We start from the raw sequence: 72,089 nt of genomic DNA, 5'->3' as shown, positions 1-72,089 counted from the left end.
TTTATAAATCCAGCTCCACCTCTAACATCGGCTGTGTTCGAAAACCTAGTGAGCTGCCTTGCTGTCTTACTGCCTACACAAGCAGCTGGTTATTCGATTGCACTACTTAGACAGCGATTCCATCGGGTTTTGCTTACTAAGCTAGTTTTTTTTCTGTGAGAGAAGAGCTGCTGCACTGAATGCTGGGATTGCCTTGATCACTAAGGACGCCTCCAACGCTCCCTCGTTCTTGAGTCAAAATAACATTGACATTTTAAGATACCTAACTAGACTTATTAAGCTTATTAAGGCATCTAGGATTTCGAATAGCCTCCTTCTCGGGAGCACACGTGGGATGGCGTAAAACCTCGTCTATGTAGAGAGAGAGAGCTAGCTTTTCAAACACACCCAATGTCTTCACTGTCATGTGACATCTGTGAATAACTTCTTCTGTCTTATAAAAACCTGTTCAGCTTCTTTTCATTTCAGAGCAGCACAGAGAGGCTCTAGTGTTCAGGTAAGATTTTATCTATAATAAACTATATACAGGGTGTGTATTGCATTATACTGATGCCTTTACAGTGACAGCTCTGTATTTGTTAGCCAAAGACAAATTAAGTTAAATCAATTACAAATGAAAAATATGTAAAAATAAGTTTTTAATCAGGATTTAATAAAAGAAAAAAATGACTATAAATCCTATGTGATCTATGTGGGTGCTTCTATGAATCTTTTGTTTTATGTTTTTATGTTTTAAAGCAGCTAAATATACTAAGTAGAGTTTGTGATTAGTAAGGAGCACATTATACACTGTGCTATGCGGTGGTTATAAATATGTTTAATCGATAATTATGTGCTTTGTTTTGTTTATGTACAAAATGTTATTTACATTTACACTGCTGCAGTTTAAATAAGTGCAGCAGATTTTAGATAAATCAGTCAATGACCAACAATGGTGCAGTAAGTAGAATTTCTATACATGATTCCATAGAAGACATTACATACATTAACCTTTTTAATATATAGAAACATTAGTTTAACAGAAAGCTGCTGAAGGTTTCTATGCAAAAAGTTGAAATATAAAGTTTACACATCATTTTTATTAATTAAATACATTTGAATTGAAGAATTGAGTTGAAAAGGAGTTCATTAATGGTGGACTTTGACAGAAATGTTATCGACAAGTTGGCCCGGATGAAAGATCGTTGTGTTTTTTCAGTGAATGAATGTCACTGGTGAGAGCGTTTTGTATTATTTAAGGGTGTGGTTGTTATAGGTAGGTTAAGTCACTGCTCTGAAATGTTGCTTTAAACGGGCTGAACCAGAAACAAACCCACAAAGTCACAATACACCTGTCACGACCCAGAACCCATGAATCACAGTGCTGCCACTGACAAACTAATAACATCTACATTTAGGTGATAATCATTCTTACAGCTCATTTGCATAACAGGGTCCTAACAAAGTGTTTATTGTGCATTTCTAACAACTAACCCCCAATCCCAATCCGCTCCCTACCCACTCCGCCTCTCCACTCCGCCTCTGTTTGCGCGTTCACGTGGAGTGCTCGCCACATTAAGGGCTGTCCCGAAGTAATTAGGACGGAGGGGGAGTGCACTATACACCCCTCCAACAGCGAGTGTACACCAGAGCACACTCAACCACCACACTCCACGGAAGTGCAGCTAGGAAAGGTGAACAGAGGAAACACCTTACAAATATACTGTAGGTTCCAACATCATTTTCAGTAAAATATGATATTAGGTTTCCTCATAAGTGTTATGGCAAATTTAGGCACAGTCTTCTTCAGTCTTTTTAAAGAAAGTAATAAAATCTGTGATAGGTGAACTTAAACTTCATAAATGGCAAAATTATTTTCCCCAACAATACTATCACTAACATTATTATCACATTTAACACCATTTTTTGGAGAATTAAAACATAACTATACATTTATACTAGTTATAAAGTAGCAGGTGCTTGCGTCTCCTGAGCTCGTATTCCCGCTTGGAGATGCTGAAATGATAACGTAGCACAACACATGACAACAAGGCGAGCAAAGCGTCTATCTGTAGCCATGGTGACGGCAGCTTCCTTCTTCCGCTCAAAAGCAAAGAGGGCGTCTCAAAGTTGACTCCTGAATTTAGACCCTCCCCTTAATTGGAAGCTCCCTTCACAGCACAGAGTGTGACTTCATATGGAGTGTCACTCTGTAGTGGAGTGTTAGTGAGGAGGGAACGGTTTGGGAAAGGCCGAGATAGTGCAAATATTAGTGATTTCCACATTCCACATGTACAAGACACTAATGAGTCTCTAACTTGTGTTCTGATGGCAGTAAAACCATTAAAAATGGTTAAATACTACTACTACTATTTACAATGACAATAATAATGTTAAGAGGTTTGGATTTGGAACCACGATGCGAACACAACCACAGACACTGAAGCAGGGTTTAAACAGTTTATTAAGAACCACAATCCAGACAGATAACCAGGGAATGGGGAAAGGCGAGGGAGACGCCCGGAAGGAGCGGCGGCGGGACAGGGGGGTGACGACGACTGAACCAGTGGCAGCGCTTGGGGCTTGGAGGCTGACAGGAACAGCAGGAGGCAGGTGGATGAGAGAGCCAGGAACCAGGCAGAGAAAGCAGGAACACAGGAACAGAGAGCAGGCGTGAAGGGAACCAGGCAGCGTGCAGAGCAAACAGCAACTGACAATCTGGTGGTGACTGGGAAGAAACCAAGGGCTTAAACAGTAGGCTGACGAGGAGTAGATTGGTAACAGGTGTGCTTCATTAGGCAGGGGAGAGATCTATTAACTGGAAAATTGAGATGAAGTACCTCCAGCCACCACCAGATGTCGCCAAACTGCCCACAAAGGGAGTCTAAGGAACAACAGCCCATGAGGAACTCCTAACAAATACACATAAAAGACACAGAGACAATAATAAACAAAAGATATAAAATAATACAATGCTGAATGTTTATCCTTAATGTACTTAAATAAAATAAAAAATGAAAATAGTCTGCATGTACTGCAATTTTTGTTTCAAAGTTATTATTTTCTCATTTTTGTAATTAAATTGTTTTAGTTAAAATACCCGTGGATTATTTCTATTTTTACTTATTAATGTAGCTATTTATTTAATACACAGCGTGGTGTTTTAAAAATGAGGAATAAGTAAAGAAATTCAATAACAACAATTAAACACGATCATTAGGATCAAGAAGAATCAAAATAATAATAAAAAAATAATAAAAGAGATAGGGTGTGTTCGAAAAGCTAGTGATCTGTCTACATAGGCAGCATTTTACGTCGTCCTGTGCTGCGCTCCCGAGAAGTAGGCTGTTCCAAATCCTACATACCTTAATATCCTCACTACTGAGGTATCTTAATATTTCAATGTTATTTTGGCTCAAGAACGAGTGAGCGTCCGACGCTGCCTTAGTGACCAAGGCAATCCCAGAATGCATTGCGAGTCGGCTGCTCTACTCTCACAGAAAAATAAACATGGCTGAAGGGGCGGAGAAACGAATAGAGTTATTATCAAACATAAATAAAATATTACTGATTTTTAACTTGTATAAACTTGTACCGAGTGTTTTTATTTGCAAGTTCGGGCTTGTCAGGAAATTTAACCGTAATCGGTACATGAAGGGAAATGTTATATTGATGTTAGCGTTAGCGCTGTGCTACCTCAGTTCATTGTTTTTAATGGCAAGATGCTAAATGCTAAATGCGAAACCCGAAACCCATCGGGATCGCTGTCTGAGTAGCGCGTTCGAATAACCTGACTTATCAGTCAATGTCTTATCAGAATCCTCTCTACTGAGGCAGCTGCCTGTGTAGTCAGTAAGACAGCAAGGCAGCTCACTAGGTTTTCGAACACACCCATAGTGTCTACTCAAGCTAATATCCTTTAAATGGTACTAATAGGCCAGACAGAAATTATATTTATGACATGCTTGGTTAATTTAATATTAAAAACCTTTTTAAATTAAGAGAACTCAGAAGTGAAGCTATAGAGGCTGAAGTCATGGCAGATCAAGATCCGGTCTATACAACTCAGCCAGAGACAGATAACTCTGCTGCTACAGACCAACTCAGCAGTAAAGAGGAACAAGATCATGAAACCCTCTGCAGCAACATCCATGTGGACAGAGAAGGAGATTCTAACCAGGACATGACTGCAGGAAGCACAGACTGTAAGAACAAAGGTAATAATACATTTAATACAGATTCAAATTCATGTTTATTTATGATGCTGTGAAGGTTATACCACATCAAATGATACACCCCCATACCATGATACACCCTGGTACTGACACACCCCCATACCATGATACACCCTGGTACTGACACACCCCCATACCATGATACACCCTGGTACTGATACACCCCCATACCATGATACACCCTGGTACTGACACACCCCCATACCATGATACACCCTGGTACTGACACACCCCCATACCATTACACACCCTGGTACTGACACACCCCCATACCATGACACACCCTGGTACTGACACACCCCCATACCATGATACACCCTGGTACTGACACACCCCCATACCATGATACACCCTGGTACTGACACACCCCCATACCATGATACACCCTGGTACTGACACACCCCCATACCATGATACACCCTGGTACTGACACACCCCCATACCATGATACACCCTGGTACTGACACACCCCCATACCATGACACACCCTGGTACTGACACACCCCCATACCATGATACACCCTGGTACTGACACACCCCCATACCATGATACACCCTGGTACTGACACACCCCCATACCATGATACACCCTGGTACTGACACACCCCCATACCATGACACACCCTGGTACTGACACACCCCCATACCATGACACACCCTGGTACTGACACACCCTCATACCATGATACACCCTGGTACTGACACACCCCCATACCATGACACACCCTGGTACTGACACACCCCCATACCATGATACACCCTGGTACTGACACACCCCCATACCATGATACACCCTGGTACTGACACATCCTCATACCATGACACACCCTGGTACTGATACACCCCCCATACCATGATACACCCTGGTACTGACACACCCCCATACCATGATACACCCTGGTACTGACACACCCCCATACCATGATACACCCTGGTACTGACACATCCTCATACCATGACACACCCTGGTACTGACACACCCCCATACCATGATACACCCTGGTACTGACACACCCCCATACCATGATACACCCTGGTACTGACACACCCCCATACCATGATACACCCTGGTACTGACACACCCCCATACCATGACACACCCTGGTACTGACACACCCCCATACCATGATACACCCTGGTACTGACACATCCTCATACCATGACACACCCTGGTACTGATACACCCCCCATACCATGATACACCCTGGTACTGACACACCCCCATACCATGATACACCCTGGTACTGACACACCCCCATACCATGATACACCCTGGTACTGACACATCCTCATACCATGACACACCCTGGTACTGACACACCCCCATACCATGATACACCCTGGTACTGACACATCCTCATACCATGACAGACCCTGGTACTGACACATCCCCATACCATGACACACCCTGGTACTGATACACCCCCCATACCATGATACACCCTGGTACTGACACACCCCCATACCATGATACACCCTGGTACTGACACACCCCCATACCATGACACACCCTGGTACTGACACACCCCCACACCATGACACACCCTGGTACTGACACACCCCCATACCATGACAGACCCTGGTACTGACACACCCCCACACCATGACAGACCCTGGTACTGACACACCCCCATACCATGACACACCCTGTTACTGACACACCCCATACCATGACAGACCCTGGTACTGACACACCCCCATACCATGACAGACCCTGGTACTGACACACCCCCACACCATGACACACCCTGGTACTGACACACCCCCATACCATGACAGACCCTGGTACTGACACACCCCCACACCATGACAGACCCTGGTACTGACACACCCTGGTTTTGTCTGTTAGCTCCTTTTAGCCTCTGTCTTTTTGTCCTGACTGCTACTTACATGCCTGTTGTGTTCCCGTTTGTCTCAATTTAGTTCTTGTTTAGCTTAGTATTGTTCATGCGTTTTTAGATTACTAAATTAACATTAGCCATTAGCTTTAGCATTTAGCATATGTTGTGTGTTTGTTTTTGGTTTTGTGTATCTTTGTCTCGTCTTGTGTGTTTTATTATCTTTTAATATCGTTGTTAAACACATCTCTGCTTGTGTGTCCACTCGTCTTGTCTATCATTGCATCTAAACTGCACCATCTGTAGTTTGTTTGCACGGTGACTGTGTTTATTTATTTATTTATTTTTTTTTTTTTTTTTTAAATAGTTTTGGATTTTTTCAATCACTACACTTCTAATGTAAAGATGCTTTCTTCATATTTTGAATGAAGGGTCAAAAGAATAAGCAATGAGGATTTTTTTTTTACTAGCTGGTTTTGTTCATGTTTTTTAATGCTTATAGTGGGGACTGAAGATATTTTATAATTCCATGTTTTTTAAAGTTAATATCATGAAATATTTTCTTAATAGTAAAATAGTTTCTTTTCTTTAATCCAGCTCCCAGTAGACATGAAAGCTTTCTTACAACCAGCAGTATGAAAAGCCAGATAACACCAGAAAAAGCTAAAAGTACCACACCCCAAAATAAAAGTACCACAACCCAAGAAAAAAGTACCACACTTCAAGCTAAAAGTACGACACCCCAGGCTGAAAGTACCACACCCCAAACTGAAGGTACCAAAGTCAGAGTTAAAAGTACCACATCCCAAGAAAAAAGTATCACACTTCAAGCTGAAAGTACCACACACCAAGATACAGGTACCACACCCCAGGTTGAAAGTACCACACCCCAGGTTGAAAGTACCACGCACCAAGCTGAAGGTAACACACTCCAAGCTGAAAGTACCACACTCCGAGCTAAAAGCAGCACACCACTAACTGAAAGTACCAGACCTCAATTTGAAAGTACCACACTCCCAAAAAAAAGTACCACATTTGAAGATGAAAGTACCACACTCCAAGCTGAAAGTACCACACCTCAAGCTGAAGGTACCAAAGTCCGAGGTAAAAGTACCACATCCCAAGAAAAAGCTACCACACTTCAAGCTGAAAGTACCACACCCCAAATTAAAAGTACCAAAGCCCAAACTGAAAGTATCACACCTCAAGCTAAAAGTACCACACACAAAGCTGAAAGTACCACACCACAAGCTGAAAGTACCACACCCCAAAGTAAAAGTACCACAACCAAAGAAAAAAGTACCACACTCTTAGCTGAAAGTACCACACCACAAGCTGGAGGTACCACACCACAAGCTAAATGTACCACACCCCAAACAAAAAGTACCACACCCCAAGCTGAAGGTACCACACCCAAAGCTGAAAGTACCACACCCACAGCTAAAAATACCCCACCCCAAGCTAAAATTACCACACTCCACACTGAAAGTACCACACCTAAAGCTAAAAGTACCACTTCTCAAACTGAAATTACCACACCTCAGTTTCAAAGTACCACACTCCAAGCTGAAAGTACCACAACCCAAGAAAAAAGTACCACATTTGAAGCTGAAAGTACCACACCCCTAGCTGAAAGTACCACACCCCAAGATGAAAGTACCACACCACAAGCTAAAAGTAACACACTCCAAGCTAAAAGTACCACACCCAAAATCAAAAATACCCCACTTGTAGATAAAAGTACCACATTTGAAGATGAAAGTACGACACTTCAAGCTGAAAGTACCACACCCCAAGGTAAAAGTACCACACTTCAAGCTGAAAGTACCACACCCCAAGGTAAAAGTACCACACGCCAACCTAAAATTACCACACTCTTAGCTGAAAGTACCACACCTCAAGCTGAAGGTACCAAAGTCGGAGCTAAAAGTACCACAAACCAAGAAAGAAGTACCACACCCCAAATTAAAAGTACCACACCCCAAACTGAAAGTACCACACCTCAAGCTAAAGGTACCACACCCAAAATCAAAAATACCCCACCTCAAGCTGAAAGTACCACACCCAAAGCTGAAAGTACCACATCCAAAGCTAAAAGTACCACACCCCAAGCTAAAAGTACCACACCCCAAGCTAAAAGTACCACACCCCAAGCTGGAGGTACTACACCACAAACTAAATGTAGCACACCCCAAGCTAAAAGTACCACACCCCAAGCTAAAAGTACCACACCCCAAGCTAAAAGTACCACACCCCAAGCTGAAGGTACCACACCCAAAGCTGAAAGTACCACACCTGAAGCTGAAAGTACCACACTTCAAGCTGAAAGTACCACATCCAAAGCTAAAAGTACCACACCCCAAGCTAAAAGTACCACACCCCAAGCTAAAAGTACCACACCCCAAGCTGAAGGTACCACACCCAAAGCTGAAAGTACCACACCCCAAGCTGAAAGTACCACACTTCAAGCTGAAAGTACCACATCCAAAGCTAAAAGTACCACACCCCAAGCTAAAAGTACCACACCCCAAGCTAAAAGTACCACACCCCAAGCTGAAGGTACCACACCCAAAGCTGAAAGTACCACACCCACAGCTAAAAATACCCCACCCCAAGCTAAAATTACCACACTCCACACTGAAAGTACCACACCTAAAGCTAAAAGTACCACTTCTCAAACTGAAATTACCACACCTCAGTTTCAAAGTACCACACTCCAAGCTGAAAGTACCACAACCCAAGAAAAAAGTACCACATTTGAAGCTGAAAGTACCACACCCCTAGCTGAAAGTACCACACCCCAAGATGAAAGTACCACACCACAAGCTAAAAGTAACACACTCCAAGCTAAAAGTACCACACCCAAAATCAAAAATACCCCACTTGTAGATAAAAGTACCACATTTGAAGATGAAAGTACGACACTTCAAGCTGAAAGTACCACACCCCAAGGTAAAAGTACCACACTTCAAGCTGAAAGTACCACACCCCAAGGTAAAAGTACCACACGCCAACCTAAAATTACCACACTCTTAGCTGAAAGTACCACACCTCAAGCTGAAGGTACCAAAGTCGGAGCTAAAAGTACCACAAACCAAGAAAGAAGTACCACACCCCAAATTAAAAGTACCACACCCCAAACTGAAAGTACCACACCTCAAGCTAAAGGTACCACACCCAAAATCAAAAATACCCCACCTCAAGCTGAAAGTACCACACCCAAAGCTGAAAGTACCACATCCAAAGCTAAAAGTACCACACCCCAAGCTAAAAGTACCACACCCCAAGCTAAAAGTACCACACCCCAAGCTGGAGGTACTACACCACAAACTAAATGTAGCACACCCCAAGCTAAAAGTACCACACCCCAAGCTAAAAGTACCACACCCCAAGCTGAAGGTACCACACCCAAAGCTGAAAGTACCACACCCCAAGCTGAAAGTACCACACTTCAAGCTGAAAGTACCACATCCAAAGCTAAAAGTACCACACCCCAAGCTAAAAGTACCACACCCCAAAATAAAAGTACCACAACCCAAGAAAAAAGTACCACACTTCAAGCTAAAAGTACGACACCCCAGGCTGAAAGTACCACACCCCAAACTGAAGGTACCAAAGTCAGAGTTAAAAGTACCACATCCCAAGAAAAAAGTATCACACTTCAAGCTGAAAGTACCACACACCAAGATACAGGTACCACACCCCAGGTTGAAAGTACCACACCCCAGGTTGAAAGTACCACGCACCAAGCTGAAGGTAACACACTCCAAGCTGAAAGTACCACACTCCGAGCTAAAAGCAGCACACCACTAACTGAAAGTACCAGACCTCAATTTGAAAGTACCACACTCCCAAAAAAAAGTACCACATTTGAAGATGAAAGTACCACACTCCAAGCTGAAAGTACCACACCTCAAGCTGAAGGTACCAAAGTCCGAGGTAAAAGTACCACATCCCAAGAAAAAGCTACCACACTTCAAGCTGAAAGTACCACACCCCAAATTAAAAGTACCAAAGCCCAAACTGAAAGTATCACACCTCAAGCTAAAAGTACCACACACAAAGCTGAAAGTACCACACCACAAGCTGAAAGTACCACACCCCAAAGTAAAAGTACCACAACCAAAGAAAAAAGTACCACACTCTTAGCTGAAAGTACCACACCACAAGCTGGAGGTACCACACCACAAGCTAAATGTACCACACCCCAAACAAAAAGTACCACACCCCAAGCTGAAGGTACCACACCCAAAGCTGAAAGTACCACACCCACAGCTAAAAATACCCCACCCCAAGCTAAAATTACCACACTCCACACTGAAAGTACCACACCTAAAGCTAAAAGTACCACTTCTCAAACTGAAATTACCACACCTCAGTTTCAAAGTACCACACTCCAAGCTGAAAGTACCACAACCCAAGAAAAAAGTACCACATTTGAAGCTGAAAGTACCACACCCCTAGCTGAAAGTACCACACCCCAAGATGAAAGTACCACACCACAAGCTAAAAGTAACACACTCCAAGCTAAAAGTACCACACCCAAAATCAAAAATACCCCACTTGTAGATAAAAGTACCACATTTGAAGATGAAAGTACGACACTTCAAGCTGAAAGTACCACACCCCAAGGTAAAAGTACCACACTTCAAGCTGAAAGTACCACACCCCAAGGTAAAAGTACCACACGCCAACCTAAAATTACCACACTCTTAGCTGAAAGTACCACACCTCAAGCTGAAGGTACCAAAGTCGGAGCTAAAAGTACCACAAACCAAGAAAGAAGTACCACACCCCAAATTAAAAGTACCACACCCCAAACTGAAAGTACCACACCTCAAGCTAAAGGTACCACACCCAAAATCAAAAATACCCCACCTCAAGCTGAAAGTACCACACCCAAAGCTGAAAGTACCACATCCAAAGCTAAAAGTACCACACCCCAAGCTAAAAGTACCACACCCCAAGCTAAAAGTACCACACCCCAAGCTGGAGGTACTACACCACAAACTAAATGTAGCACACCCCAAGCTAAAAGTACCACACCCCAAGCTAAAAGTACCACACCCCAAGCTAAAAGTACCACACCCCAAGCTGAAGGTACCACACCCAAAGCTGAAAGTACCACACCTGAAGCTGAAAGTACCACACTTCAAGCTGAAAGTACCACATCCAAAGCTAAAAGTACCACACCCCAAGCTAAAAGTACCACACCCCAAGCTAAAAGTACCACACCCCAAGCTGAAGGTACCACACCCAAAGCTGAAAGTACCACACCCCAAGCTGAAAGTACCACACTTCAAGCTGAAAGTACCACATCCAAAGCTAAAAGTACCACACCCCAAGCTAAAAGTACCACACCCCAAGCTAAAAGTACCACACCCCAAGCTGAAGGTACCACACCCAAAGCTGAAAGTACCACACCCACAGCTAAAAATACCCCACCCCAAGCTAAAATTACCACACTCCACACTGAAAGTACCACACCTAAAGCTAAAAGTACCACTTCTCAAACTGAAATTACCACACCTCAGTTTCAAAGTACCACACTCCAAGCTGAAAGTACCACAACCCAAGAAAAAAGTACCACATTTGAAGCTGAAAGTACCACACCCCTAGCTGAAAGTACCACACCCCAAGATGAAAGTACCACACCACAAGCTAAAAGTAACACACTCCAAGCTAAAAGTACCACACCCAAAATCAAAAATACCCCACTTGTAGATAAAAGTACCACATTTGAAGATGAAAGTACGACACTTCAAGCTGAAAGTACCACACCCCAAGGTAAAAGTACCACACTTCAAGCTGAAAGTACCACACCCCAAGGTAAAAGTACCACACGCCAACCTAAAATTACCACACTCTTAGCTGAAAGTACCACACCTCAAGCTGAAGGTACCAAAGTCGGAGCTAAAAGTACCACAAACCAAGAAAGAAGTACCACACCCCAAATTAAAAGTACCACACCCCAAACTGAAAGTACCACACCTCAAGCTAAAGGTACCACACCCAAAATCAAAAATACCCCACCTCAAGCTGAAAGTACCACACCCAAAGCTGAAAGTACCACATCCAAAGCTAAAAGTACCACACCCCAAGCTAAAAGTACCACACCCCAAGCTAAAAGTACCACACCCCAAGCTGGAGGTACTACACCACAAACTAAATGTAGCACACCCCAAGCTAAAAGTACCACACCCCAAGCTAAAAGTACCACACCCCAAGCTGAAGGTACCACACCCAAAGCTGAAAGTACCACACCCCAAGCTGAAAGTACCACACTTCAAGCTGAAAGTACCACATCCAAAGCTAAAAGTACCACACCCCAAGCTAAAAGTACCACACCCCAAGCTAAAAGTACCACACCCCAAGCTGGAGGTACTACACCACAAACTAAATGTAGCACACCCCAAGCTGAAGGTACCACACCCAAAGCTGAAAGTACCACACTTCAAGCTGAAGGTACCACACCCACAGCTAAAAGTACCACACTTCAAGCTGAAAGTACCACACCCCAAGCTAAAAGTACCACACCTCAAACTGAAAGTACCACACCCAAAGCTAAAAGTACCACACCTCAAACTGAAAGTACCACACCTCAAGCTAAAAGTACCACATCCGAAGCTAAAAGTACCACACCTCAAGCAAAAACTACCATACCAAAAGCTGAAAGTACCACACCCCAAGCTGAAAGTACCACACCTCAAGCTGAAAGTACCACACCCCAAATTAAAAGTACCACTCCTCAAGCTAAAAGTACCACACACCAAGATGAAAATACCACACTTCAAGCTAAAAGTACCACACCCCAAGCTGAAAGTACCACGCCCCAGGCTAAAAGTACCACACCACAAGCTAAAAGTACCACACCCCAAGCTAAAAGTACCACGCCCCAAGCTAAAAGTACTACACCCCAAGCTGAAAGTACCACGCCCCAAGCTAAAAGTACCACACCCCAAGCTAAAAGTACCACACCCCAAGCTGAAAGTATCACGCCCCAGGCTAAAAGTACCACACCACAAGCTAAAAGTACCAGACCCCAAGCTGAAAGTACCACGCCCCAAGCTAAAAGTACTACACCCCAAGCTGAATGTACCATACCCCTAGCTAAAAGTACCACACCTCAAGCAAAAAGTACCACACCACAAGCTGAAAGTATCACACCTCAAGCTGAAAGTACCACACCCCTAGCTGAAAGTACCACACCTCAAGCAAAAAGTACCACACTCCAAGCTGAAAGCACCACACCTCAAGCTGAAAGTACCACACCCCAAGCTAAAAGTACCACACTCCAAGCTAAAAGTACCACACCCCAAGCTAAAAGTAACACACCCCAAGCTAAAACTACCACACCCCAAGCTGAAAGTACCACACCTCAAGCTGAAAGTACCACACCCAAAGCTGAAAGTACCACACCGCAAGCTGAAAGTACCAAACCCAAAGCTGAAACTACCACACTTCAAGCTGAAAGTATCACAGAACAAGTTGAAAGCACAACAGTTCAAACTAAAAGTACCACAGTCCAAGGTGAAAGTACCACACCACAAGCTAAAAGTACCACACCGCAAGCTGAAAGTACCAAACCCAAAGCTGAAACTACCACACTTCAAGCTGAAAGTACCACACTCCAAGCTGAAAGTACCACACCCCAAGCTGAAAGTACCACACCCAAAGCTGAAAGTACCACATCCAAAGCTAAAAGTACCACACCCCAAGCTAAAAGTACCACACCCCAAGCTAAAAGTACCACACCCCAAGCTGGAGGTACTACACCACAAACTAAATGTAGCACACCCCAAGCTAAAAGTACCTCACTTCTAGCTGAAAGTACCAAACCCCAAGCTGAAACTACCACACTTAATGCTAAAAGTACCACACTCCAAGTTGAAAGTACCACACTTCAAGCTAAAAGTACCAAACTTCAAGCTGAAAGTACCAAACCCCAGGCTGAAAGTACCACACACAAACCTAAAATTACCACACACAAAGATGAAAATACCACACTCCAAGCTGAAAGTACCACACTTCAAGCTAAAAGTACCACACTTCAAACTAAGAGTACCAAACCCAAAGCTGAAAATACCACACTTCAAGCTGAAAGTACCACACCTCAAGCTAATAGTACCACACCCCAAGCTAAAAGTACCACACCCCAAGCTAAAAGTACCACACTTCAAGCTAAAAGTACCACACCCCAAGCTAAAACTACCACACTTCAAGCTAAAAGTACCACACTCCAAGTTGAAAGTACCACACTTCAAGCTGAAAGTACCACAACCCAAGCTAAAAGTACCACACTCCAAGTTGAAAGTACCACACTTCAAGCTGAAAGTATCACAGCACAAGTTGAAAGTACAACACTTCAAACTAAAAGTACCACAGTCCAAGGTGAAAGTACCACACCACAAGCTAAAAGTACCACACCGCAAGCTGAAAGTACCAAACCCAAAGCTGAAACTACCACACTTCAAGCTAAAAGTACCACACCCCAAGCTGAAACTACCACACTTCAAGCTAAAAGTACCACACCCCAAGCTGAAAGTACCACACTTCAAGCTGAAAGTACCACACCCCAAGCTGAAACTACCACACTTCAAGCTAAAAGTACCACACCCCAAGCTGAAACTACCACACTTCAAGCTGAAGGTACCAAAGTCCGAGGTAAAAGTACCACATCCCAAGAAAAAGCTACCACACTTCAAGCTGAAAGTACCACACCCCAAATTAAAAGTACCAAAGCCCAAACTGAAAGTATCACACCTCAAGCTAAAAGTACCACACACAAAGCTGAAAGTACCACACCACAAGCTGAAAGTACCACACCCCAAAGTAAAAGTACCACAACCAAAGAAAAAAGTACCACACTCTTAGCTGAAAGTACCACACCACAAGCTGGAGGTACCACACCACAAGCTAAATGTACCACACCCCAAACAAAAAGTACCACACCCCAAGCTGAAGGTACCACACCTCAAGCTGAAGGTACCAAAGTCCGAGGTAAAAGTACCACATCCCAAGAAAAAGCTACCACACTTCAAGCTGAAAGTACCACACTCCCAAAAAAAAGTACCACATTTGAAGATGAAAGTACCACACTCCAAGCTGAAAGTACCACACCTCAAGCTGAAGGTACCAAAGTCCGAGGTAAAAGTACCACATCCCAAGAAAAAGCTACCACACTTCAAGCTGAAAGTACCACACCCCAAATTAAAAGTACCAAAGCCCAAACTGAAAGTATCACACCTCAAGCTAAAAGTACCACACACAAAGCTGAAAGTACCACACCACAAGCTGAAAGTACCACACCCCAAAGTAAAAGTACCACAACCAAAGAAAAAAGTACCACACTCTTAGCTGAAAGTACCACACCACAAGCTGGAGGTACCACACCACAAGCTAAATGTACCACACCCCAAACAAAAAGTACCACACCCCAAGCTGAAGGTACCACACCCAAAGCTGAAAGTACCACACCCACAGCTAAAAATACCCCACCCCAAGCTAAAATTACCACACTCCACACTGAAAGTACCACACCTAAAGCTAAAAGTACCACTTCTCAAACTGAAATTACCACACCTCAGTTTCAAAGTACCACACTCCAAGCTGAAAGTACCACAACCCAAGAAAAAAGTACCACATTTGAAGCTGAAAGTACCACACCCCTAGCTGAAAGTACCACACCCCAAGATGAAAGTACCACACCACAAGCTAAAAGTAACACACTCCAAGCTAAAAGTACCACATCCAAAATAAAAAATACCCCACTTGTAGATAAAAGTACCACATTTGAAGATGAAAGTACGACACTTCAAGCTGAAAGTACCACACCCCAAGGTAAAAGTACCACACTTCAAGCTGAAAGTACCACACCCCAAGGTAAAAGTACCACACGCCAACCTAAAATTACCACACTCTTAGCTGAAAGTACCACACCTCAAGCTGAAGGTACCAAAGTCGGAGCTAAAAGTACCACAAACCAAGAAAGAAGTACCACACCCCAAATTAAAAGTACCACACCCCAAACTGAAAGTACCACACCTCAAGCTAAAGGTACCACACCCAAAATCAAAAATACCCCACCTCAAGCTGAAAGTACCACACCCAAAGCTGAAAGTACCACATCCAAAGCTAAAAGTACCACACCCCAAGCTAAAAGTACCACACCCCAAGCTAAAAGTACCACACCCCAAGCTGGAGGTACTACACCACAAACTAAATGTAGCACACCCCAAGCTAAAAGTACCACACCCCAAGCTAAAAGTACCACACCCCAAGCTAAAAGTACCACACCCCAAGCTGAAGGTACCACACCCAAAGCTGAAAGTACCACACCTCAAGCTGAAAGTACCACACCCCAAATTAAAAGTACCACTCCTCAAGCTAAAAGTACCACACACCAAGATGAAAATACCACACTTCAAGCTAAAAGTACCACACCCCAAGCTGAAAGTACCACGCCCCAGGCTAAAAGTACCACACCACAAGCGAAAAGTACCACACCCCAAGCTAAAAGTACCACGCCCCAAGCTAAAAGTACTACACCCCAAGCTGAAAGTACCACGCCCCAAGCTAAAAGTACCACACCCCAAGCTAAAAGTACCACACCCCAAGCTGAAAGTATCACGCCCCAGGCTAAAAGTACCACACCACAAGCTAAAAGTACCAGACCCCAAGCTGAAAGTACCACGCCCCAAGCTAAAAGTACTACACCCCAAGCTGAAAGTACCATACCCCTAGCTAAAAGTACCACACCTCAAGCAAAAAGTACCACACCACAAGCTGAAAGTATCACACCTCAAGCTGAAAGTACCACACCGCTAGCTGAAAGTACCACACCTCAAGCAAAAAGTACCACACTCCAAGCTGAAAGCACCACACCTCAAGCTGAAAGTACCACACCCCAAGCTAAAAGTACCACACTCCAAGCTAAAAGTACCACACCCCAAGCTAAAAGTACCACACCCCAAGCTAAAACTACCACACCCCAAGCTGAAAGTACCACACCTCAAGCTGAAAGTACCACACCCAAAGCTGAAAGTACCACACCGCAAGCTGAAAGTACCAAACCCAAAGCTGAAACTACCACACTTCAAGCTGAAAGTATCACAGAACAAGTTGAAAGCACAACAGTTCAAACTAAAAGTACCACAGTCCAAGGTGAAAGTACCACACCACAAGCTAAAAGTACCACACCGCAAGCTGAAAGTACCAAACCCAAAGCTGAAAGTACCACACTCCAAGCTGAAAGTACCACACCCCAAGCTGAAAGTACCACACCCAAAGCTGAAAGTACCACATCCAAAGCTAAAAGTACCACACCCCAAGCTAAAAGTACCACACCCCAAGCTAAAAGTACCACACCCCAAGCTGGAGGTACTACACCACAAACTAAATGTAGCACACCCCAAGCTAAAAGTACCTCACTTCTAGCTGAAAGTACCAAACCCCAAGCTGAAACTACCACACTTAATGCTAAAAGTACCACACTCCAAGTTGAAAGTACCACACTTCAAGCTAAAAGTACCAAACTTCAAGCTGAAAGTACCAAACCCCAGGCTGAAAGTACCACACACAAACCTAAAATTACCACACACAAAGATGAAAATACCACACTCCAAGCTGAAAGTACCACACTTCAAACTAAGAGTACCACACCCAAAGCTGAAAATACCACACTTCAAGCTGAAAGTACCACACTTCAAACTAAGAGTACCAAACCCAAAGCTGAAAATACCACACTTCAAGCTGAAAGTACCACACCTCAAGCTAATAGTACCACACCCCAAGCTAAAAGTACCACACCCCAAGCTAAAAGTACCACACTTCAAGCTAAAAGTACCACACCCCAAGCTAAAACTACCACACTTCAAGCTAAAAGTACCACACTCCAAGTTGAAAGTACCACACTTCAAGCTGAAAGTACCACAACCCAAGCTAAAAGTACCACACTCCAAGTTGAAAGTACCACACTTCAAGCTGAAAGTATCACAGCACAAGTTGAAAGTACAACACTTCAAACTAAAAGTACCACAGTCCAAGGTGAAAGTACCACACCACAAGCTAAAAGTACCACACCGCAAGCTGAAAGTACCAAACCCAAAGCTGAAACTACCACACTTCAAGCTAAAAGTACAACACTTCAAGCTGAAAGTACCACACCCCAGGCTGAAAGTACCACACTTCAAGCTGAAAGTACCACACCCCAAGCTGAAACTACCACACTTCAAGCTAAAAGTACCACACCCCAAGCTGAAACTACCACACTTCAAGCTGAAGGTACCAAAGTCCGAGGTAAAAGTACCACATCCCAAGAAAAAGCTACCACACTTCAAGCTGAAAGTACCACACCCCAAATTAAAAGTACCAAAGCCCAAACTGAAAGTATCACACCTCAAGCTAAAAGTACCACACACAAAGCTGAAAGTACCACACCACAAGCTGAAAGTACCACACCCCAAAGTAAAAGTACCACAACCAAAGAAAAAAGTACCACACTCTTAGCTGAAAGTACCACACCACAAGCTGGAGGTACCACACCACAAGCTAAATGTACCACACCCCAAACAAAAAGTACCACACCCCAAGCTGAAGGTACCACACCTCAAGCTGAAGGTACCAAAGTCCGAGGTAAAAGTACCACATCCCAAGAAAAAGCTACCACACTTCAAGCTGAAAGTACCACACTCCCAAAAAAAAGTACCACATTTGAAGATGAAAGTACCACACTCCAAGCTGAAAGTACCACACCTCAAGCTGAAGGTACCAAAGTCCGAGGTAAAAGTACCACATCCCAAGAAAAAGCTACCACACTTCAAGCTGAAAGTACCACACCCCAAATTAAAAGTACCAAAGCCCAAACTGAAAGTATCACACCTCAAGCTAAAAGTACCACACACAAAGCTGAAAGTACCACACCACAAGCTGAAAGTACCACACCCCAAAGTAAAAGTACCACAACCAAAGAAAAAAGTACCACACTCTTAGCTGAAAGTACCACACCACAAGCTGGAGGTACCACACCACAAGCTAAATGTACCACACCCCAAACAAAAAGTACCACACCCCAAGCTGAAGGTACCACACCCAAAGCTGAAAGTACCACACCCACAGCTAAAAATACCCCACCCCAAGCTAAAATTACCACACTCCACACTGAAAGTACCACACCTAAAGCTAAAAGTACCACTTCTCAAACTGAAATTACCACACCTCAGTTTCAAAGTACCACACTCCAAGCTGAAAGTACCACAACCCAAGAAAAAAGTACCACATTTGAAGCTGAAAGTACCACACCCCTAGCTGAAAGTACCACACCCCAAGATGAAAGTACCACACCACAAGCTAAAAGTAACACACTCCAAGCTAAAAGTACCACATCCAAAATAAAAAATACCCCACTTGTAGATAAAAGTACCACATTTGAAGATGAAAGTACGACACTTCAAGCTGAAAGTACCACACCCCAAGGTAAAAGTACCACACTTCAAGCTGAAAGTACCACACCCCAAGGTAAAAGTACCACACGCCAACCTAAAATTACCACACTCTTAGCTGAAAGTACCACACCTCAAGCTGAAGGTACCAAAGTCGGAGCTAAAAGTACCACAAACCAAGAAAGAAGTACCACACCCCAAATTAAAAGTACCACACCCCAAACTGAAAGTACCACACCGCAAGCTAAAGGTACCACACCCAAAATCAAAAATACCCCACCTCAAGCTGAAAGTACCACACCCAAAGCTGAAAGTACCACATCCAAAGCTAAAAGTACCACACCCCAAGCTAAAAGTACCACACCCCAAGCTAAAAGTACCACACCCCAAGCTGGAGGTACTACACCACAAACTAAATGTAGCACACCCCAAGCTAAAAGTACCACACCCCAAGCTAAAAGTACCACACCCCAAGCTGAAGGTACCACACCCAAAGCTGAAAGTACCACACCCCAAGCTGAAAGTACCACACTTCAAGCTGAAAGTACCACATCCAAAGCTAAAAGTACCACACCCCAAGCTAAAAGTACCACACCCCAAGCTAAAAGTACCACACCCCAAGCTGGAGGTACTACACCACAAACTAAATGTAGCACACCCCAAGCTGAAGGTACCACACCCAAAGCTGAAAGTACCACACTTCAAGCTGAAGGTACCACACCCACAGCTAAAAGTACCACACTTCAAGCTGAAAGTACCACACCCCAAGCTGAAAGTACCACACCCAAAGCTAAAAGTACCACACCTCAAACTGAAAGTACCACACCCAAAGCTAAAAGTACCACACCTCAAACTGAAAGTACCACACCTCAAGCTAAAAGTACCACATCCGAAGTTAAAAGTACCACACCTCAAGCAAAAAGTACCATACCAAAAGCTGAAAGTACCACACCCCAAGCTGAAAGTACCACACCTCAAGCTGAAAGTACCACACCCCAAATTAAAAGTACCACTCCTCAAGCTAAAAGTACCACACACCAAGATGAAAATACCACACTTCAAGCTAAAAGTACCACACCCCAAGCTGAAAGTACCACGCCCCAGGCTAAAAGTACCACACCACAAGCTAAAAGTACCAGACCCCAAGCTGAAAGTACCACGCCCCAAGCTAAAAGTACTACACCCCAAGCTGAAAGTACCATACCCCTAGCTAAAAGTACCACACCTCAAGCAAAAAGTACCACACCACAAGCTGAAAGTATCACACCTCAAGCTGAAAGTACCACACCCCAAGCTAAAAGTACCACACTCCAAGCTAAAAGTACCACACCCCAAGCTAAAAGTACCACACCCCAAGCTAAAACTACCACACCCCAAGCTGAAAGTACCACACCTCAAGCTGAAAGTACCACACCCAAAGCTGAAAGTACCACACCGCAAGCTGAAAGTACCAAACCCAAAGCTGAAACTACCACACTTCAAGCTGAAAGTATCACAGAACAAGTTGAAAGCACAACAGTTCAAACTAAAAGTACCACAGTCCAAGGTGAAAGTACCACACCACAAGCTAAAAGTACCACACCGCAAGCTGAAAGTACCAAACCCAAAGCTGAAACTACCACACTTCAAGCTGAAAGTACCACACTCCAAGCTGAAAGTACCACACCCCAAGCTGAAAGTACCACACCCAAAGCTGAAAGTACCACACCCAAAGCTGAAAGTACCACACCGCAAGCTGAAAGTACCAAACCCAAAGCTGAAACTACCACACTTCAAGCTGAAAGTATCACAGAACAAGTTGAAAGCACAACAGTTCAAACTAAAAGTACCACAGTCCAAGGTGAAAGTACCACACCACAAGCTAAAAGTACCACACCGCAAGCTGAAAGTACCAAACCCAAAGCTGAAACTACCACACTTCAAGCTGAAAGTACCACACTCCAAGCTGAAAGTACCACACCCCAAGCTGAAAGTACCACACCCAAAGCTGAAAGTACCACATCCAAAGCTAAAAGTACCACACCCCAAGCTAAAAGTACCACACCCCAAGCTAAAAGTACCACACCCCAAGCTGGAGGTACTACACCACAAACTAAATGTAGCACACCCCAAGCTAAAAGTACCTCACTTCTAGCTGAAAGTACCAAACCCCAAGCTGAAACTACCACACTTAATGCTAAAAGTACCACACTCCAAGTTGAAAGTACCACACTTCAAGCTAAAAGTACCAAACTTCAAGCTGAAAGTACCAAACCCCAGGCTGAAAGTACCACACACAAACCTAAAATTACCACACACAAAGATGAAAATACCACACTCCAAGCTGAAAGTACCACACTTCAAGCTAAAAGTACCACACTTCAAACTAAGAGTACCACACCCAAAGCTGAAAATACCACACTTCAAGCTGAAAGTACCACACCCCAAGCTAAAAGTACCACACCCCAAGCTAAAAGTACCACACTTCAAGCTAAAAGTACCACACCCCAAGCTAAAACTACCCCACTTCAAGCTAAAAGTACCACACTCCAAGTTGAAAGTACCAGACTTCAAGCTGAAAGTACCACAACCCAAGCTAAAAGTACCACACTCCAAGTTGAAAGTACCACACTTCAAGCTGAAAGTATCACAGCACAAGTTGAAAGTACAACACTTCAAACTAAAAGTACCACAGTCCAAGGTGAAAGTACCACACCACAAGCTAAAAGTACCACACCGCAAGCTGAAAGTACCAAACCCAAAGCTGAAACTACCACACTTCAAGCTAAAAGTACAACACTTCAAGCTGAAAGTACCACACCCCAGGCTGAAAGTACCACACTTCAAGCTGAAAGTACAACACCCCAAGCTGAAACTACCACACTTCAAGCTAAAAGTACCACACCCCAAGCTGAAAGTACCACACCCCAAGCTGAAACTACCACACTTCAAGCTAAAAGTACCACACTCCAAGCTGAAAGTACCACACTTCAAGCTGAAACTACCACACTTCAAGCTAAAAGTACCACACTCCAAGCTGAAAGTACCACACCCCAAGCTGAAACTACCACACTTCAAGCTAAAAGTACCACACTCCAAGTTGAAAGTACCACACCCCAAGCTGAAACTACCACACTTCAAGCTAAAAGTACCACACCCCAAGCTGAAACTACCACACTTCAAGCTAAAAGTACCACACCCCAAGCTGAAACTACCACACTTCAAGCTGAAAGTACCACACCCCAAGCTAAAAGTACCACACCCCAAGCTGAAAGTACCACACGCAAACCTAAAATTACCACACTCCTAGCTAAAGCTACCACACTTCAAGCTGAAAGTACCACACTCCAAATTAAAAGAACCACACCCCAAGCCAACAGTACTACATCCCAAGCCGAAAGTACCACACTCCAAATTAAAAGAACCACACCCCAAAATACAGGTACCACACCCCAAGCTGAAAATACCACACACCAAGCTAAAAGTACCACACCCCAAGCTGAAACTACCACACCCCAAGCTGAAAGTACCACACTCCAAGCTAAAAGTACTCCACCCCAAGCTGAAAGTACCACACCCCAAGTTAAAAGTACCACACCTCAAGTTAAAAGTACCACACTTCATGCTGAAAGTTACACACCCCAAATTAAAAGTACCACTTGTCAAGCTAAAAGTACAACACCCCAAGCTGAAAGTACCACACTCCAAGCTAAAAGTACCACACCCAAAATCAAAAATACCCCACTCGAAGATGAAAGTACCACATTTGAAGATGAAGGTACCACACTTCAAGCTGAATGTACCACACCTCAAGCTGAAAGTACCACACTCCAAGCTAAAAGTACCACACACCAAGCTGAAAGTACCACACTCCAAGCTGAAAGTACCACACCTCAAGCTGAAAGTACCACACTCCAAGCTAAAAGTACCACACACCAAGCTGAAAGTACCACACTCCAAGCTGAAAGTACCACACCTCAAGCTGAAAGTACCACACTTCAAGCTAAAAGTACCACACCCCAAGCTAAAAGTACCAAACCCCAAGCTAAAAGTACCACACTCCAAGCTAAAACTACCACACACCAAGCTAAAATTACCACACTCCAAGCTGAAAGTACCACACCTCAAGCTGAAAGTACCACACTCCAAGCTAAAAGTACCACACCCCAAAATGAAAGTACCACACTCCAAGCTAAAAGTACCACACACCAAGCTGAAAGTACCACACTCCAAGCTGAAAGTACCACAACTCAAGCTAAAACTACCACACTTCAATCTAAAAGTACCACACCCCAAGCTGAAAGTACCACAAATCAAACTAAAAGTACCACACCACAAGCTAAAAGTACCACACCTCAAGCTGAAAGTACCAAACCCCAAGCTGAAAGTACCACACTTCAAGCTAAAAGTACCACACTCCAAGCTGAAAGTACCACAATTCAAGCTAAAAGTACCACACTTCAAGCTAAAAGTACCACGCCCCAAGCTAAAAGTACCACACCTCAAGCTAAAAGTACCACACCCCAAGCTGAATGTACCAAACCCCTAGCTAAAAGTACCACACCTCAAGCAAAAAGTACCACACCACAAGCTGAAAGTAACACACCTCAAGCTGAAAGTACCACACCTCAAGCTGAAAGTACCACACCCCAAGCTAAAAGTACCATACCCCTAGCTAAAAGTACCACACCTCAAGCAAAAAATACCACACCACAAGCTGAAAGTACCACACTTCAAGCTGAAAGTACCACACCTCAAGCAAAAAGTACCACACTCCAAGCTGAAAGTACCACACCCCTAGCTGAAAGTACCACACTTCAAGCAAAAAGTACCACACTTCAAGCTAAAACTACCACACCCCAAGCTGAAAGTACCACACCCCAAGCTAAAAGTACCACACCCCAAGCTAAAACTACCACACCCCAAGCTGAAAGTACCATACCCCAAGCTAAAAGTACCACACCCCAAGCTAAAAGTACCACACCCCAAGCTGAAAGTACCACACCCCAAGCTAAAAGTACCACACCCCAAGCTAAAACTACCACACCCCAAGCTGAAAGTACCATACCCCAAGCAAAAAGTACCACACCACAAGCTGAAAGTAACACACTTCAAGCTGAAAGTACCACACCTCAAGCAAAAAGTACCACACTCCAAGCTGAAAGTACCACACCCCTAGCTGAAAGTACCACACTTCAAGCAAAAAGTACCACACTTCAAGCTAAAACTACCACACCCCAAGCTGAAAGTACCACACCCCAAGCTAAAAGTACCACACCCCAAGCTAAAACTACCACACCCCAAGCTGAAAGTACCATACCCCAAGCTAAAAGTACCACACCCCAAGCTAAAAGTACCACACCCCAAGCTAAAAGTACCACACCCCAAGCTAAAAGTACCACACTCCAAGCTGAAAGTACCACAACCCTAGCTAAAAGTACCACACTTCAAGCTGAAAGTATCACAGCACAAGTTGAAAGTACAACACTTCAAACTAAAAGTACCACAGTCCAAGGTGAAAGTACCACACCACAAGCTAAAAGTACCACACCGCAAGCTGAAAGTACCAAACCCAAAGCTGAAACTACCACACTTCAAGCTGAAAGTACCACACTTCAAGCTAAAAGTACCAAACCCCAAGCTGAAACTACCACACTTCTAGCTGAAAGTACCAAACCCCAAGCTGAAAGTACCACACTTCAAGCTAAAAGTACCAAACCCCAAGCTGAAACTACCACACCCCAAGCTGAAAGTACCAAACCCCAAGCTGAAAGTACCACACTTCTAGCTGAAAGTTCCAAACCCCAAGCTGAAACTACCACACACAAAGATGAAAATACCACACTCCAAGCTGAAAGTACCACACTTCAAGCTAAAAGTACCACACTTCAAACTAAGAGTACCACACCTCAAGCTGAAAGTACCACACCCCAAGCTAAAAGTACCACACCCCAAGCTAAAAGTACCACACCCCAAGCTAAATGTACCACACCCCAAACTAAAACTACCACACTCCAAGCTAAAAGTACCACACTCCAAGTTGAAAGTACCACACTTCAAGCTAAAAGTACCACACCCCAAGTTGAAAGTACCACACTTCAAGCTGAAAGTACCACACCCCAAGCTAAAAGTACCACACCCCAAGCTGAAAGTACCACACGCAAACCTAAAATTACCACACTCCTAGCTAAAGCTACCACACTTCAAGCTGAAAGTACCACACCTCAAGAAGAAAATACCACACCCCAAGCCAACAGTACTACATCCCAAGCTGAAAGTACCACACCCCAAGCTGAAAGTACCACACCCCAAGCTAAAAGTACCACACCCCAAGCTGAAAGTACCACACCTCAAGCTAAAAGTACTCCACCCCAAGCTGAAAGTACCACACCCCAAGCTGAAAGTACCACGCCCCAAGTTAAAAGTACCACACCTCAAGCTGAAAGTACCACACCCCAAATTAAAAGTACCACTCGTCAAGCTAAAAGTACAACACCCCAAGCTGAAAGTACCACACTCCAAGCTAAAAGTACCACACCCCAAACTGAAAGTACCACACTCCAAGCTAAAAGTACCACACACCAAGCTGAAAGTACCACACTCCAAGCTGAAAGTACCACACCTCAAGCTGAAAGTACCACACTTCAAGCTAAAAGTACCACACCCCAAGCTGAAAGTACCAAAACCCAAGCTAAAAGTACCACACTCCAAGCTAAAAGTACCACACACCAAGCTAAAAGTACCACACTCCAAGCTGAAAGTACCACACCTCAAGCTGAAAGTACCACACTCCAAGCTAAAAGTACCACACCCCAAACTGAAAGTACCACACTCCAAGCTAAAAGTACCACACACCAAGCTGAAAGTACCACACTCCAAGCTGAAAGTACCACACCTCAAGCTGAAACTACCACACTTCAATCTAAAAGTACCACACCCCAAGCTGAAAGTACCACTCTTCAAACTAAAAGTACCACACCACAAGCTAAAAGTACCACACTTCAAGCTGAAAGTACCAAACCCCAAGCTGAAAGTACCACACTTCAAGCTAAAAGTACCACACTCCAAGCTGAAAGTACCACAATTCAAGCTAAAAGTACCACACCCCAAGCTAAAAGTACCACACTTCAAGCTGAAAGTACCAAACCCCAAGCTGAAAGTACCACACTCCAAGCTGAAAGTACCACACTTCAAGCTAAAAGTACCACACTCCAAGCTGAAAGTACCACACTTCAAGCTGAAAGTACCAAACCCCAAGCTAAAAGTACCACGCCCCAAGCTAAAAGTACCACACCTCAAGCTAAAAGTACCACACCCCAAGCTGAATGTACCAATCTCCAAGCTAAAAGTAAAAGTACAACACCCCAAGCTGAAACTACCACACTTCAAGCTAAAAATATCTTACCCCAAACTGAAAGTACCACACTGCAAGCTGAAAGTACCACACTTCAAGCTAAAAGTACCACACCCCAAGCTAAAAGTACCACACTCCAAGCTGAAAGTACCACACCTCAAGCTAAAAGTATCACACCCCAAGCTAAAACTACCACACCCCAAGCTGAAAGTACCACACTCCAAGCTAAAGGTACCACACCCCAAACTGAAAGTACCACACCCCAAACTGAAAGTACCACACTCCAAGCTAAAAGTACCACACTTAAAGCTAAGAGTACTACACCTCAAGCTAAAAGTACTCCACCCCAAGCTGAAAGTACCACACCCCAAGCTGAATGTACTACGCCCCAAGCTAAAAGTACCCCACCTCAAGTTAAAAGTACCACACCTCAAGCTGAAAGTACCACACCCCAAATTAAAAGTACCACTCGTCAAGTTAAAAGTACCACACCGCAAGCTAAAAGTACCACACCCCAAGATGAAACTACCACACTTCAATCTAAAAGTACAACACACCAAGCTGAAAGTACCAATCTCCAAGCTAAAAGTAAAAGTACCACACTCCAAGCTAAAAGTACCACACACCAAGCTGAAAGTACCACACTCCAAGCTGAAAGTACCACACCTCAAGCTGAAAGTAACACACTCCAAGCTAAAAGTACCACACCCCAAGCTGAAAGTACCACACTCCAAGCTAAAAGTACCACACCCCAAGCTGAAAGTACCACACCTCAAGCTGAAAGTACCACACTCCAAGCTAAAAGTACCACACCCCAAGCTGAAAGTACCAAACCCCAAGCTAAAAGTACCACACTCCAAGCTGAAAGTACCACACACCAAGCTAAAAGTACAACACCCCAAGCTGAAAGTACCACACTCCAAGCTAAAAGTACCACACCTCAAGCTGAAAGTACCACACTTCAAGCTAAAGGTACCACACCCCAAGCTGAAAGTACCAAACCCCAAGCTAAAAGTACCACACTTCAAGCTAAAAGTACCACACCCCAAACTGAAAGTACCACACTCCAAGCTAAAAGTACCACACACCAAGCTAAAAGTACCACACTCCAAGCTGAAAGTACCACACCTCAAGCTGAAAGTACCACACTCCAAGCTAAAAGTACCACACCCCAAACTGAAAGTACCACACTCCAAGCTAAAAGTACCACACACCAAGCTGAAAGTACCACACTCCAAGCTGAAAGTACCACACCCCAAGCTGAAAGTACCACACTTCAAGCTAATAGTACCACACTCCAAGCTGAAAGTACCACATTTCAAGCTAAAAGTACCACACCCCAAGCTAAAAGTACCACGCCCCAAGCTAAAAGTACCACACCCAGCGCTGAAAGTACCACACCTCAAGCTAAAAGTACCACACCTCAAGCTAAAAGTACCACACCCCAAGCTGAATGTACCAAAGCCCAAGCTAAAAGTACCACACCCAATGCTGAAAGTACCAATCTCCAAGCTAAAAGTAAAAGTACCACACTTCAAGCTAATAGTACCACACCCCAAACTGAACGTACCACACTCCAAGCTGAAAGTACCACACCTCAAGCTGAAAGTACCACACTCCAAGCTAAAAGTACCACACTCCAAGCTGAAAGTACCACACTCCAAGCTGAAAGTACCACACTCCAAGCTAAAAGTACCACACTCCAAGCTGAAAGTACCACACTCCAAGCTAAAAGTACCACACTCCAAGCTGAAAGTACCACACTCCAAGCTAAAAGTACCACACCCCAAGCTGAAACTACCACACTTCAATCTAAAAGTACCTTACCTCAAGCTGAAAGTACCACACCCCTAGCTGAAAGTACCACACATCAAGCTGAAAGTACCACACCCCAAGCTGAAAGTACCACATCACAAGCTAAAAGTACCACACCACAAGCTGAAAGTACCAAACCCCAAGCTGAAAGTACCACACTTCAAGCCAAAAGTACCACACTCCAAGCTGGAAGTACCAATCTCCAAGCTAAAAGTACCACACCACAATCTAAAAGTACCACACTCCAAGCTGAGAGTACCACACTCCAAGCTAAAAGTACCACACGCCAAGCTGAAAGTACCACACTCCAAGCTGAAAGTACCACACCCTTAGCTGAAAGTACCACACCTCAAGCAAAAAGTACCACACCACAAGCTAAAAGTACCACAATTCAAGTTGAAAGTACCACATCCCTAGCTAAAAGTACCACATCCCTAGCTAAAAGTACCACACCTCAAGCTGAAAGTACCACACCGCAAGCTAAAAGTACCACACCCCAAGCTGGAAGTACCACACCCCTAGCTGAAAGTACCACACCCCTAGCTGAAAGTACCACACCCCAAGCTGAAAGTACAACACCCCAAGCTGAAAGTACCACACCCCAAGCTCAAAGTACAACACCCCAAGCTGAAAGTACCAAACCTCAAGCTGAAAGTACCACACTTCAAACTAAAAGTACCACACCCCAAATTAAAAATACCACACTTCAAGCTAAAAGTACCAAACCCCAAGCTGAAAGTACTACACCCCAAATTAAAAGTACCACACTTCAAGCTGACATTACCAAAGTCCGAGCTAAAAGTACCACACTCCAAGCTAAAAGTACCACACCCCGAGCCGAAAGTACTGCACTTCAAGCTGAAAGTATCACACGCAAACCTAAAATTACCACACTCCTAGCTGAAGGTACCACAATTCAAGCTGAAAGTACCAGACCCAAGGCTAAAAGTACCACACTTCAGGATAAAAATACCACACCTCAAGCTAAAAGTACAACACTCCAAGCTCAAAGTACTACATCCAAAGTTAAAAGTACCACACTTCAGGATAAAAATACCACAGTCCAAAATACAGGTACCACACCCCTAGCTGAAAGTACCACACTTCAAGCTAAAAGTACCACTCCCCGAGATGAAAGTACCAAACCTCAAGCTGAAAGTACCACACTTCAAACTAAAAGTACCACACTCCTAGCTAAAAGTACCACAGTCCAAGCTAAAAGTACCACACGCCAGGCTGAATGTACCACACCCCAAGCTGAAAGTACCACACTCCAAGCTGAAATGTCCGCACTCCAAGATAAAAGTACCACACTCCAAGCTTTCAGTACTACATCCCAAACTAAAAGTACCACACCCCAAGCTAAAAGTACCACACCCCAAGCTAAAAGTACCACGCTCCAAGCTAAAAGTACCACGCTCCAAGCTGAAATGTCCACACTTCAAGATAAATGTCTCATACTTTAAGCTGAAAGTACCACACCTCAAGAAAAATTCATCACATCCCAAGCTATATGTACCACACCTTATGCTAAAAATACCTTACTTTAGGCTAAAAGTACCACACCCTAAAATACAGGTACCACACCCAAAGCTAAAAGTACCATACCACAAGCTAAAGTATTACAGTCCAAGCTAAATGTACCACACTTCAAGCTAAAAGTACCACACCTCAGGCTAAAAGTACCACACTCCAAGCTAAAAGTATCACACCCCAAGCTGAATGTACCACACTCCACCCTGAGAATGAAGAAGGTATGTTTGTCCATCAAAATGTTGGTGACATCACAGCTGGAGAGAAGAACATGGAGGGTAGGAGACATCTACAGGAAAAACTGGATGAAATGACAAAATTAGCTGCTATAGAAGAAGACAGTGAAGCTGAGTGCTTCAGTGATGTTATTGCTTTCAATGTACAACATGATGTACAGTATTTTGCACAGCTCTGGGAGGGCAGCCCACCAATGGCTCCACCAAACCCCTCATACAGTGAAAATGTTCAGAAGCTAAAGAGAGACATTTTCACAAAAGCTACAAGTCTCATAGTATGAAACTCTCAGAGTTTAAATCACACATCAGTGATCTGTGGACGGCTCTACTGTACGAGAGCTTTGTTTTTAGCTTTAAAAGGAGATTTTAGCTTTTAAGGGCAAAGGAGCAACAACCACAACACAGATGAGATCAGACATGCCAGAATTTAAGTTTCAACTTTCAGAAGTTTCAACACAACAACAGAAAAGCTTCAACAGTGTAACAGACATCAAAAAGTTCAGGAAGAAACCAGATGAGATTCTGATTAAACATCTCTGTCAGTGCTGCTGGGCTCAGTGTCCATTCTGTAAAGCCATCTGCACCAACACAATGGAGAATCATGATGGAGATCACAGTGTCCCCTTCCACAGAGTAAATGGAATCACAGGATGTTCCTACAAAATGACAACAATTCTAAATCCTGATATTTGTACAACTTTAGTACCAAGTGATAAACAGTTCCATCCCCATTACGGTACAGATGATTTGGTACATTACAAAATCTACAAAAGAGCAGGAGGAAAATTCGCTAAGTGGAGCATCACTCCTGATAATTCAGAGCTCAGATTCCAAACAGACCTGGAAAAGTACTATGGTAAAACATTTTGGGACTATGGAGAGATTCCCACTGGATGGAGACAATACACTAAAAAACAAGCTATAGAGAGTTTGCTGTTAAAGCAGCTTTTTCTACTATATTTAAATTATTTTCTAAAAGCCAGGATAACTAAAGGGGGAATGATGGCACAGACCAAAAAAATGTGTAAGTCATCAAATGTTCAGAAGTTGATGTCAGCAATTCTGATAACGTTATTAGGTCAGAGTTGTCACTCTGCCCGGGGGCTTCAAATCATGGGGTAAGGGTTAAAAGTTGCTAGAAAGATGAATATTTAATTAAAAACACATGTTGCATTTGTTAAATCCATCAAATCAGCCATCACACATATGGGGTGTGAAAAGGTAATGATGGCAGACACACATCACACACACACACACACACACACACACACACACACACACACCATATATGATTTAAAAACAAATCCTGTATTGTTATGAACACATTCAGTTCCCGACTGAAAGCTACCTGACCCCCGTGCCGGATAAAGCTGACGAGTGTATAAGCACTACTGTATTGGCTATCATCCGTGCAGTAATTGAAGACCTGTTATACAGAATTATTGAAGAAAATATGACGAACAGTTGCAGCGGATGAGCGACGAATCACCCAAGTCAACTTTAACAAACGTGTCTGTTTGATCCTGACACATACTGTTTGCATCTGAATGCCAGCAGATTAAGGAAGAAACTTGGTTGAAAGAAACCCTGGTTGAAATACACACTGGCTAAAGCTCTGAAACTGTGCGGAATCGAACGAAAACCATCCCTGGAAACAAAAATTCATGGCACTGCTAAACTTAGAATGACCATAAATCAGATCCGTTCTAAATGAAGTCAAGGGGGGAAAAAAAACACTATGCAGTAAACAAATGTATGAGGACTTTACCGATTTGTAGAACTTTTATTAATCTCTGGAACCTGCCGACTCAACGCACACGTGGAAAACCTTAAATGTAGCGTCTTCAATTCAAAGTCTGAGGACTGAGTGGGTCACTCTGCTACACAACGTGATTGAAGTCAACAAAAGAAACATTTTACTAGACATGATGATTATTTTAAATATGTTTGTAAACTACAAAAGTTAATGTACTTTATGTTATTAAAACCATAACAATAAATGGTTCTTTCCCACCTATTGTTAATCATTCCTGTTGTGTTATTTCAGAATGACTGAGCTGTTGCTGAAAAATATTTATTACACAACCACTGACCCCGGTTGTAATGGCAGGGTTAGAAATTTACAAAGAGCGGATGTAGCAAAACGAGTCAATGATAGAAAGATAAAAAACTGGCTGGCTACTTAAGATGCATGTGCACTGCATAAACCTATATGGGTAAAATTTAAATGAAACAGTTTTTGTGAAAAATATTGATGAACAATGGCAAGCTGATTCAGTTAATATGACTAGTTTATCAAAGAACAACAAAAATGTAAAATTGATGTTGACGTGTATAGACGTACTGTCAAATATGCATATGTAAGAGTATTAAAAAGTAAAAATTAACGGGACGTTTTACGAGGTTCAGCTACTACAGATTATTGTAGAAAAAGACAAAGCCTTTAAAGTAGATACAAACTTGACAGAAAAAAAGTGCTTAGTAAAATGGGTTAGATGGCCTGACGAGTTTAATTCATGGGTTCCGGATGAAGACATTGTTAACATTGCCGAAGCTTAAAACCAGCGGTGCAATCCAAGATGAATTTTATTAACCATAAACCATGGTAGAGTACAGTTTTTTTGTGACTCAAAAGACATTTACTCAAAGTATACAATATCAAACTATAACACTAAATTTGCCTCTTGAATTAAAAGGAGAGTGGGAATCACATTGACAGAAGTGCAATACCTGCACATGTGGTTTTTATTTACCTAAAAAAGAAAAGGATTCAAGATGGTCACTAGAAGTCCCAGAGAGGGGTCATTTAACATTTCTACCTTTGGAACCCAGAGACAGGTCGAATGACCTGAAGGATTTTAGCTAACATCCTATAATCACCGTCTTTTGTTCTGCAAATAAGGCCATTACTGTCGCACCACAGGAGGTTGTTGTTTTCCATTGAGTTTAGCCATTTAGTTTCTAAATTTAGTTTGTTCTATTCAGTTTATTGTATTTGATAATATAAAGACTATACATATTGTATTTAGTTTAGTTTTATTTGAGCACTGAAACAATGAATCATTTTTTATATATTTTAAATAGAGAATTAGAAATTTTAGAGCAAGGTACAGCTGTGAGTAATGACCAGAAGCATTTGTGTCTAAGTCAAGAGGACTGAAATTTCAGTGTGAAAAATATACAAAAGAACAACTGTTATTTGTTTCCATGCTTTTTATTTTTGTTATAAAAATAATAATAAAAATACAAGGAATAAAACAATTCCACACATATTTACAATAGGCTGCAGTGGGGGGCTGTGTGTGTGTGTGTGTGAGTGGCATGTCCTTCTTGTGTGACTAGCATTTCAGCACTCACTCAGCAGTCTGTCTGCACTGTCGGAACATACCTGGCACTGCCTGGGTATGTCCCTGGTACATTTGCCACACGTGTATTTGTAGCAGTCAACACATCTCTCAGTTGCACAATTGTTCGTGCATCGATGGTTGACCTGACACTTCACCCTTTTGCCAGGGCTGGGTGTGGAAGGTTGTTGCCGAAGGAGTTTCTCCTTGCGTGCCTTCTTTTCACTCACATGAGAGTCACCTAACTCTTTTGAAGCAGTCACCTATTTATCCCCCACAGCACAAAAGGCTGCATGCAAATTTGCTAAGGTGTTAGCAACCTTATGCATATCCCCTGCACAACAATGCAGCTGGGGGGTGGGCAGACACACTCAGGAGCAGCTTACATTATTTTGCTTACACTCTTTTACAAGACCTTTGTTGAGGTGGATCAACACAATTAATTTGTTTAGTTTTTTGTCTGTCATTTTGAACCCACTTCTTTCACATCTTTTTTTAAAAGAAAAACATAAATAAATTATTTTAGAAAAACTTGAAAACTTGAAACAGATTGTATGTTTTGCAAACTATATGTACATTTGGCAAAATGACCTAGATAATGCAGCACAACATCACGGATCAGCAGCAAAAGGTCACATCTCTCCCAAAACACTTCATGTGTGCTTCAAAACAAAATGTGTGTAGAACATTTAGGAACAGGGAACTGAAACTGATCTTTGTGAAGACCCAGGACTCTGTGTCTTGACAAAATGTACAGGGGTACAGAAAAAGATTTTGTATGCTTCAGCATTTTGTGCAAAAGACAGCGCACACACATAAGCATTTTTGACGTGATCAGGAATTAATGAAGGTATAAAACTAAAGAGTGACCAGAGGTGGGGGCTCTTTTTGCTTTTTTCGTCTGGATCCGAAGGAAGACTTAGACGTAAACTTACTTATATTCATATTAATAAATCATCATTATTATTTGACTTAATCTTGAATTTTGGTATTTTTTGTCATTGACACCCAAAAAAGTAAAAGATCTGTCTTTAAGGCCATTGGCTCAGAAAGGCCAGGTTTTTAGTCCTTTTCAAGTATTAGACAGACGTTAGTGTGAATTCAGCTCTACTCCCCCCTGCAGATTCCTCAGGCAATGGCCACATTTACAAATGAAAGGATGCTAATTGGAGCCATCAGAGTCGTCAGTTCGGACTAAGGGTCATTTGACCCTCTTTCGGGACTTCAGGGGGGAGCTCGAAATTTCTGGGACTTCTAGTTTAATTAGCCAATCCAAATGTTAAAATGATTGAAAGGGTTGTTATAAAACCTTTCAGTCTGGCAGCCAGAAGTCGTGTTTGCACTCAAGAAAATTATTTTCTCAGACCTCTTGCTAAAACTTTTGTTTTTGCCCTTGTTGAGAATGATTCGTTTAGTGGCTCATTTTCTCAAAACGCATTTAATTTTAAACATATCAGAGTTTGTAGCTCACTACATGGATAGAATTTAAAACCCAGCAAAACCTTTTTAACCCAATTTTGATCAGCAAATATCACTCTTTATTTCTTGCTTCTGGAAAACAACTAAAGGATCAGCCATTGTCAATAAACAGATTGGAGTGTGAAAATGGATATACTCTAGATAGTTACTTTATACTTTGGATAGACTTTAACATGTCCCCTGATGAGGACTGCGGGCAACACCTCTCATTATCAGGTCTGGAAATATGAAACTGGAGCTAAGTTTTTTTTACAACCACGTCCTAGAACTGTAAACTTCATTTTATACACTGCAAAAAATGTGGAGTAAGATTTACTTAAAAAAACTTAGGAAAGTTTTTCCACGTACAAACTGCTTGTAAATTTAACAGACCATATATTCAAGTAAAAGTTACTCACAATTTTATGTGGATTTTACTAGAAATTCTTCAGTAAAAGCTACTTTGCTACACACTGCTTCACGTATATTTTAATAGCTGTATCTTAGTAGATTTTACACAACATTTCAGCACTAAAGCATTAAACATGACTTATAAAATGCTGTATTATATATATATTAATAAAATGCTATATTATAAAATGCTAAATAATTTTACATTATTCAAATCAACATTAATTATTACCATATACAAGAGCCACTATAACAGACAGACAACATTTTTGTCAAACTTTTTTATTTGTTTTGCTCAATTAATGGAAATGCATTTTTAACTTAGTTCAGTGGACAAAATGTCCTTCAAACAGCGTGTTTTCTAAAGTGTCACTCGCTACACAAAAGTAAAAACTGTAAATGGAAAACAAACTATACAAGTGTCACAGTGTAAGGACAAAATAAATGATATTAATCTTTCAAACATTTTTCTGAAAACTTGCAGTAAAAAATAAAAATAGATGCAGGTAAAAGTGCAAGAGAAACCCTCACTCCAGGTGGACTGTAGTTATCCTCCTGAACTCATCTTTCACCTAAGACAAAGATTAAAAAAATAACATAAGTTAGTAATTATAACGTTTATGTAGACCTCAGAAAGTTATGTTACATATTATAATTCAATTTTACTTTCTTAAAGTTTGCTCACAGGTCGCCTAATAATGCACATTTGTATTTAAAAGACCCAGGACTACATCCTCAGACAGATTTATTTTTAGTAGCAAAATAGGCTTTCATAACTGTCGAGTGCTATGAATCAAGAAAGGACTCTGTTTTAACTACAACAAAACTGATTTATTATGCACAACATCAGCTTGCAGAGACGCAGAACATGCGAGTAAGCCGGGTGCGTTCCAACCACATACGCAGAGGAGGGAATAAGGATGCACACTTCAAAGTGCACTTGTCTAGCAAAAATGTATAAAAAGACCATGAGACAAAAGAACTATTTTAGAACCAACGTTTTAAGCCCACGTTCATTAAACGGAACAAGTTATCCCGATTATTATAACTACATAACATTCATTGGAGTCAATAGTGTAGAAAGTTAAACAACTTTTTAAATATTCATAATATTAACTGGCACAGTAATATAATATCTTAAAAAGATATAACTTACCAAAAAACAGTCCTCTCTGGCCAAAGAATGTCCTCAACAACCGAAAAACTTCAAGAAGACTCGAGAAGATTAAAAAATCAGCAGCTCGTTTTGCACTCCGTGTGTGAAACATGTCCGAACTTGCCAGGCAATTCGAATGCGTGGAACATATATTAATATTTACTAGAAGTTTTCAGTTTTTTCTTTGCTTCAATCCAAGAAATAAAAAACATAGTTAATTTTACTAGGTATTTAGAATAAAATTTATGAATGTATTTGATCACAAATAGTTACAAAGAAACACCTAGTAACACACTAAATTATATGTGAAATTCTTAAGTAGCAAGACTGTACTAGAATATTCTTGTATAAAGTACTTCATTATATATGAAAAGTAAATAAATTTTGTAAAGTAAATCATTTTTTGCAGTGTATGCTTAGTTTGATCAAATTTTAGAAATAAAAAATAGACAAAACATTTTTTCATTTGATTATTTTATCAATTACCAGTGGATACCAAAGAAATCACAAAGGTTACCACAAACTAGATAAAATATTTTACAGAGTTGTAGCATGTAATGAGCTTCCCAAAATCAAGAAATGTTTTTTGAGACACATTCCTGGGGAGCAGAAAATTCTGTCAGTTGGTGAATTTTCTTTATTTATTGATGGAAATCGCTTACATTTAAGGTATAATCAGTTTTAATTCCTAAACACATGATCAGTTTCAATTCCTGTGAAAACAGGGTCAGTTTTGATTTCTGTAAATACATGTAAAATCAGTTATTAGTAAGGGTGTGGTGCAATGCTTGTCAGGCACAGAGCGAGGGCAGAGGGGCTCCTGGTGGCATTGACCTCCAACTATGATAATTTAATAACCATGAAAATGTAATAACTGTGAGAATTTAACAGTTGTAACTTGCTGTTTGTAACTTACTGAGATAAAGGGTGTGTTCGAAAACCTAGGGAGCTGCCTTGCTGTCTTACTGTCTACATAGGCAGCTGCCTCAGTAGAGAGGATTCTAATAAGTCAATGACTTATAAGGCAGATTATTCGAACGCACTACTTAGACAGCGATTCCGATGGGTTTCGCGTTTAGCATTTATGGCATCTTGCCATTAAAACCAATGGATTGAGGTAGCACAGCACAGCACGCTAACGTTAAAATAACACCTCACTTCATGTACCGATAACAGTAAAATTTCCTGACAAGCCCGAACTTGCAAATAAAAACACTCGGTACAAATTTATAGAGGTTAAAAATCAGTAATATTTTATTTACATTTGATAATAACTCCATTCCTTTCTCCGCCCCGTCAGCCATGTTCATTTGTCTGTGAGAGAGAACAGCCGACACACAATTAATTCTGGGATTGCCTTGATCACTAAGGCAGCGTCAGATGCTCACTCGTTCTTGAGCCAAAATAACATTGAAATATGAAGATACCTCAGTAGTGAGGATTTTAAGTCATCTAGATTTCGAACAGCCTCCTTCTCGGGAGCGCGCACAGGATGACGTAAAATGCTGCCTATGTAGAGAGAGAGCTAGCTTTTCGAACACACCCAAAATGTATGAGAACCGTTACCAAAGGTAAAAACCTCTCTGACTCTGACTCTGACTCTGACCACAGTGCATCCTGTGTTCTACTTTCATTTATAAATCCAGCTCCACCTCTAACATTGGTTCTCTGCTGTCATGTGACTTCTGGGAATACCTGTTCTTTTGTCTTATAAACAGAAGCCTGTTTGGCTTCTTTTCATTTCAAAGCAGCACAGAGAGGCTCTAGTGTTCAGGTAAGATTTTATCTATAATAAACTATATACAGGGTGTGTATTGTATTATACTGATACTTTTTGTTAACACCACTGTATCTGATATTTAGGGACATTAAATTAAATCACTTAGCTATGGAAAATATGAAGTTTTTAATCAGGATTTAATACAAAAAACTGGCTATAAGACCTTTGTGATCTATGTAGATATTTTTTATAAATACTTTTGTTTTATGTTTGTTTTATGTTTTAAAGCAACTAATAGTTTTTTATTTTTAAAGTAGAGTTTGTGATTAGTAAGGAACACATTATACACTGTGCTATGTGGTGGCTAAAAGTATATGTTTAATCTATAAGTAAAAAATCCTTGTTGCTTTTGCAGTTTAGTTAGTGAAGCCTCAGGTGTAGGGATGTCCCGATCACGTTTTTTTGTTCCCGATACCGATCCCGATTATTAATTTTGACCCCGATCCGATACCGAGTCACAAACCGATACTTGTATTTTCTAGATATTGTCTAGATAAGAACTAGATAATACTGTTCACACAGTGCACACTTCAAGTACATTACAGTTATTCACATTAATCCAGTGTACATGTTTAACAACTGAATAGCTCTACAGTGCTGAAGGGAAAAATGCTGCATCCAAGCTATTGGCTTAATGTTTTTGTATTTTTACAAAATCAATCAAAATGAGTGAGATAATTACAGTTTTACTTTAAACTTTACATTTGAAGAAATAAAATCGGTTTAATGCAGTGATACACTAGCAGCTTAACTTGAATATAAGAAAAAAAGTTACCTAAAAGCATTACAGCAAAACCTGAATACCAAAATAAAATGGAAAGGCTCTTTTGTTATGAAGGAAAGCCAGTTTTTAAAGTGCTTGTATTGTGACAATGGTTTGATGGACGTTTCTATGCGAAGTGAGTGTGTTTTGACCCTTTGGGGCTTCCATAGTGCATGGACTAGCGTGCTTGACTCTAGCTTCCGGTATCCGGTACCGTAACAGAAGAAGTTAATAAAGTGTTCTGCTCCCGACAATTTGTGAATATACTGTGTATTTATTTCTTTATTAAACGAGTGCATCACTACGTTGTTTTGTAAACCGGAGTGATCCTCGACTCTCACACCATATAAATAATAAAATTCTACAGCAATGAACGCAGCTCTGCTCCCACCGCCTCATGAAACGCTCGCATTACAGACATTACACTTCACTGTCGGACTTGTTTCACTTTCCAATTTAAAGTACTTCCACACAGCAGACATGCTGATGTAAAACAAAAGATCGGGATTACAATCGGCATTAGTAAAGCCGATTCCGATCAGTTAAAAAATGCCTTGATCGGCCCTGATCCCGATCTTTGAGATCAGATCGGGACATCCCTACTCAGGTGTGATGCTCCGCATCCTTCATTTACATTTTTAGTAATTAGCAGACGTTTTTATCCAAAGCGACTTACAGTACAGTTACAGTATACAGTTTAAGCAATTAAGGGTTAAGGGCCTTGCTCAAGGGCCCAACAGCAGCAACCTCGTAGTGGTGGGGCTTGAACCAGCAACTTACTGATTACTTGTCCAGTACCTTAACCACTAGGCTACTGCTTACAGACTAATTCAAATCCTGTATGTAAATATGGGACTCAAATCGACCTGTTCAGTTCTAAGTTTGGGCTTTTAGTTTTTAATTAGTGACGTGTAGAAGCTCATTTTAGAATATGAAACACTTCTTGGTTCATTAGTAACTTATTAACTCAATAAACTCTTGTACAACAATAAACTCGTCATTATCTAGAACCCACACGAATCAAAGTTCTGCCAGCTACACACTAAAACATGTACATTTAGACGATCATTTATTCTCAATCATTTGCATAACAGGGTCTTAAAAAAGTGTTTATTGTGCATTATTACAACTAATAATACAACTATAAGTGATTTCTACATGACAAAACCACAATTATGTACTAATAAAGATCACAGTGAATAAAGCTTTTTTGCTTAGCGAATGAATAATTTATAAATGTCTAATTTATGCCTTATTGAGCAAAGAACAAGTCACTAATAAGCCTCCCAACTCCTTAAAATGGTGTTATTGATATTACTGTTGTTGTTATTAATATTATTATTAATGTATTATATATTATTAATATATTATTATTAAATGGTATTATTATGGCAAAAAATTATACATTGTTAAATTATTATTATTATTACTACTATTATTATTATTGCTGTTATTATTATAATTATTATTATTAGTAGTAGTATTAATATTATTGTATTATTTTATTTTTATTTTTATTATAACTGTATTATTATGTCAATACAACCTTTAATAAATCGGTAAATTATTTTACTAATAGTAGTATTGTGGGCTACATAAACCTGGCTTAATCAGATTCTCATCTCCAGCACAAAGCGCTTAACTTTCTCAAATGAATCATGCTATAAAACATTGATTGTCCAAATAGTAATGAAAAATAGTAATGAAAGAGTATCTACCCAAGCTAATATCTTATTATACTAATAGGCCAGAAAGAAAGTATATTTATGGCATGCTTAATTAATTAATTATTTAATATTTAACTCTTTTTGTAAGTAGGAAAACTCAGAAGTGATGCTATAGAGGCTGAAGTCATGACGGATCAAGATCCGGTCTATACAACTCAGCCAGCCACAGATAACTGTGATGCTACAGACCAACTCAGCAGTAAAGAGGAACAAGATCATGAAACCCTCTGCAGCAACGTCCATGTGGACAGTGAAGGAGATTCTAACCAGGACATGACTGCAGGAAGCACTGAATGTAAGAACAAAGGTAATAATACATTTAATATACAACCACAAATCAAAAAAAGTTGAGACAGTATGGAAAATGCAAATAAAATAAAAATGCAGTGTTCCTTACATTTACTTTGACTTTTATTTGATTGCAGACAGTTTGAACCCATAAATTTCATTCATTAATAAACATCCATTTCTGCATTTCAAGCCTGTAACACATTCCAAAAACAGTTGTGATGGGGCAAGTTAGGGCTAGTAACTAAATAATGATGTGATGTCAACAGGTGATTGTAATCATGGTTTGGTACAAAAGCAGCATCCAGGAAAGGCTGAGAGTCTCTGATGAGCAAAGATGATCAGAGGATCTCCAGTTTGTCCACAAATGTGTGAGAAAATGACTGAAATTACTGAAATGCAGGAATGGATGTTTATTAATTTGAAATTAAGTTGACCAGACAAAACATGAAATATCTCAGGTTCATCCTGCAGGCTCCTTGTCTGCAATCAAATAAAAGTCAAATTAAATGTTTTTTTGTTTACATATTCCATGCTGTCCCAACTTTTTCTGATTTGGGTTTGTAATTTAATCTACACCACTGTTATTGTTGTACTGCATGTACTCACTGATAAGTAGAGTGAATGGTGCAGCAATAATGTGCAACAAAATGTAGTTGAGCTACACAAATCAGGAAACAACTACAAGTAAAAAAGGCTAAACCGTTAAACATTAACCACTATCAGGGCAATAATGATGAAAGTTAAAACAGTTTTGTATTATATTGATAGCACGCACACTGAGGAGGATGACTCAAGGGGCCAAAGTATCTCCAAGAATCAAAGCTGGGCATTTGCTGACACTAGCTCGATCATTTAGGGGCAGAACATTCCCTAACTGAATTTTGTTTTGGAGTTTTGGAGGGTTGTCAAAAGAAAGCCTTCGCTGTCAAGAAACATCAAACTTAAGTGCCTAAAATTTTCCAGACATTACTAGACATTACTGTCAGTGGAAGCACGTTCTGTGGTCAGATGAGACCAAAATACAGCTTTTTGGCAATAAACACCAATTGGGTGACGCAGCGGTAAAACATACAAGCCCACCAGAGCTGACATCCTGAACTCACGAGTTTGAAACTCAGCTCTGGCACCAGCAGGTCAAGCGCCTAATGAGTGGCTCGTCAGGGTGGGAATGCCAACAACATGGGTGATTTGTATATGTGGGAGGCACAACTGATGAACAGACATATAATCCAATTGTAGAGACACTCGCTGCCAGGCGATGCATGGATATTTCTGCAAGGCAGTTCATGGCTTCATAGACATAGAGAGCATGTCCTTGACTGGCCTGCCTGCAGTCCAGATCTGTCTCCTAGAGAAAATGTATGGTGCATCATGGACAACATGATGGATGGAGAAAAATTCCACCTGCAAAACTGCAGCAATTAGTGTCCTCAGGTCCCAAAGCATAAAAAAGTCTCATAAACAGGAAGGCTGATTGAACATGGTAAACACACTTCTGTCCCAACTGTTTTAGTGTTTTAAGCATTTCATTTTAAGCATTAAATTTCAAAGAATAAGTTCTGTTTTGTTCATGTTTTTCAGGGGTGTCAATACATGTAGAGAGGGCTGTAGATCTCAATCCTTTATTACCATATATTTTTAAAGCAACTATCATTAAAATAAATATTTTGGAGTTAAATTGTGGCAGAAAATAACAACTGTTTCTTTGCTTCAATCAAGCTCCCAGTAGACATGAAAGCTTTCTTACAACCAGCAGTATGGAAATCCAAATAACACCAGAAAAACATAGGGTACGTACAAAATGCTGTCACAGTGCATTATGGGTATAGTTGTTATTAATTATATCTTAAGATAAGATCAGTAAATAAAATAAATATACAGCAGTGACACAATCAGACACAACAATAATGATCACATGGTCTGTGTTTAAGGAGAATGATGTTACATCTGAAAGTACCACATCCCAAGTTCAAAGTACCACACTTCAAGCTGAAAGTACCACATTTCAAGCTGAAAGTACCACACTCCAAGCTGAAAGTACCACACTCCAAGCTGAAAGTACCACACCCCAAGCTGAAAGTACCACAGTCCAAGCTGAAAGTACCACATTTCAAGCTGAAAGTACCACACCCCAAGCTGAAAGTACCACACCCCAAGCTGAAAGTACCACAGTCCAAGCTGAAAGTACCACATTTCAAGCTGAAAGTACCACATTTAAAACTGAAAGTACCACACCCCAAGCTGAAAGTACCACACTCCAAGCTGAAAGTACCACAGCCCAAGTTAAAAGTAATGTTAAATTCTCCAGTGAATCCCCTGGTCTCACTATTGTACTGTTTGGAAACACCTCTGCTGTTCACTTTGGAGACACAAATATACTTCTAGGATCAAAGCATGTTCTACCACTACAGGCCTGCTTCCCTAGAGAAACTAAAATATCTGGACATGTTGTGTCAGTGTTCAATATGCTTAACTTACATGAAGATGATGATGATTCCCGAGTTCCTGTGGAGAACATCACTGATTGTTTAGTTAATGAAAACAGCATCAATTCATTTATCTTCGTGCTGCAACTGGGGCTTTTTACAGATGATGATAAACTGGGACTCGAGTGGCTGCAAAAGATGTTTGGAGAAAATGTTCTTCCCTTTGTGATGATTCTCTTTACGTATGACAGTGAGGAGGATTGTGACTGCATCATAGATGATCTAAAGAGAAGCAGTGTACTAGAGCAACTGATAAATAAATGTGGAGGCAGGTACCACACATGCAGCAGGGGTATGAATAACCAATCAGAGATGAGAACACTGGTGGAGAAGATTAACTGCCTGGTCTCAGAGAGAAACCAACACTGCTACACCGCTGAGATGTTCAACACAGCACTGAAGCTCAGAGAAGATAAAGAGGAAGACAAGAAGAACCAAGGTAGCTGTTTATTTTACCTTTTTATCTTTAAACACAAACTTGGGGCAGGCGGTAAAATGCAAATGAAAATTAGTTACATTTGGTTTAAAAGAAGCATTAAGTAAACTTAATTTAATATTAGTAAAATTACAGCTACATAATAAGCCTTAAGATCCAGCATGACCAGTAAAGCTTAACTGAATGTTAGTTTATTGTGTAAAGCATGGATTATCTTTTTCTTATGTTTTCATATGTTTTATTTACAGACTGTAGCTCTGACCTTTATCAAGAAGCAGCAGAAACAGAATTGGTAAGAAGTTTGTTCTTTGTGTACACTCATTTAAAAATAATCTTATTCATTAGAATGTAGTAAAGTACACTAGATATCCATCAATAATATTATTTCTAACAAAAGTTAAGTGAAAAAATAACTTATACATAGGTTATTTGTCTTTATTTTGTCTTTATATTGTATTTAATGTCAGGGACATGTTTGTGCTTTTTCATCCCTGGCTGGGACAGGTTATTTTGTGGAGAAAAAGGACACATATCTTTACCATAGTATCAAATTCCAAGGTCTCAATGCCATCACTGTTAAGATCACCCCTGTCTCTTATGAGTCCTGCCTTTGGATCACTGCAGCAGGCTTCTGTCCTCATTTAAGTGGACCAGTGCAATCCACATAACCTGATCAGAGTTCAGCAGAAGAATGAGTGGAAGACACCATTCATTATACTCTCCAGCCTCCCCAAGTACAGGGCATCTTTCAACAGTTCATTACTGAGGTACTTCAAAAGTCACTGCCCAAAGTGGTAACAAGGTATTGCCTCAGCACTCAAACTGCCTGACCCTGAGGTTTCTTTCATCATAGAGGTGAATGCCTCCAATGTTGATGATGGGATGAGGGGAAAAGGGTAAATCTTGAGGCTACAAGAGAATATGCTCAGTGGCAGTAGCCTGGTCTTGGCAATGGTTTCCTGGGCAATTTTTTGGTCCCCACCACACTAGAGGACAAATTCTGCAATAGGGACATTTTTTAAGGACAAATTGCTGGGAAAACCTAATTTATAACATATCAGTCACATTCCGTTGGAGTAAGTACGTAAAGTCGAGTACCCTCTTGCCCAGATAATCACACTCACACGCACAAAATTTTGAATAATTATAATGTTTATTAAACTAATAAAACGTAACACATACAGTGACAGTTAATGAGTAAATAGCACAACTGAGTGGTAATAATAGAGGTATAAATCTGTAGGTGAACTATTACTTGAAAATCACATATGATAATCTATAGCGGATTGAATGATTGATGGAATTTCAGAGAAGGGTGTGTGTGTGTGTTTGGAAGGGAAACACATTTGACAACACATTGTCTTGGCACATTACCATTCTTATATTTGACAAGTCTAACCTGTTGCACATTTCTCTGTCTGGCCAATCTATACAAGTCCTTCTCGCCTTCTTTAGTGTCCAACCTCCCATACAACTCCTCATACGCCTTCTGCTTTGCCTTTGCTACCTCTCTTTTTGCTTTACGTTTCATCTCCTTATATTCCTGTCTACTTTCGTCAGTCCTGTCAATGTCCCATTTCTTCTTGGCTAACCTCTTCCTCTGAATCGCTTCCTGTACTTCACTATTCCACCACCAGGTTTCTTTATCATCTTTTCTCTGTCCTTTTCTCTGACCTTCCTACCTGTCTTTCTAATCAGCGTTGCTGTAATAGCCCAGTCATGGAAGCTCTTTCTTACCACCCAGAGCCTTTACCAGCTCCTCTCTGAACTCTTCACCACATTCCTCCTTCCTCAGCTTCCACCATTTGGTCTTCTTCTCTGATTTGACTCTTTTTCTCTTCATCACACAACCATCCGATGCTGTCTAGCCACGCTCTCCCCTACCACGACCTTACAGCCCCCAATCTCCGTCAGGTTTCCTCTTCTACACAGAATGTAGTCTACTTGTGAACTCCTTCCTCCACTCTTATATGTCACCATATGTTCCTCCCGTTTTTGGAAATAAGTGTTGACTACAGCCATTTCCATCCTCTTGGCAAAATCCACCACCATCTGTCCTTCCTGGTTCCTTTCCTTGACACCAAACCTACCCATCACTTCCTCATTTCCTGTTTCCTTCACCAACATGTCCATTTAGGTCTGCTCCGACCACCACTCTCTCTTCCTTGGGAATACTCTCTATCACTTCATCTAGATCCTTCCAGAACTTCTCTTTTTCCTCTTTCTCACAACCAACCTGTGGAGCATAACCACTGACAACATTCAACATCAGATCTTCTACCTCTACCTTCAGACACATCAGCCTATCTGACACTTTTTTCACCTCTACTACGTTCTTTGCTAACTCCTCTTTCAAGACCAATGCTGTGAGCCTTGCTGCCCTTCCACTTGGTCTCTTGAACACATAGAACCTTCCTTCTCTGCATCATGTCAACCAGCTCTCTACCTTTGCCTGTCATTGTTCCCAGATTCAGAGTTGCCACCCTCAGTCCTACACTCTTGACTTTACTCCTCTCTTTCTGGCTCCTGACACGTTTCCCTCCTCGCGGTCTTCAACTAACAGTAGCACAATTTCCACCGGCACCCTGTTTGTCAGCAGCACCAGTGGCGGTCGTTGTTAACCCGGGCCTCGACCGATCCGGTATGGTATCTCTTAGATAAACTCGCATGTTAGTTTTGGCAATGTGTTTTACATCGGATGCCCTTCCTGACACAACCCTCACCATTTACACGGGCTTGGGACCGGCACAAAAGATACACTGGCTTGTGTTCCCTAGTGGCTGGTTTAGCCTTAAATATGAATCATGGCCCTAAAAATATTATGAAATCTAATTGACAAAAAAAATTTTTACAGGAAGAAAAGACAGAACTTGGGGTAGAAGAACCTGGATCAAAATGTGAAGAAAAGAACAAAACAGAGCAACTTCTAACTACACTTAATCTTCTGGACAAACAGGAAGTAAAAATGAAAACTTCAGATGTTCTTCAACTAACAGCTCATTCATTTCATTGCCAAGAACCTTGTGAAGAAAAAGATCTGGTTCAAACTTTCCTACAAAAATTGTTAATGATGGATTACAGAGCAAGATACATCACCACCAAAGAAGAAGCCACTGCCTTAGACCCTCCTTCCTCGGATACAGATGAAGAAGAACTTGATGAATTTGATGAGCTTATTTGGCAAAAAGCTAAATCTTTTGATAGTGAGACAAATCCTATTCATCCCATGGATCTTCAGATGGCGGTGTTCCACTGCTCAGACAGATTCCTGAAGCAACTAATAGTGACTAAACTCTCTCAGTGTCGGTACGCTCTGCCTCTACTGGTGCCAAATCCATTTACTGGAAAGATCGAGTTTCCTCTGTGGACATTTCGCCAAATTATTAAAAGTTGGAAAACCACTGACGCTTCAGGTACCAAGATCAGTAAAACCCAGCATGTTTATGAAGCAGAAACTCCAATGGTGGTGTTCTTCAGGTTAGGAGACGTGTCCTTTTCCAAGTCTCAGCTGATGAACAGCTTGATCAGTAAGAAGCATGATACATTCTTCCACAGACACTGTCCAGGCAGCATTAAAAACCGTCTACTGATGGATGGAGTTGTGGAGATTGCTTGGTACTGTCCATCTGGAAAGGAAACTGATCATTTTACTGACTGTGTTGCTTTCTGTAATCTACACGGTGATACAGAAACCAGTAAAGAACAACTGGATATTCTGACTGAAATGTCGTCTGTTAATGTTGTTCTTTTATCTGATCCTAAAAATGAAAGAAATAAGGATATGATACAAAAGTTTCTAAAAGGCCCCAAACCACTCATCTGTCTCCTTTCTGAGGATCAATCAGGTGTCAGTAAGATTAAGAATAGAAAATACAGAATTGGTCTAAAAGACAGAAATCAGTCAGACATATCTGAAAACCTCAGAACAACCATCACAGAGTGTCTGTCCAAGTCATCTTCAGTTTTTATACTTGATAATTTACACAAAAACAATGAGATCACCGCAGATGAAGATGATCCTGAATGCAGGAAAGGAAAAGAAGCAGCACTAGAGATAATAAAACTACTGGAGGGGAAGGAAATATCCACATTAAAGGAAACACACCTGCCCTGTCAAGGGAAGCTCTGGTATGAGTGGTGTCAGATAAACAAAGACTCACATCGACTTCAAGGAAACAATTTAGAAATGCAAAAGAGTGAAAAACAAACACAAATGAAACAAATCCGTGAACAGCAACAAGAAATTGGACAATCAGCCTTTATGAAAAAAATTGTTTCCTCACTGAATTCTCTATCAAAAAAAGAAAAATCGTTTTTTATTAAATGGCTCGAGATTCTACTGGACAAACAAACCTCAGATGATCTTTCAGATCTTCATCAAAAGTACAATAAAACATGGACAAGGGTTTTAGACCTCAAAAAGAAGCGTGATAAATCCGAAAAGATGAAGACTCAGCAAACAGAACTTGAAGAAATATCTGTAAGACTGAATGCAGCAACATTTGGTCTGGAACACATCTTCAGAGAGATGGGTCAAATATATGAGTCAAGTCAAAAAACATCTGGAGAACGAATCATCTCCAATCTTCCCAAAATTGCTGCAGAACTCATAAAATCTGGTCTTCCATTGGAGTTGATGGATGGTGATGCTGCTCATGTTCCTCTGATTTGGGTTTCAGCAGTTCTAGATGAACTCATAAAGAAACTGGGAGACCAGAGAGTCTTTGTGCTGTCAGTTCTAGGGATTCAGAGCACAGGAAAATCCACCATGCTGAACGCCATGTTTGGACTCCAGTTTGCTGTCAGTGCTGGAAGGTGCACCCGAGGAGCCTTCATGCAGCTGGTCAGAGTATCAGAGGAGATGAAGGAGAAGCTGAAGTGTGACTACGTTCTTATTGTAGATACTGAAGGTCTTCGAGCACTTGAGCTTGCAGGAAAATCCACTCACCATCATGATAATGAACTTGCAACATTTGTTGTAGGTCTTGGAAATCTGACTCTGATCAACATATTTGGTGAGAACCCTGCTGAGATGCAGGAGATTCTTCAGATTGTTGTTCAGGCCTTCCTGAGAATGAAGAAGGTCAAACTAAATCCAAGCTGTATGTTTGTCCATCAGAATGTTGGTGACATCACAGCTGGAGAGAAGAACATGGAGGGCAGGAGACGTCTACAGGAGAAACTGGATGAAATGACAAAATTAGCTGCTAAAGAGGAAGACAGTGAAGCCGAGTGCTTCAGTGATGTTATTGCTTTCAATGTACAAGATGATGTTCAGTATTTTGCACAGCTCTGGGAGGGCAGCCCACCAATGGCTCCACCAAACCCCTCATACAGTGAAAATGTTCAGAAGCTAAAGAGTGCTATTTTCACAAATGCTACCAAGTCTAAAAGTATGAAACTCTCAGAGTTTAAATCACGCATCAGTGATCTGTGGAAGGCTCTACTGAACGAGAACTTTGTTTTTAGCTTCAAAAACACACTGGAGATTGCAGCCTACAGGAAACTAGAAACTGAGTTTGGAAAATGGACCTGGTCCCTCAGAAGTGCCATGTTAGAACATGAAGAAAAACTGCACAACACAATTAAAAACAGAAAACTGCAAAAGATTGAGGACAAAGACCTTTATGCTCCCATGAAGAAGACCAGAGAAGAAGTGGAGAAATCAATGAAACATTACTTTGAAGAGGACAGAGACAAAGAAATCTTAATTCAATGGCAAGTAAAATTTGAACACAAAATTACACAACTTTTTGAAGATCTTGTTAAAAATGCAAAAACAAACCTGAATGATTTTCTTCAACAGCAAAAAGCTCGAGAAGCTTTTAATCACAAAAAGAAAGCATATGATGAAAAGCTCTTCAATATGAGTAAAGCACTTGCTCTACAACTAAAAAGCACAGAAACTGATAACCGAGTACTGAGACAGGAATTCAATAAAGTGTGGAACAAATGGGTCTCTGATCTAACACAGGACACACCTTTAGGAAAACCTTTTGATTTTTGGGAGGATGTCATACAGATTCTGTCTGAAGGTAATGAACAAGCTGCTGTGTATGAGCGAAGATCTCAGGAAATTTACACAAAGATAGATGGACTAGGAGATTATTCACACTGCATTCTTTTATCCAAGCACGAAGAAGAGAAAAGGCATTTGGAGGAAGTACAAGTCACTAAAAAAACTAAGGTCAAAAATGAAAACAATTCACTTCTTGAAAAATTTAAATTCTGGAAAAATGGTTTTTCTTTATTTCAATCCAACAGTCAGTTAGAGATAAATTCTTTGTATTTTGAAGAACATGAGTCAGTGAGAAGTCTGACCAGAAATGTCATCCAAGAATCTGAGGACTTAATCAAGAAGATCTGCAGCAAAATTACAGGACTGGGGTACAAGAACAGCTACATTCAGGAAATAACTGACCAGGTCAAAAACAGAGTTGAGCAATATCACAGCGAGAACAAGAATATAAAGCTGAAGAAGGAATTCACTCTGGATCTCTGTCTTCATGTGTGTCACCTTGCAAATCCCAAATTCACCAAAATCCACCAACAGTTCAGAGATGAAAGTGATGTAAAATTTTACCTTGAAAAACAGAAACCACAATATTACAGCGTCTTCCAAAACTACTGCAGAGGAGCAACAACCACAACAGTACTTGGTGAACTTGTCTGCAACAATCTTGTACCAGCCATCCTGCAAGCAGCCTACAATAAAACTGCTATTGATCTGTCAACACAGATGAGATCAGACATGCCAGAATTTAATGGTAACAGGTCACAGCTTGAGAAACACATCCTGAAATCTCTGGCAGAGCAGGAGAACTTTGAGAAGTACATGGAGTACATCAACCATCCCAAGAAACACTTTAAACGGTTTATTAGAAAAAAGGTTGGCAAATACATCACTGATAATAAAAGCAAGGTTCTGAATCTTCTCAAAGGAAATCTGAAAGACAAAGAGCAGAAAGTGATGAACGCTGTGAACATCACAACTGAAGAAGTGAAGAAGAGCAGTGGTGATGCAAACATGTGGCTGAGAAGTTTGAAGAATTCACTAACATATGAGCTGAGCTTAAAAGAAATAACCTGCACTGGTCTGGAGGAAATTACAGATTTAGATTTTCTTCGGCAGGTTGTGTGTGAAGGTCTCACAAAGATGATGTCAGAACAACATAAAAGCATCAACAGTGTGACAGACATCAACATGGAGAAGTTCAGAAAGAAACCAGATGAGATTCTGATTGAACATCTCTGTCAGTGCTGCTGGGTTCAGTGTCCATTCTGTAAAGCCATCTGCACCAACACAATGGAAAATCATGATGGAGATCACAGTGTCCCCTTCCACAGAGTAGATGGAATTATAGGATGGTACTACAGAAATACAACAAATCTCTGTGCTGATATTTGTACAACTTTAGTACAAAGTGATAGACGCTTCTACCCCCATCATGATACAGATGATTTGGTATATTACAAAATATACAAAACAGCAGGAGGAAAATTTGCTGAGTGGAGCATCACCCCTGATAATTCAGAGCTCCCATACTGGAAGTGGTTTGTGTGCAGATTCCAAACAGACCTGGAAAAGCACTATGGTAAAACATTCCAGGGACACGGAGAGATTCCCATTGGATGGAGACAATACACACACAAGAAAACAGAAGCTATTAAGAGTTTGGATGAACACATCATCTGTGAAACTGAACAGCTTGGTTTTACACCAAAATAAAAAATATGTGACCTATAATCTGTGCATTGTGCAAAGTCCATTGAAAAACAGTTAAGGAAAAAATTTTATGAAAACTTAAAATAATGTGGTTATAATATTATGAACACTCTTAATGTAATATTTTGTTAAAGCACGTTTGATTTTTACAGCATTTCGTCTTTTGGTAGAAGTCTGTCAGCATGACACACCTTTGCCCACTCTTTTTTAAAAGGGTGCTCCAAATCTGTCAAATTTGAGGGAGTCTCCTTTGCACAGCCTTTTTCAGGTCACCACACAGATTTTTAATAAGATTTAGATCTAGGCTCTCAGCTTTTTAATCGAGGCTGAATATTGTTGCCAAAATTTACTGATATTTGGAACTGGTCATAATTCCTTCCATCTTGACTAAAGCCCCACATCTAACCAAAGAAAACCAGCCCATAACACTGCCACCACCATGCTTCACTGCGAGTATGGTTTTCTTTTGGTAAAACCAGTGTTGTTTTTCTGCCAATAATGCCAATTATCTGCCAATTGGAATTGTGGCCCAAATGTTTATCGTTGGTCTCATCAGACCATACTATATTTTCCAACATACTTTTTTTTTTCTTTTTTTGCAAAATGTACCCAATTTTTTTTTTTTTGCCACACTATCCCATTAGTGTTTTTTCATTATTGTCACATTGGGTACACAACCACAACAACAAAATTGCCAGGTCTTGCCAGAATTTCTTGCAGCTCCTTTAATGTTGGGCTCCTGTCAGCGAAGAGTTTTCTATGGAGCTAATTTAGTGCCAAAACTTCGCAAATAAACAGAACGTATTCTGTAAATATGATACGATTTGCAAACAAACACAACACGATCTACAAATAAAAAACACTATTTGCAAACAAACACAACACGATCTACAAATAAAAAACACGACTATCTAACGCACACAATGTGATTTACAAATACAAACGCTGTTCCGCAAATGCCGTTCGTGAATCACGTGACTTTTGGCTGCACTGTTCTGGCGCTTGTGTCACAGTGTCAGATTTTCTCACAAATACATCCAGACTCGTACAAATGCATCACACCTGAGCAGTAGGGGCCGCGGTGGTACACGTTACAACATGTGAATGACCGAGAAGAAGCCACTGTTAATTTATCCGAGCATTTGTCTATAATTCTGTGCTACTTTTGCCTGCTTTATTTCTGCTAGCGGTTAGTTAGTTTTATGGTTATAGTTAAAGCGTTTTTAAATAGCTATCTTTGACCTTAACATTACGGAACATTGCAGTTAAGTAGAAGGTTGGGTCTAATAAAGTTCATTACTGACTAAATGTGTTGAGCATTTTTTACGTTATCTTGTACTTAACTATTTTTATAAGTAAAACAATTTTTGTTGCTGCTCCCTTGCCAGTTCTGTTCTAATTATTTTCTATCTATCTATCTATCTATCTATCTATCTATCTATCTATCTATCTATCTATCTATCTATCTATCTATTTCTCTCTCTCTCTCTCTCTCTCTCTCTCTCTCTCTCTCTCTCTCTCTCTCTATATATATATATATATATATAGTTTAAGTTATTATGTCCACATTGAAACTGTGACAGTGTGGCCAAATATTTTAGCTGTGTTTATGGTCTTATTTAAGTCTAATTTACTGTAAAATATGTTTAAGATTATCATGATGTTGAAAAAACAGTAACACTTGTTGACCCAGTCAGGAATGAAGAACATAACAAGCGAAAAATAGCTAGAATTTTGCGCTAAATTATAGTTGCTAAACTATGCCTATGTGTTCATGAATTAATAAGAATTTTTGTAAAGACAAGGGACCCTTATGACAGCAGGGCTGAGTGGTAATTTAGGACAATGCAGAGAATTTAATCTCATTGTAACTTTATTATTATTATAACGTTATTGTGGACATTATTTACTGATTTTTTTTTACCCGTGTGACCTCTGCAGTAGATGGGTACATTTTAATGTACAGAATGTACACCCAAACTACATATGTTAAAATGTAGACACGTCCTCCAGACTCAGGATGTGTTGTTAATAAATCAGTAAATGGACGGGCGGAATGTATTGACATGCGTGGGTTTCCTCCTGGAGCTTCCGTTTCCTCCTACAGTCCAAAGACGTGTAAGTGAGGTAACCTGGAGACACTAAATTGTCCATGACTGTGTTTGATATTAAACTTGTAAACTGTTAAACCTCGTGTAATGAGTAACTACCGTTCCTGTCATTAATGTAACCAAAGTTTAAAACATGACGGTTAAATCCTAATAAATAAATAAACTTGAGATATATGACAGACACAGATCAGTGGCTGTATCGAGATGTGCGACCTATAGTATGAAATAATAATTCATTCAAAAAGGCAAAGCGCTTCATCCACCTAGACTCACAAGCCGGCTGGAGTGGCTTCTTCTCGCTCATTCACATGTTGTAACGTGGACCCACAGCGGCCCCTACTGCTCAGGTGTGATGCATTTGTACGAGTCGGGATGTATTTGTGAGAAAATCTGACACTGTGACACAAGCGCCAGAACAGTGCAGCCAAAAGTCACGTGATTCACGAACGGCATTTGCGGAACAGCGTTTGTATTTGTAAATCACATTGTGTGCGTTAGATAGTCGTGTTTTTTATTTGTAGATCGTGTTGTGTTTGTTTGCAAATAGTGTTTTTTATTTGTAGATCGTGTTGTGTTTGTTTGCAAATCGTATCATATTTACAGAATACGTTCTGTTTATTTGCGAAGTTTTGGCACTAAATTAGCTCCATAGTTTTCTTCTTGTCTTTTCATAATTTTGAAGGGATGTCCAGTTCTTGGTAATGTCACTGTTGTTCTATATTTTACTCACTTGTTGATGACATTCTTCACTGTGTTCCATGGTCTATATAATGGCTTCTCCTGACTGGAACCTTTGAACAATGAGATCCCTTGGATGCAATGTAAGGTCTTTGTGGGTTTGCTGTAACTTACTTCAGTTGATTACAGCTGTGTAGTGACTACTATTTATATAATATTTAACAGGTTTTGCATCACAAAAACCTGCTATTTTACCAGGGGTGGCCAAAATTTTTATATCCATTTTATATTGAAGTAGCCAATAAACACTTAAGTAATTGAGGAGTAAACATGGAATTATAGTAGCTCTGCTCACTACATATCTTAAATTCTCTTATTTAAATTCTATTACATATTAATTTTTGTTTAATGTCCTATTAGTTATTGTGTGTCTGAAATGAAACAGATTGTATCATCTTAATAACATTAAGATCTGATTCCATATGTGATTGTGATAAATGTGGTTTTAAATGGAAGTGCATGTTGCAATAATTAAAGATCAATATTTCAAAGCTCACAAGCAGTTTTATTTCAATACATTTTAGCAGAAATTTCATTCAATAGTTTTAGTGATTAGGATTTATAAATGCATCCAAAACAGAAAATGTTTTTCATCAATAATGTCACATGGTTTTTGGTGTATGTTAATAATTTTTTAATTATCAGCTTGCAAGACAGATCTAGCTCTTCAGTGTAATCCTGCTGATCATTTATAAAACCTACTTCACATTAATATGAATTAGACAAATTCATTTAGATGAATAAATCTTCTTTGTTCTTTATTCTATAATAATTTCTCTCAGTCTGATGTAACTATCTCGTAATTAGTGATGTAAGAGAGGCATTAAAAAATTCTAGAACATAGCAAAATGTACTGGGTCATATTTTTTACACTTAATATTTGTTTAAATGTTACTTATTAAATGTAAACAGATTGATTTAAACATGGTAAAACAAGTCTATTAACATGCTACTGTAGCCAGGGCTGACCAGCATGTCTTTAACCACTCTGCTAGTTTGGCCAACCATGAATCTCTTCTTTGTGTTGTTGTGAACTAGGAAAATGGGTGCCGATTTCTTCTCAATTAACTCAGATAACCTCAAATGACTAAAATAACTTTCGGAAACATTTTAATTAATGGAATATGTGGAAAAACTTGCCTATGCTCAGCATTCTCCTGTGAACTAAAGATAGGGTCTTGTGGTGATGTCATAAAAATGCAACATATTTGGTGTCACAAACAGGTTTGAAAAGATGCCAAAAAAACCTGTACAAAGTGAGGCACCAGCAGAAAGGTAAGCAGTTGTTGAGGGTTTTGCTAAAGAAGGGTAGGCTAAAAGGTTTTTCCAAATAAATGAAACTGATTGTTAGTTACACAATCAGTAAAAGTTAGGTGTATTAAAAAAGGAATGTACTATATAATCCTGTCTTGTTATACATAATGTGTTTTTTTTTTTAAATATATTGGTAAGAGGACTTTGATGGAAACATTTTTAAACTCATTAACCAGCTGTTGTCTATGTTTATGTGGGATGGTAAATTGACACTGCAGCCAACATGTTAAAGTTAGGAATGTGGCTTCAGGCTCCCATTTCTGACTGGTACATGTGCCACCCCAAATCAGAAAAAAGTGGGTCAGCATGGAAAATGCAAATAATAAAAAAACACAAAGTTGCTTACATTTACTTTGACTTTTATTTGATTGCAGACAGGATAAACCTACCTCCGTGAAGCTGGCCCCCCATGTGGTCAGAAATGGAATATAAATATTATTATTCGTTTGTGCTGCGTTTGTGCTGGTTTGTGCCGTTGGAATCATCGTTTGTGCTGGCACCGTTTTAGAGAAATTAAGTATTATATTTTATTACCCGTGACGTCACTCAGCCCCCCATCAGAGCCCAAATTGCACCAAAAGCATCTCATTCGTTTGTGCTTCGTTTGTGCTGGTTTGTGCTGCTAAAAGAACATTAGAGTTCTAAGAAAACATTTGTGTTCTTTTAATTCTCAAGTTATAGGCTAAATAATATATTTTTTTATAAAGTGAGGACACCTGGCCCCTAAAAATGTCCAAATTGCACCAAAACCCTTTAATTCGTTTGTGCTACGTTTGTGCTGGTTTGTGCTGCTAAAAGAAACATTTGTGCTGTTTTAATTTGCAAGTTATAGGCTAAATTCTCTCTCTTTTTTTTTTTATTAAGTGAGGACACTTAGCCCCTAACAATGTTAAAATTGCATCACAGAGTGAAATTTATTATAATCGAATTACCTTTAAAAACCTTTAACATATTAAATGTTAAAATGTTATCCATAACATTATCCATTCACATGTTACACAGCTAAATTGATTTGTGAATTCCAAATGTTAATGTTATTTCAAAGGTTTTAAATGCTTGTGGGCCGTCAACAAGTATATTCTACCTACAGACTCACCAAATAATCAAAATGTAACATAGCTTAAAAAAGTTTAGTCACAGCAAAATTCCATGGTTTGTGTTATAGCTCTGATGTCTTTGTTATTCTATTTATATAGGTCTTCAAACCAGAGTAAGAAGTAAAGGCTTTAACAAGACCACCCAGTAATGCAAGAGAGAAATCAGAAACAACTTATTTTGGTACAGATGTTCCTCCTCTAAGCCATTCAGAGACCCAGTTTGATATGGCGTTAATGTCATGCCGCTCAGACAGCATTTGCACCACTGGGATGTGAATAGACGTATCTCCATGTGAGGACAGAACTCCTTGATATGGAAATATATGTCCTGATGTTTCTGTTTAATGAGCCTTTTGACTACTGTACCTGTAGCATTAAAACTTACACTTGAGTCTTTACTAGTATTTTGACTAGTAGTTGAGAGGGGGTCCAATAGTGGCATAAAAAATTGGTCAAGGCCAATGTCATGAATACTGCCCCTATGAGGCACACTGTATTTTATTAGATGAGGGGGAAAGGATGGGTTCTTCAGAGATTGGCAGTCTTTTCTCTCCAGATAGCATGTGCTTTGCCTTTCCAGTATGAAGACTGTCATCAATGTAATCAATTCTGCATTTTAGCACACTGGAAATGGACAATTTTGCAGTACGGTGGCCAGTGATGTCAATGCACTTAGATGCACTGTGTGGGTACACTTTTGCTCTCTTGAAACTAAGTATGCAGGCTAATCTGGTCATGTTCCAGATCTCTTCATTTAGGACATGAGACCATGTGCCAGAATTAGAGCTGTCACTGTCTTCATCTGCCTTTACCTTCATCTATATTTTTGATGCAATCATTTTCAATTTCAGTTGATTTGTCTTTCACTTGCCTTTTAATGTGTATGTACAGCATATGTTTGTTTTATATTTTTCACAGAACTGTCCAATCTTGTTCTAAATGTCATTAATATGATTAAAATTCTCAGAGGACTATTACAGGGTTTTATTAGAAGCAATAAATTACCTTAAAATGAGAATTATGTGTTTATGTGCTATGAAAGCTCTTTACTGGAATGTCTCTTCCAACAGTTGCCTGAGGAGAGGACAAAAGAAAAGTATGCTCAGACCTTAGTCAAACGTGACTACCAACTTTTTGTTGCTAGGACAATGGTCTTTCTCATATGTGTTTTTTTTTTTTTTTTTATAAAACTTGCATAAAAATAATGTTTTTTCATGCCATGCCTTGGGTTGTTGAAGCCCAATTTACTGGCCAGTGAGCGTAATTGAAAGGTAGGTCTTTATAATAACGTGGTAATGTGGTGTATAGTGGAGCAGAATGACATTCTGCCAAGGTTTTGGTGCAGCATGCTATCTAGTGAAAGGGAAAGTACAAACAAAATGAATGAGTGCAGTGTAATTAGACAAGGCAGTGCATCTTAATACAATAAATATGCAGGGCAGCATGATGGAAAGTATAAATGTGTAAAGTATGCAGATTTGTGAAGACCTAACAGAACTGACAGCAAGTTGCACAGGGAGATGGATAAACAAGTATAACCTTAATGACTAATATGACGTTATATGGTGAGGGTTATATATTTGTGTGTTTTGTAAGTGGATGCTGCAGTAGATTCTTGCAAACAATGTTAATGAGCCGAGGAAGCTTTGGGGTTACTTCTTTACAGTGTCATTACACTGATACACATATGGGAATCCTGATCACCAGTAAACTGCATGTCAAATTAGACATGCATTGCATTCTTTATAAAATACTTGTATTCATACAACAAACACTCCAACTCTGCCTCAGTATTTTATTACTGATGCTGAGTCTACTGAGACACTTTTCTCTTCATAAAGTGACAATAAAGTACAAAATATTGAAAATAAGTCATCTTACTGTTATTTAAGTCACGTTTTTACCTGGAAAAGAAATTTTAGGGGTTTAAGTTTAAGTTGTGCTGTCTGAAAATGACTGCTTACAGTCAAACAGGTCCCCACCCTGTATCTCAGACTTTGGTCCTCATGGAAACATGGCTTAAAATAAAGATTCCCACCGTTAAGAAGTCACATAAGGACAATTGGTTTATTTATCAAAGGACTTTTGACATTAAAATTATTGATGCGACTAAATAAGAATGAATAGAGAGAATGCCATGTTAAACCTATACTTTTGTAGTGTATATTTCTGTAGTGTTAAGTGATTCACAGTTTACAAACGTGTAGTAAGTTATGTTCTGCCATAAGTTGTGTATATTGCAGGAATATCACTTAAAACATGAAAACCAGTTAAAACTGCATGTTTAGTTTCAAGAGGATATTGAAGAGGATACGCAGTATGGCTGAGTGCTTTGACATATCTGTGCAAAGTGGAATCCTCATCCAATGACGTCACCCAGATGAGATGACGTCAAACAAAATGATGTCAAACAAATGAGATGGTTTTGATGCAATTTGAACATTTTATTGGGCTAAATGTTTTTTAATTTATATATATATATATAAAAATTATTTAGCCTATAACTTGAGAATTAAAACAGCACAAATGTTCCTTTTAGCAGCACAAACGAAGCACAAACGAATTAAAGGGTTTTGGTGCAATTTGGACATTTTTAGGGGCCAGGTGTCCTCACTTTATAAAAAAATATATTATTTAGCCTATAACTTGAGAATTAAAAGAGCACAAATGTTTCTTTTAGCAGCACAAACCAGCACAAATGGAGCACAAACGAACGAGGTGGTTTTGGTGCAATTTGGACGTTAATGGGGGGCTGGTGACGTCACGGGTGTAATATTTATAGCTTCATAACTTTAAAATTAAAAAAGCACAAATGTTTCTTTTAGCAGCACAAACCAGCACAAACGAAGCACAAACGAATGAGATGCTTTTGGTGCAATTTGGGCTCTGATGGGGGGCTGAGTGACGTCACGGGTAATAAAATATAATACTTAATTTCTCTAAAACGGTGCCAGCACAAACGATGATTCCAACGGCACAAACCAGCACAAACGAATAATAATATTTATATTCCATTTCTGACCACATGGGGGGCCAGCTTCACGGAGGTGATAAACCTGAGATATTTAATGTTTTGTCTGCTAAACTTTTCATTTATTAATAAACATCCAGTCCTGCTATTCAGGCCTGCAAGACATTCCAAAAAAAAGTTGGAACAGTAAAGCACTTACCACTTTGTAATGTTGCTGTTTCTTTTTACCACACTTAAAAACGTCATTATTATAATGACTTTATAACTGACTTAATTGGTTTTTAATACATCTCTAGGATGCGCTGGGATGCATCATCAGTGATGTTCCTGGGGTCATCGGGGGTTTCGGGTCTTTCAACATCAGACCCCCTCACTCAGGTGACCCATCCGGGGTTGATCAAGACCCGGATTGCATCCCATCAGCACCAATCCACGGGCTCGCCCTCTTTAGCCAAAGCCATCGTGTGGCTTTCTCTGCGGCTTCCGTTATAGAACGTATGGCTCCCCTCTTAGCAGTTTTCTTGGTGTTCTTGGGGTTGTACTCATCCTTCAACACGGCGAGTGGAGTTGTGGTCTCATCTGACCACATGACCTTCTCCCATGCCTCCTCTGGATCATCCAGATGGTCATTGGTGATCTTCAAATGGGCCTGGACATGTGCTGGCGTGAGCAGGGGGACCTTGCGTGCCCTGCAGGATTTTAATCCATGGCGGCGTAGTGTGTTACTAACGGTAATCTTTGAGACTGTGGTCCCAGCTCTCTTCAGGTCATTGACCAGGTCCTCCCGTGTGGTTCTGGGCTGCCTCCTGACCTTACTCAGGATCATCCTTACCACACGAGGTGAGATCTTGCATGGAGCAGCAGACAGAGGAAGATTGACAGTCATCTTGTGTTTCTTCCATTTTCTAATAATTGTGCCAACAGTTGTTGCCTTCTCACCAAGCTGCTTACTATTGTCCTGTAGCCCATCCCAGCCTTGTGCAGGTCTACAATTTTGTCCCTGGTGTCCTTAGACAGCTCTTTGGTCTTGGCCATGGTGGAGAGGTTGGAGTGTAATTGATTGAGTGTGTGGACAGGCGTCTTTTATACAGGTAACGAGTTCAAACAGGTGCAATAAATACAGGTAATGAGTGCAGAATAGGAGGAGCTTCTTCAAGAAAAACTAACAGGTCTGTGAGAGCCAGAATTTATGCTGGTTGGTAGGTGATCAAATACTTATTTATGCAATAAAATGCAAATTAATCATTTAAAAATCATACAATGTGATTATCTGGATTTTTTTTTAGATTCTGTCTCTCACAGTTGAAATGTCCCTACGATAAAAATTACAGGCCTCTCCATTCTTTGTAGGTGGGAAAACTTGTAAAACCGGCTGTGTATCAAATACTTATTTTCCTGTAGATCCATCACACACAGAGGACTCATTCTACAGAAGCACATTCTACTGCCTAAAATGTTTATAACTTCATTATGATCAGGGTTGTGGTGAATTCAGTTCCACTCATAACAATGGAGGCAAGACATATTTACAAGGTTTTTTGATGTTCTAACAAATGCTGGAGAATGCGGGCAATACTTACATGCTGGATTGCCATTCTTGTGAGGAAACAGTTGTGCTGAAACGAGAACCACAAGCCTTTTCTCCCACACAAGCATCCTGCACATATATTTATGTTTTTACAAGGGCTAACAGTGTCTCAGTTCGGAACTCTTTTTTTTCATCTTAAATGATATCTTTACTTCTTTTACAACCTCTCTGGAGGAAAGAGGGACCTGGAGGGAAAAAAAAGTCTGGACTTTCAAAGACCAGAGGCCAGAGACAACCAACCAAACAAACAAACACACACACACACACTCATTTGGAATTACAGTCACCTGAATGTGGCTATGATCTATCGATTTGGAAAAATAATCCTATTTTAAAATCCTATTTCAAATAAATGAACCTCAAAAGCTGGTGGCTTAGTGTTGGCACACTTGTGTGTTTATATTGAAGTAAAGGTGTGTCCACATTCTGAGCAGTAATGTGTGTTCTCTCCATTGTAAATAAGATGATGGATTTTTTTCTTGTCTTACTGTAAGCACTGATAGTGTTCTTTCCTTGGTGTGAATGTGCTGGTGTGAGTGAGGAGCACTTTTTTGAGAACACTAGAGTTCTTTTCCTCTGTGAGAGCACTAATGTTGGCGGAAATGACTCTTTCCAGATTTTAAACAGAAATACTGTAGGTTCTCTCCCCAATCTAGATGGGCTGGTGTGGTAGGAAAATACTCTGGCCAGTAAAACTGTGTATCAGTAGCAGAAAAACAGAAAAGTTGTAAAGAATTATAAAAAAGTTAAAAAGACAATTATTTGATTGTGGAAATACTTGTTTTAATGTGTTCCCACATTCATCTCCATGCAATTTTAAACTAGTTAACCAGCTGTAGTCTATGTTTTTTTGGGGTGGTAAATTGACACTGCAGCCAACATGTAAAAGTTAGGAATGTGGCTCCAGGCTCCCATTTCTGAGGTGTCTACTGAAAACATGTTGTGACAGCATAAAAAATGCAAATAATAAAAAACACAGAGGTTATTACATTTACTTTGACTTTTATTTGATGGCAGATAGGATTAACTTGAGATATTTCATGTTTTGTCTGCTCAACTTCAGTTCATTTAATAATAATAATCCATTCCTGCACTTCAGGCCTGCAAAAGATTCAAAGAAAAGTTGGAACAGTAAAGCATTTACCACTTTGTAATGTTGCCATTCCTTTTCACTACACTTAAAAGACGTTTTTGTCACCAAGGAGACCAAGTGATTATGTGTTTCAGCTTTTATTTTGTCCCATTCTTTCTGCAAACACGTCTTAAGTGCAACAGTCGGGGGTTGTCACATTTTTTAAAATTGTATTTCCTCACTTAAAGACATAATTATTTTTCTAAAATAAAAAAAAGTTTACATGGATTAACAGACCATTTTATTTGAAAACATTTATAGAGTACTTTGTAACCCTGTCAATTCTTCCATCCAACTGACCTAATCCATAACCTGAAAGCTGCCAACATCTCAATGTTGAACCACCTCTTCCCCCCTTTTTTTCTTTTATTTCTTTTTTCTTCTTTAAGAATTTGAATCTATTGTGAGCTCCCCAGTTTGGGGTCTTGTTTGTGCTGAAATGTGAAAATTCCAAAAAGTAAAAGCATTTAAAAATGCTCTCCTTTCACCTTTTGACCTTCTCTTTAATCACAGCCATCCAACACATAATGTAGACACCAACATTAACAACTACAGACCTGTCTCATTTCTCTCTTTTCTATCCAAAATTCTTGGACGTGCTGTCTATAACCAACTAGCTGCCTGTGATGAAGTAAGGGTAACTTACCCATCACGATGACATATTGATGTTTAACCTACCTGGGTAGTACTATCCTCTGTTAAGGAGAGGGGGAGAAAAACCAGGAAGGGAGAGTAAAGGTGCACTGAAATTAATGTAAATAATTGTATGTAGGGGTAAGTGCCATGGCCATCTGTGTGATTTAATATAAGTATAAATATTGATGTATTTACTAGTGTTTAGCTGTGTAATGGGTGCATATTGTTACCTAGCTACCCTTTAAATATATCGGCTCAGCCGAGGGGGAGGGGCTACCACAATAAAAGCCCACACAGGTAGATAATAAAGGGGGCAATCTACCGTGGTAGGGGGAGACCACAACTGGGTGTATGACTTTGTAGTCAAATGAGTTGTGAGTTAAAACATGATCAGAGTGTTAGTGGATGTTTGTGAACTTTTCGTTTTGTTTCGTCCAGTGTGCGCGTAATTGTTTATTTGTAAATAGCGTCGTGTGTATATATGTGTAAATAAATAAGGCAGAAAAGGAAGCATATCGGAGTCCTCAACTTATTCCGGGTCTCAGACCAATCGACCGACATTACCCACGGGGTTCACCTCGTTGCAAATGGTGGCAGCGGTGTCGCAACGAGTCTCGGGGAGAACGCGGAGGAGGACAACTGGCAGTAGTATATATAATGCACTACCTGTCAAAATATGATTTATGACCCCTGATTTATGACCCCCTTGCCCCCACCTCTGTGAGCGACAGGGTAGTTTGATTGACAGATCATGTTGACTGACATAGTATGGAACACCCACCGGACCCGCCTCCCCCAACCCACACAGCCCATCCGCCCACCCATCTCTCCCACCCCACACACCCTCCACACACACCCACCTCAATGTCTGTATATATTGTTTAAGCAATCACACACTGTAGGTTTTCTAAGACAAAAAGCTTTAAAATGTCTACACCAACTGTTAGTTCTAATGCTCGTGAAACCATTTTGGTTTTTGCTCCAAGAAAGAAGAGATGCGTCAAAGCATGTTGTAGTAGTAGGTGTAGTGAATACTTTAAGGATGTTAAAATTAACCTATTTGATTCTAAGGTTTATGACGTTTGTGGGTTGGGCAATGAGTATCACAGCCTACCCGATTCGCCTGTTAAAAGAAACATCAATCACATTCACAGAGTAGAACATCAAGACGGAGTCATCACGCAGGACGACATGTTTGAGGATTTTCTTCCAGCGGACCATCCCGACACCCCTGGGGTTGAGTTGTGTGGAAAATATCAAATGTCGGGCCTTGAATACGCGCCGATCGATATGAGCCGTGGAGCCGTGAACTATAGCTATGGTGAGGCATCGGTGTTCAACAACTTGTCGGACGACTGCTCACTGGATCAATTTGGCATCCATCTTGGAAATATGAATATGACGTACCTATCGACGGCTGCTTTTTCACCAGATCCATTGGAGGGGTCAGCATCTAGACATCAGAAGTTACCAGATGGTAATGAAGATAATGAAACAATAGTTGATACTCTTGAAGCGACCGCTATAGCAGAGCCAATCGATGATGTGGATGGACAAGTATGCAGCACAGCATTAAAACTAATAAAGACCGCCGTTGTTGTAATCCTGCAACACATAATAGACAACAAACTGAAGGAAACATGTCTCGGTTGTGAAGTGAATCACCCCAGTCAACTTCGACATTCGTGTCTGTTTGAGCCGGATATTTTCTTTTTTGAAAAATACTATAAAGATATAACTGAGTCTCTGTTCACACCGGGGTTAAAGCATGTCATAGCAGACCTTCTAAAGCATGTTGGTATACGTTTACCACTTCTAAAAATTCAAGGTTGTGCCGAAACTGTTGTCTGTGAATTACAATGCGAGCCATACATTGTGGAAAAGCTAGAGGAAATAAGAGAAAAGCTGGTTGATCACACATCCGAACAGTTTGTAGCCGACGCAGTTGACGGTTGGAAATCTGATTTAAAGACTTGTAGCATTGTTTAAGACGCTATGGGGAATGTGTGTGGCTTCCAGGGGTTGGCAGACCACTTGTTAAAACATCGAGTAAGCAATGATTTGAGAAGTTTGTTGTATAATTGTATTGTCGATAGTGTGGATGATTTTAGATTGTTTAATAGCAGGTATGTTGTTGATGCTAAACGTTTACAAAATTTCAAGAACCAATTAAATATTGTTAAATCGACGTCAGATGATTGGTGTTATTTGACACAGTTATGTATAGATTCTAACGATGCAGCCCATGTGACTGTTAGTAAAGTTCTGTCTCTTATGTCTACGAGTGACAATACATTGAAAATCAGTCATGTGCTTTGCCTATGCGCATACATATTAGACATTTGTGTGATAAAACTTTCAACAATGAAGTCGATTAATGTTTGTAAAGTGGTTGAAACACTTGTTGAATATCTAGTAGCGAGAAATGTAGATGTGTGTGTAAAATTTCTAGATTTCATTGATACATTGTGATTTTTGAATAAAACAGTCAACCAAACAAATCTGGGGGTCATTATTTTCTGCAATGTCATCTATCAACATGGCAAATCTTTTAAGAGGTGTTTATTACACACCGGCTAATTCAGGTTCATTAGGCGGTAAAAATCGTTTGAAACGGGGTGTTTTAGAGAATACAGGCGTGTGTCTGTCTGATCAACAGGTTTCAGATTGGCTAGCTGGTGAGGATACGTACACACTTCACAAACCCATACGACATAATTACAAAAGAAACAGGGTTATAGTATACGGAATTGACTCTCAATTCCAAGCCGATCTTGTTGATATGAGTGCATATTCTAGGGAAAATGATGATTATAAATATATGTTGACGTGTATTGATGTATTTAGCAAATACGCATGGACTCGTTTGTTAAAAAATAAGTCAGGTTTGGAAGTCTCAAAGGCATTTGCGTCTATACTAGAAGAAGAAGATAGAGTTCCTCAAAAGTTACAGACTGACAGGGGTAAAGAGTTTTTCAACAAACATTTTGAAAAATTAGTAGCAAAAAACAAAATTACCCATTTTGCCACGGGTAGCGAACTAAAAGCCAGCGTCATAGAACGTTTTAACAGAACGTTAAAAAGTCGTATGTGGCGATATCTAACGGCTATAAATTCCAAAAGATACATTGATGTTTTACAAGATATAATGCTTGGTTACAACAATAGTTACCACCGTAGTATCAAAATGAAGCCTGTCGAAGTGTCAAAAGAAAACGAATCTATTGTGTTTGAAACGTTGTATGGTGAACAAAACAAACTAGACAAGAAAATAGCATTTAAGTACAAGGTTGGCGATGTCGTACGTATTTCTAAAGTCAGGGGTCCATTTACAAAGGGCTATGAAGAGAATTATACACAGGAGTATTTCACCATATCAGAATGTATTCAAAGACAACCGCCCGTATATAGATTGGAAGATTATGACGGCGATATTATACAAGGTAGCTTCTATGAAGAAGAGTTGCAAAAAATCCACATGTCTAGGGATAAAGCGTTTAAAGTTGAAAAAATTTTAGAAAAAAAGAAACAGGGTAAAAAAACAATGGTATTAGTGAAATGGTTAGGATGGCCATCAAAATTTAACAGTTGGGTTTCTGAAAATGATGTGGTGGACATAGAAAGGCCTTAAAAGATGTGTAACTACACAAACTAGTTCATTTACATGCTTGTACAATATGGATGACAACAGTTTTTGTGTCACTTTGCCGTGCAACTCGTCTAGGTCTGTGTACCCTGACAACCAAATTTCTAATTATAGAACAAAACTAACTAAACCCCTCGATTTAAAAGGTGCCTGGGAAGTAGGTGTGTTAGAGTTTCAATACCCACGAACATGGAAGACATTTTGCGAGACAGATGCCACATTTAGAGTAAATGACAAAAAATTGGGTAAAACAACAAAAATAATGATAACCACGGGGTATTATAACAATATACAAGCGCTGGTTGCTGAGATTAATATTCATATAGCAGAACATTCGATAGTTCTTGGTTATGACCAAATAAGACACAAGGTTTTTATTAAGACGCGGTATGATATAGGGCTGAAATTTTATGGTAAACTAGCCATCATTTTAGGTTTTACACCGGGGGCCTTACTAGAGTGTGGTGTTAAAACGAAAGATTCAGATGTCGAACAGAAACAGTACGCGCCACACCCGGCCGACATCTATGGTGGTTTCTATGCGTTGTTTGTTTACACAGACATCATTGATTACCAGATGGTAGGTGACAGTTTTGTACCCTTGTTAAGATGTGTACATATAACGGGGGACAACCATGATACTGTCACTATTAGATACAACAATCCACACTACGTATCGATAGCAAAGACACAGATAAACGATATCGCCATAGAAGTGAAAACTGACCAGAACCAACACGTACATTTTTGCTACGGGAAAGTGGTTGTAAAGCTACATTTTAGACCTGTAAAACAAACAATTAGGTTTTGAAAATGGATACTTTCAACAGACAAGCTATGGACCCAGAACGTTACATTTCTTACTATCAAAATCAGGCCGGAGGCCTCATGCCTGGCTATACAGGTAGTCCGGCAATGTATGGTGCCGGTTTTGGAGGAATTTTTAGAAATTTATTCAGAATGGCTATACCGTTGTTCAAGAGAGGATTTAGTATAGCCAAACCACATCTAAAAACAGCCGCTAAAAACATTGTGAGTGATGTAGTCAGCAATGGTCTGTCGCGTGTGATGGAGCACAATCACAATCAAGGTGGTTCGGGCATGTTGGTGATGGCGCGGAAATCTGTAAAACGACCCCCTGGTAAGAGGCGTGGTCGTCCTGCAAAGAAAACCAAACGTAAGACGAAAAAACACATAGTGTCAAAAAGGAAGAGAAAGGGTAAACAGACGCGGAAACCGTTCAGTAGAAAGACTTTGAATACCATATTCTAATCATGGCTCTACTTCATCGTATGTCTGAAGAGTGTATTAAATCAGAACTGGACTTGTTTACAGTACCTTTAACACAAACAGCTATAGAGAAAAGTACCTATGTCGAAATCCCGCCGTTGTCAGCAATATCCGACACAGCTCCATTGGAGTTTTTCATAGCCGGACATGGTGAAGATTATACGGATCTAAATAACACACTCTTGTACCTGCGTCTTAAAATCACAAGACCTGATGGAACCGACATCGATGATGGTGCAGCTGTGGGGTTGATAAACTATCCAGGTGCTACAATATTTTCACAGGTCGATGTGTCACTAGGCGACAGACTGATATCGCAGAGTTCAAGTACATACCCATACCGTAGCATAATAGAATGTCTCGCCAACTACGGGAAGGATACCCTAGAAACTGTTTTTTCTGCGGGGCTATTTTATCAGGATACAGCGGGACATATGGACGAAACAAACCCTGCAGGGAACAACCAAGGCTTGACAACGAGGGCAGCATTTACAGATGGTAGCAATGTCGTGGAACTGTTGACCCCTGTTCATAGCGACATATTTTTTCAGGAGAAATTGATGCTTAATGGTATTGATATAAAAATTCGAATGACACGCTGTAAGGATGAATTTTGTCTAATGCGGAATGATGCGTTAGCATACAAAGTCAATATTCTCTCAGCGTCATTATTTGTTAAAAAAGTGTCTGTGTCACCGGGTGTAAGGTTGGGTCATGCTCAGGCTTTGTTGTCGACAACCGCTAAATACCCTATTGATAGAGTGTGTCTAAAAAATTTTTCAATACCTGCTGGGACACGCGTCTCTAATCATGAAAATTTATTTTTAGGAACGTTACCAAAGTCGATCATTTTGTGTATGGTGGAAAACCAGGCTTTTACGGGGGCTTATAATAGGAACCCATTTGCATTTAAACATTATGACTTGGAGTTTCTAGCCGTCTATTTAGACGGGCAACAATTTCCATCTAAACCACATCAACCCGATTTTCAATCCGGCTCCGCAGTGCGCGAGTTCTTCCAGTTAGCCCTTGCATCAGGAAGACATTTGAAAAACCAAGCCTTGTCTATTAATAGACAGGAATTCTTACAGGGGTACACACTGTACACGTTTAATCTTACACCTGATGAAGAGTGCGGTCAACATGTGTCCTTGGTCAAATCGGGTAATATTAGATTGGAGGCCCGTTTCAGACAACCACTCCCACATACCGTAAATTTGATTGTGTACGCCGTTTTTGATAGTATCATCGAAGTGTCTAACCGAAGACAAGTTTTGGTGGATTTTTACTGATGAATACTTTAGAACTGACAGCTGTTATGAATAAAGTGGCCGTCAATACACATTTTCTCGGTGTGTTAGCATGCGACCAATTACCTACAAATGTCATAAGGAAATTACCAACAATGACGATTATTAATACACACACATCTGATCTTCCTGGCGAACACTGGCTAGCCGTCTACATAAACGAAGATCGTGTTGGGTATTTTTTTGACAGTTTTGGAAATGCACCCGACTATGACATGTTTTCTAAAATGATTAGTGATTTTCTTAAAACCTCGTGCATAACACAATATTATTCTAACAGACAAGTACAAGCCATTACATCAAGCACATGTGGTCAACACTGTGTGTTTTTTCTATACCACATGGCTAAAGGGTTCAGTTATGAAGATGTGATGTCCAAATATGGTTGTGATTTAGTAAAAAATGACAAAATGGTGACAACTTTTGTGAAACATATGTATCCATGTATTTGTAAAAACAGATTGTTTAAATGTATACAACATGTTCAAAAAGGAGAGATGTTTATTGTATAACATCTCGCTGTGTGTAATGTATTAAATGTAATTGTTAAATAAAAACAAACAAAGCAAATATTTTTTTAACTTTGACTCATTTATTTACAAACATACCATATGACAACTGCGACATCAAATTACATACATAATAATAATAATAATACATAATCAAGTAAACAATATACACAGTAAATAAATATACAACATTTAAAAAGAAAATTAAAAGTTTAACCATCTGCTATCATCTAGAACGGGTGAGACAAATAAACCGGGGGTTTCAACAGTCTTAACAGGTGTTATGTCATTCAACGGTGTTGCATAAGCAGCAGGCATTTTATTTTTTAACAAATTAATTTTTTGTCTGACATGCTTGTTTGGTATTGTAGAAAGAGGTATGTTTAAAACAGCAAAAGCCTCTAGAAACTCACCCCACCCCAGAGGTCTACGATCATCGCTAACCCGGTGCGGGGTAGTGATGCTTTTCACCAAGTCCAGAATATGTGACCCGAGGATCGTGCGGCCATTTAAGACAAACTCTCCTGATTCATTCCAGGAAGACACATCTTTTGACTTAGACATTTTATCTAAAACATACTGAACATTCCGCCTACTTCGAGCTGGTACATTTCTAAGAACATCGTTGATTACAGAATTCTCATCATCAGTCTGATTGATAATGTTTGTTTCCTTATTAATATGATCCACGGGAGGCAACATCAATGTTAAAGTATTAGTATCCATATCACGGTGTTTAGCAATGGCTAAATATCTCTGTAAAACAGCTGTATAAAACTTAGCCTTCTCATGGGGATCGATATCACCCCTAGCCAAAATATTTCTAATCGATGCGTCCAAGTCGTTTTCTACAAAATTACTGATAGATCCCCGGTTGTTGTCATTCTTTAACTTATCCAGCTGGTGTTGTGGTACCAGAAACATTTTTTCAGCAAATTCCATCTCTACAGTTTGGCTGTTATCAAACTTGTTATAAATGGTAAAGCAACGCTTAACAACGGTAGTAGAAAACCACCTTTCTGATTAATTACTTTCTTTTTCCGTGAAACACAAACTTTTTTATCAGCGAAAAATTTAATTTCAGTCTTTTTCTTTTTTAACGTCCGATATTGTTTGGGCGTGAGAGGTATGGTACCGTTAAGCACATTAAGAGCTACTTCGCACAGAGTTAAGATGAGCTCGTTAGATGCTGTTTGTAAAATAACACGTCTCTGTGCCGGTTTAGCTTTAAATAAAAGTTTAAGAAACGGTAGGTTTTTATATAGTCTGTCTGACATGTTGGTCTAGCGGCGTTTTTTCTGTATGTAAACAACAGGTGTGTTTGAAAGCAGATCTGTTCTGAGACGAAAGTTTTCAGGAGTCTTCGCTTTATAATCAATCAAAAGGTGTCCGAATGGTTTACTTACAGCATTTTGAAAACATTCCATGAAAAATTTGGTATTGCCGGGGTACATCTGTCTACCTAATACACAAATCTGATTGTTGTCTCTAGGATTTTTAAATAATATGAGATAGTTTGTGTTCAAACTAATTGTCCTGCTAGATTTTCCTTGAAAAAACAAATTTTGCATTAGGTAAACGGCGCTTAAATTTCTATGGTGTACATACTGTGTAAAAACCTTTTCCACCTCTATATTATTGCTCGCATCTTTCATTACATCGTCAATTATTAACAAATTATTTCTGTTAAGCGGTAAAAGTGTGTCGTCATTTAGTGATGTCGGTATTCCTTGAACAAAATTAATATTTCTTATTTTTAAC

General features: G+C 40.2%; 1 protein-coding gene across 1 annotated transcript; it reads left to right on the top strand.

The window, feature by feature from the left end:
• The first annotated feature begins 30,825 nt into the window (after window positions 1–30,825).
• On the top strand, window positions 30,826–51,996 carry LOC134302483 (interferon-induced very large GTPase 1-like). The gene is made up of 6 exons (XM_062987600.1): window positions 30,826–31,264; window positions 41,139–41,354; window positions 43,601–44,263; window positions 44,509–44,552; window positions 47,115–48,655; window positions 48,713–51,996. Exons 1-6 carry the CDS (start codon window positions 30,826–30,828, stop codon window positions 51,987–51,989), a joined length of 6,180 nt encoding a protein of 2,059 aa, XP_062843670.1. The 3' UTR covers window positions 51,990–51,996.
• The last annotated feature ends 20,093 nt before the right edge of the window (window positions 51,997–72,089 follow it).

Source organism: Trichomycterus rosablanca, chromosome 2 (genome assembly GCF_030014385.1).
Source record: "Trichomycterus rosablanca isolate fTriRos1 chromosome 2, fTriRos1.hap1, whole genome shotgun sequence".
Lineage (NCBI taxonomy): Eukaryota > Metazoa > Chordata > Actinopteri > Siluriformes > Trichomycteridae > Trichomycterus > Trichomycterus rosablanca.
Note: the sequence above shows the minus strand (reverse complement) of the source record. Positions and strands in the feature narration are given on the sequence as shown.

Bases quoted from the DNA above. Each gene is read 5' to 3' on its own strand.
- LOC134302483 (XM_062987600.1), top strand. From the start codon at position 30,826: ATGCCAGAATTTAAGTTTCAACTTTCAGAAGTTTCAACACAACAACAG. The intron at 41,355-43,600 runs GTAATAATACAT...CCACACTCCAAG, and splicing joins CACTGAATGTAAGAACAAAG to CTGAAAGTACCACAGCCCAA. The intron at 44,553-47,114 runs GTAAGAAGTTTG...AAATTTTTACAG, and splicing joins AAGCAGCAGAAACAGAATTG to GAAGAAAAGACAGAACTTGG.